This window comes from Staurois parvus, unplaced genomic scaffold (genome assembly GCF_062004578.1).
Source record: "Staurois parvus isolate SC_StPar_1 unplaced genomic scaffold, SC_StPar_1.0 ptg000704l, whole genome shotgun sequence".
NCBI lineage: Eukaryota > Metazoa > Chordata > Amphibia > Anura > Ranidae > Staurois > Staurois parvus.
This window is the reverse complement of record NW_028318500.1, coordinates 2,871,348-2,943,436: the sequence shown is the minus strand read 5'-3', so window position 1 is coordinate 2,943,436 and position 72,089 is coordinate 2,871,348. Positions and strand designations below refer to the sequence as shown.

Below are 72,089 nucleotides of genomic sequence, written 5' to 3'. Positions count from 1 at the left end.
ACACACCAGCAGTGTGAGGAGACCTGAAAGTGGCACATGGCAGAGTGTGGCGATGGAGACAGCAGCAATGGGAGGCCGTACAGGGACCCATGAGACACTCTGGACCTGGCAGCAGCATGAGGAGGCAGGCAGAACCGCCGTATCTTTATCACGGTTTTCCCAGGCCACCAAATGGCGACGCTGCATATGCTGACGCAACGCTGTAGTCCCAACATGGGCCCCCTGGCCACGCTTGACTTTCTGGCCACATAGTCGACATACGGCTACGTTTACTTCCTCGGGCGGCTTGACAAAAAATTGCCACACCGCCGAGTAGGAAACTTTGCCCCCGCTACTCCTCACTGGCTGACTGCTACTTCCTCCGTGCACACCGGCACCACTACTGGCCGTGGTGGTAGGCTGCAGTGGAGCTGGTGCTCTACTCCGTGGCCGTTTGCCTCCACTGACACTGCTGCGACCCTGCTGCCTCCTGGGCAACCCACCGACTGTTTTGCTCGCTGCCAAGCTGGCACCCTCTTCTCCTGATGATGCGGAAGCAATAGCCTGATGATGACGAGGCTGCCAAGTGCGATCAGCCTCATCATCATCAATTAGGGTCTCCGCCTCACTACTAGCCCCCTCGGCTGCGTGTGGGTCAGGAGACAGACCTGTCTCTAGACCGGCTACCAAGCCACTCTCCTCGCCAGTACTTCTTTGCCTGGCTGCTGAAGAGGCGGATGTCTCCCCCCGTTCCTGACCGCCCTCTGTTAGCTCTTCCTCACTGTACAGTGGGGCTGAGCCCACAGCATGCAATACTTCGCTTGGTGAGGGAACACCAAAGGACAGGGGCAGGTAGAGGACACGTGATTTCAGTGGGCTTACTCCCGGGCCATGCCAACTAACGGTTGTGTCTGACGTACCCACCGACCGTTGGCTGTAGGTGTCAGAGGTGACCTGGGAAGAGGAAGACGACCGAGCCAACCAATCGATGACGGCAGGGTTGTCGGTGGAGACACGACCGCTGGATGACACCGGGAGCACTGGCCTCTGGCTGCGACTAGTGCTGCCTCGACCCCTTCCTCTGCTGCCACGTCTGCTCGCTCCTAAAACATTGCCTCCTCTGCCACTCCTCTGCATGTTGTCTGACATACTCTTTAATTCAACGATTCTGTGTCCCTGAGTAACAATTCTGTGTCCCTCAGTAACAATTCTGTGTCTGTCCTTGAGTAACAATTCTGTGTCCCTGAGTAACAATTCTGTGTCCCTGAGTAACAATTCTGTGTCCCTCAGTAACAATTCTGTGTCCCTCAGTAACAATTTTGTGTCCCTCAGTAACAATTCTGTGTCTGTCCCTGAGTAACAATTCTGTGTCCCTCAGTAACAATTCTGTGTCTGTCCCTGAGTAACAATTCTGTGTCCCTGAGTAACAATTCTGTGTCCCTCAGTAACAATTCTGTGTCCCTCAGTAACAATTCTGTGTCTGTCCCTGAGTAACAATTCTGTGTCCCTGAGTAACAATTCTGTGTCCCTCAGTAACAATTCTGTGTCCCTCAGTAACAATTCTGTGTCTGTCCCTGAGTAACAATTCTGTGTCCCTCAGTAACAATTCTGTGTCTGTCCCTGAGTAACAATTCTGTGTCCCTGAGTAACAATTCTGTGTCCCTCAGTAACAATTCTGTGTCCCTCAGTAACAATTCTGTGTCTGTCCCTGAGTAACAATTCTGTTTCCCCGAGTAACAATTCTGTGTCCCCGAGTAACAATTCTGTGTCCCTCAGTAACAATTCTGTGTCCCTCAGTAACAATTCTGTGTCTGTCCCTGAGTAACAATTCTGTGTCCCTCAGTAACAATTCTGTGTCCCTCAGTAACAATTCTGTGTCTGTCCCTGAGTAACAATTCTGTGTCCCTGAGTAACAATTCTGTGTCCCTGAGTAACAATTCTGTGTCCCTCAGTAACAATTCTGTGTCCCTCAGTAACAATTCTGTGTCTGTCCCTGAGTAACAATTCTGTGTCCCTGAGTAACAATTCTGTGTCCCTGAGTAACAATTCTGTGTCCCTCAGTAATAATTCTGTGTCCCTGAGTAACAATTCTGTGTCCCTCAGTAACAATTCTGTGTCTGTCCCTGAGTAACAATTCTGTGTCCCTCAGTAACAATTCTGTGTCCCTCAGTAACAATTCTGTGTCCCTCAGTAACAATTCTGTGTCTGTCCCTGAGTAACAATTCTGTGTCCCTCAGTAACAATTCTGTGTCTGTCCCTGAGTAACAATTCTGTGTCCCTCAGTAACAATTCTGTGTCCCTCAGTAACAATTCTGTGTCTGTCCCTGAGTAACAATTCTGTTTCCCCGAGTAACAATTCTGTTTCCCCGAGACACAATTCTGTGTCTGTCCCTGAGTAACAATTCTGTGTCCCTCAGTAACAATTCTGTGTCCCTCAGTAACAATTCTGTGTCTGTCCCTGAGTAACAATTCTGTGTCCCTCAGTAACAATTCTGTGTCCCTCAGTAACAATTCTGTGTCTGTCCCTGAGTAACAATTCTGTGTCCCTGAGTAACAATTCTGTGTCCCTCAGTAACAATTCTGTGTCCCTCAGTAACAATTCTGTGTCCCTAAGTAACAATTCTGTGTCTGTCCCTGAGTAACAATTCTGTGTCCCTCAGTAACAATTCTGTGTCCCTCAGTAACAATTCTGTGTCTGTCCCTGAGTAACAATTCTGTGTCCCTCAGTAACAATTCTGTGTCCCTCAGTAACAATTCTGTGTCTGTCCCTGAGTAACAATTCTGTGTCCCTCAGTAACAATTCTGTTTCCCTGAGTAACAATTCTGTGTCCCTGAGTAACAATTCTGTGTCCCTCTGTAACAATTCTGTGTCTGTCCCTGAGTAACAATTCTGTGTCCCTCAGTAACAATTCTGTGTCCCTCAGTAACAATTCTGTGTCTGTCCCTGAGTAACAATTCTGTGTCCCTGAGTAACAATTCTGTGTCCCTCAGTAACAATTCTGTGTCCCTCAGTAACAATTCTGTGTCCCTAAGTAACAATTCTGTGTCTGTCCCTGAGTAACAATTCTGTGTCCCTCAGTAACAATTCTGTGTCCCTCAGTAACAATTCTGTGTCTGTCCCTGAGTAACAATTCTGTGTCCCTCAGTAACAATTCTGTGTCCCTCAGTAACAATTCTGTGTCTGTCCCTGAGTAACAATTCTGTGTCCCTCAGTAACAATTCTGTTTCCCTGAGTAACAATTCTGTGTCCCTGAGTAACAATTCTGTGTCCCTCTGTAACAATTCTGTGTCTGTCCCTGAGTAACAATTCTGTGTCCCTCAGTAACAATTCTGTGTCCCTCAGTAACAATTCTGTGTCTGTCCCTGAGTAACAATTCTGTGTCCCTGAGTAACAATTCTGTGTCCCTCAGTAACAATTCTGTGTCCCTGAGTAACAATTCTGTGTCCCTGAGTAACGATTCTGTGTCCCTCAGTAACAATTCTGTGTCCCTCAGTAACAATTCTGTGTCTGTCCCTGAGTAACAATTCTGTGTCCCTCAGTAACAATTCTGTGTCCCTCAGTAACAATTCTGTGTCCCTCAGTAACAATTCTGTGTCTGTCCCTGAGTAACAATTCTGTGTCCCTCAGTAACAATTCTGTGTCCCTCAGTAACAATTCTGTGTCTGTCCCTGAGTAACAATTCTGTGTCTGTCCCTGAGTAACAATTCTGTGTCCCTGAGTAACAATTCTGTGTCCCTGAGTAACAATTCTGTGTCCCTCAGTAACAATTCTGTGTCCCTCAGTAACAATTCTGTGTCTGTCCCTGAGTAACAATTCTGTGTCCCTGAGTAACAATTCTGTGTCCCTCAGTAATAATTCTGTGTCCCTGAGTAACAATTCTGTGTCCCTCAGTAACAATTCTGTGTCTGTCCCTGAGTAACAATTCTGTGTCCCTCAGTAACAATTCTGTGTCCCTCAGTAACAATTCTGTGTCTGTCCCTGAGTAACAATTCTGTGTCCCTCAGTAACAATTCTGTGTCTGTCCCTGAGTAACAATTCTGTGTCCCTCAGTAACAATTCTGTGTCCCTCAGTAACAATTCTGTGTCCCTCAGTAACAATTCTGTGTCTGTCCCTGAGTAACAATTCTGTTTCCCCGAGTAACAATTCTGTTTCCCCGAGTAACAATTCTGTGTCTGTCCCTGAGTAACAATTCTGTGTCCCTCAGTAACAATTCTGTGTCCCTCAGTAACAATTCTGTGTCTGTCCCTGAGTAACAATTCTGTGTCCCTCAGTAACAATTCTGTGTCCCTCAGTAACAATTCTGTGTCTGTCCCTGAGTAACAATTCTGTGTCCCTGAGTAACAATTCTGTGTCCCTCAGTAACAATTCTGTGTCCCTCAGTAACAATTCTGTGTCCCTCAGTAACAATTCTGTGTCTGTCCCTGAGTAACAATTCTGTGTCCCTCAGTAACAATTCTGTGTCCCTCAGTAACAATTCTGTGTCTGTCCCCGAGTAACAATTCTGTGTCCCTGAGTAACAATTCTGTGTCCCTGAGTAACAATTCTGTGTCCCTCAGTAACAATTCTGTGTCCCTCAGTAACAATTCTGTGTCTGTCCCTGAGTAACAATTCTGTGTCCCTCAGTAACAATTCTGTGTCCCTCAGTAACAATAATGTGTCTGTCCCTGAGTAACAATTCTGTGTCCCTCAGTAACAATTCTGTGTCCCTGAGTAACAATTCTGTGTCCCTGAGTAACAATTCTGTGTCCCTCTGTAACAATTCTGTGTCTGTCCCTGAGTAACAATGCTGTGTCCCTCAGTAACAATTCTGTGTCCCTCAGTAACAATTCTGTGTCTGTCCCTGAGTAACAATTCTGTGTCCCTGAGTAACAATTCTGTGTCCCTCAGTAACAATTCTGTGTCCCTCAGTAACAATTCTGTGTCCCTGAGTAACGATTCTGTGTCCCTCAGTAACAATTCTGTGTCCCTCAGTAACAATTCTGTGTCTGTCCCTGAGTAACAATTCTGTGTCCCTCAGTAACAATTCTGTGTCCCTCAGTAACAATTCTGTGTCCCTCAGTAACAATTCTGTGTCTGTCCCTGAGTAACAATTCTGTGTCCCTGAGTAACAATTCTGTGTCCCTGAGTAACAATTCTGTGTCCCTCAGTAACAATTCTGTGTCCCTCAGTAACAATTCTGTGTCTGTCCCTGAGTAACAATTCTGTGTCTGTCCCTGAGTAACAATTCTGTGTCCCTGAGTAACAATTCTGTGTCCCTGAGTAACAATTCTGTGTCCCTCAGTAATAATTCTGTGTCCCTGAGTAACTATTCTGTGTCCCTCAGTAACAATTCTGTGTCTGTCCCTGAGTAACAATTCTGTGTCCCTGAGTAACAATTCTGTGTCCCTCAGTAACAATTCTGTGTCCCTCAGTAACAATTCTGTGTCTGTCCCTGAGTAACAATTCTGTATCCCTGAGTAACAATTCTGTGTCCCTGAGTAACAATTCTGTGTCCCTCAGTAACAATTCTGTGTCCCTCAGTAACAATTCTGTGTCTGTCCCTGAGTAACAATTCTGTGTCCCTGAGTAACAATTCTGTGTCCCTCAGTAACAATTCTGTGTCCCTCAGTAACAATTCTGTGTCTGTCCCTGAGTAACAATTCTGTGTCCCTGAGTAACAATTCTGTGTCCCTGAGTAACAATTCTGTGTCCCTCAGTAACAATTCTGTGTCTGTCCCTGAGTAACAATTCTGTGTCTGTCCCTGAGTAACAATTCTGTGTCCCTGAGTAACAATTCTGTGTCCCTCAGTAATAATTCTGTGTCCCTGAGTAACTATTCTGTGTCCCTCAGTAACAATTCTGTGTCTGTCCCTGAGTAACAATTCTGTGTCCCTGAGTAACAATTCTGTGTCCCTGAGTAACAATTCTGTGTCCCTCAGTAACAATTCTGTGTCCCTCAGTAACAATTCTGTGTCCCTCAGTAACAATTCTGTGTCTGTCCCTGAGTAACAATTCTGTATCCCTGAGTAACAATTCTGTGTCCCTCAGTAACAATTCTGTGTCCCTCAGTAACAATTCTGTGTCCCTCAGTAACAATTCTGTGTCTGTCCCTGAGTAACAATTCTGTGTCCCTCAGTAACAATTCTGTGTCTGTCCCTGAGTAACAATTCTGTGTCCCTCAGTAACAATTCTGTGTCCCTCAGTAACAATTCTGTGTCTGTCCCTGAGTAACAATTCTGTTTCCCCGAGTAACAATTCTGTTTCCCCGAGTAACAATTCTGTGTCTGTCCCTGAGTAACAATTCTGTGTCCCTCAGTAACAATTCTGTGTCCCTCAGTAACAATTCTGTGTCTGTCCCTGAGTAACAATTCTGTGTCCCTCAGTAACAATTCTGTGTCCCTCAGTAACAATTCTGTGTCTGTCCCTGAGTAACAATTCTGTGTCCCTGAGTAACAATTCTGTGTCCCTGAGTAACAATTCTGTGTCCCTCAGTAACAATTCTGTGTCTCTAAGTAACAATTCTGTGTCTGTCCCTGAGTAACAATTCTGTGTCCCTCAGTAACAATTCTGTGTCCCTCAGTAACAATTCTGTGTCTGTCCCCGAGTAACAATTCTGTGTCCCTGAGTAACAATTCTGTGTCCCTGAGTAACAATTCTGTGTCCCTGAGTAACAATTCTGTGTCCCTCAGTAACAATTCTGTGTCCCTCAGTAACAATTCTGTGTCTGTCCCTGAGTAACAATTCTGTGTCCCTCAGTAACAATTCTGTGTCCCTCAGTAACAATTCTGTGTCTGTCCCTGAGTAACAATTCTGTGTCCCTCAGTAACAATTCTGTGTCCCTGAGTAACAATTCTGTGTCCCTGAGTAACAATTCTGTGTCCCTCTGTAACAATTCTGTGTCTGTCCCTGAGTAACAATTCTGTGTCCCTCAGTAACAATTCTGTGTCCCTCAGTAACAATTCTGTGTCTGTCCCTGAGTAACAATTCTGTGTCCCTGAGTAACAATTCTGTGTCCCTCAGTAACAATTCTGTGTCCCTCAGTAACAATTCTGTGTCCCTGAGTAACAATTCTGTGTCCCTGAGTAACGATTCTGTGTCCCTCAGTAACAATTCTGTGTCCCTCAGTAACAATTCTGTGTCTGTCCCTGAGTAACAATTCTGTGTCCCTCAGTAACAATTCTGTGTCCCTCAGTAACAATTCTGTGTCCCTCAGTAACAATTCTGTGTCTGTCCCTGAGTAACAATTCTGTGTCCCTCAGTAACAATTCTGTGTCCCTCAGTAACAATTCTGTGTCTGTCCCTGAGTAACAATTCTGTGTCCCTCAGTAACAATTCTGTGTCCCTCAGTAACAATTCTGTGTCTGTCCCTGAGTAACAATTCTGTGTCCCTGAGTAACAATTCTGTGTCCCTGAGTAACAATTCTGTGTCCCTCAGTAACAATTCTGTGTCCCTCAGTAACAATTCTGTGTCTGTCCCTGAGTAACAATTCTGTGTCCCTGAGTAACAATTCTGTGTCCCTGAGTAACAATTCTGTGTCCCTCAGTAATAATTCTGTGTCCCTGAGTAACAATTCTGTGTCCCTCAGTAACAATTCTGTGTCTGTCCCTGAGTAACAATTCTGTGTCCCTCAGTAACAATTCTGTGTCCCTCAGTAACAATTCTGTGTCTGTCCCTGAGTAACAATTCTGTGTCCCTCAGTAACAATTCTGTGTCTGTCCCTGAGTAACAATTCTGTGTCCCTCAGTAACAATTCTGTGTCCCTCAGTAACAATTCTGTGTCCCTCAGTAACAATTCTGTGTCTGTCCCTGAGTAACAATTCTGTTTCCCCGAGTAACAATTCTGTTTCCCCGAGTAACAATTCTGTGTCTGTCCCTGAGTAACAATTCTGTGTCCCTCAGTAACAATTCTGTGTCCCTCAGTAACAATTCTGTGTCTGTCCCTGAGTAACAATTCTGTGTCCCTCAGTAACAATTCTGTGTCCCTCAGTAACAATTCTGTGTCTGTCCCTGAGTAACAATTCTGTGTCCCTGAGTAACAATTCTGTGTCCCTGAGTAACAATTCTGTGTCCCTCAGTAACAATTCTGTGTCCCTCAGTAACAATTCTGTGTCTGTCCCTGAGTAACAATTCTGTGTCCCTCAGTAACAATTCTGTGTCCCTCAGTAACAATTCTGTGTCTGTCCCCGAGTAACAATTCTGTGTCCCTGAGTAACAATTCTGTGTCCCTGAGTAACAATTCTGTGTCCCTCAGTAACAATTCTGTGTCCCTCAGTAACAATTCTGTGTCTGTCCCTGAGTAACAATTCTGTGTCCCTCAGTAACAATTCTGTGTCCCTCAGTAACAATAATGTGTCTGTCCCTGAGTAACAATTCTGTGTCCCTCAGTAACAATTCTGTGTCCCTGAGTAACAATTCTGTGTCCCTGAGTAACAATTCTGTGTCCCTCTGTAACAATTCTGTGTCTGTCCCTGAGTAACAATTCTGTGTCCCTCAGTAACAATTCTGTGTCCCTCAGTAACAATTCTGTGTCTGTCCCTGAGTAACAATTCTGTGTCCCTGAGTAACAATTCTGTGTCCCTCAGTAACAATTCTGTGTCCCTCAGTAACAATTCTGTGTCCCTGAGTAACGATTCTGTGTCCCTCAGTAACAATTCTGTGTCCCTCAGTAACAATTCTGTGTCTGTCCCTGAGTAACAATTCTGTGTCCCTCAGTAACAATTCTGTGTCCCTCAGTAACAATTCTGTGTCTGTCCCTGAGTAACAATTCTGTGTCCCTGAGTAACAATTCTGTGTCCCTGAGTAACAATTCTGTGTCCCTCAGTAACAATTCTGTGTCCCTCAGTAACAATTCTGTGTCTGTCCCTGAGTAACAATTCTGTGTCTGTCCCTGAGTAACAATTCTGTGTCCCTGAGTAACAATTCTGTGTCCCTGAGTAACAATTCTGTGTCCCTCAGTAATAATTCTGTGTCCCTGAGTAACTATTCTGTGTCCCTCAGTAACAATTCTGTGTCTGTCCCTGAGTAACAATTCTGTGTCCCTCAGTAACAATTCTGTGTCCCTCAGTAACAATTCTGTGTCCCTCAGTAACAATTCTGTGTCTGTCCCTGAGTAACAATTCTGTGTCCCTCAGTAACAATTCTGTGTCTGTCCCTGAGTAACAATTCTGTGTCCCTCAGTAACAATTCTGTGTCCCTCAGTAACAATTCTGTGTCCCTCAGTAACAATTCTGTGTCTGTCCCTGAGTAACAATTCTGTTTCCCCGAGTAACAATTCTGTTTCCCCGAGTAACAATTCTGTGTCTGTCCCTGAGTAACAATTCTGTGTCCCTCAGTAACAATTCTGTGTCCCTCAGTAACAATTCTGTGTCTGTCCCTGAGTAACAATTCTGTGTCCCTCAGTAACAATTCTGTGTCCCTCAGTAACAATTCTGTGTCTGTCCCTGAGTAACAATTCTGTGTCCCTGAGTAACAATTCTGTGTCCCTGAGTAACAATTCTGTGTCCCTCAGTAACAATTCTGTGTCCCTCAGTAACAATTCTGTGTCCCTCAGTAACAATTCTGTGTCTGTCCCTGAGTAACAATTCTGTGTCCCTCAGTAACAATTCTGTGTCCCTCAGTAACAATTCTGTGTCTGTCCCCGAGTAACAATTCTGTGTCCCTGAGTAACAATTCTGTGTCCCTGAGTAACAATTCTGTGTCCCTCAGTAACAATTCTGTGTCCCTCAGTAACAATTCTGTGTCTGTCCCTGAGTAACAATTCTGTGTCCCTCAGTAACAATTCTGTGTCCCTCAGTAACAATTCTGTGTCTGTCCCTGAGTAACAATTCTGTGTCCCTCAGTAACAATTCTGTGTCCCTGAGTAACAATTCTGTGTCCCTGAGTAACAATTCTGTGTCCCTCTGTAACAATTCTGTGTCTGTCCCTGAGTAACAATTCTGTGTCCCTCAGTAACAATTCTGTGTCCCTCAGTAACAATTCTGTGTCTGTCCCTGAGTAACAATTCTGTGTCCCTGAGTAACAATTCTGTGTCCCTCAGTAACAATTCTGTGTCCCTGAGTAACGATTCTGTGTCCCTCAGTAACAATTCTGTGTCCCTCAGTAACAATTCTGTGTCTGTCCCTGAGTAACAATTCTGTGTCCCTCAGTAACAATTCTGTGTCCCTCAGTAACAATTCTGTGTCCCTCAGTAACAATTCTGTGTCTGTCCCTGAGTAACAATTCTGTGTCCCTGAGTAACAATTCTGTGTCCCTGAGTAACAATTCTGTGTCCCTCAGTAACAATTCTGTGTCCCTCAGTAACAATTCTGTGTCTGTCCCTGAGTAACAATTCTGTGTCTGTCCCTGAGTAACAATTCTGTGTCCCTAAGTAACGGTTCTGTGTCCCTAAGTAACGATTGTGTGTCCCTAAGTAACGGTTCTGTGTCCCTAAGTAACGGTTCTGTGTCCCTAAGTAACGATTCTGTGTCCCTAAGTAACGGCTCTGTGTCCCTAAGTAACGGTTCTGTGTCCCTAAGTAACGATTCTGTGTCCCTAATACAGAGAGATCTGTCTCTCTTGAATGACCAGAGGCAAATGGAGAATTGTAAGATGGCCGCAATTTATAGCTCCACCATTACACAGTGCTGGCTGGCTGGCTGCTGATTGGCTAATGCGATCACATGTCATGAATGAATGCATTATGGGTCAGCGCGCCTTGTCTGCGCGCCTTCCCAGAGATCCCTGCTCCGTCGCCGCACATGTCGCCGCCATTTTTGGAAAAATTTCGATTCGCGCATCTGAAGTCTGCTAATTTTTGGATTCGGCGCGAATCGAAATTTTTCTAATATTCGAAACGAATTCCACTTCGCCGAGTTCGATTCGCTCATCTCTAATTATCAGTTCAGTGCTGTGTATTGCTGGTGAAGCTGGTGTCTGTCTAGACACCTCTCTTGTGAGTTGTTTGGCATTTTAAATAAATTTACATGTGTTTAAAACGTATTGCACCATCAATCTTTTTCCTTTGTCCCTGAGTGAGATTCATATATGGAGATACGGAGTTAATGGAGAGATGCATCATGAGATCTATGGCTGTAGAGTATTGATTATTTCAATGAAATCCGATTACCATTAGTATTTACCTGGATGTGATTGAAAAGTTACTACAATTAACACCTGGATACCGTTTACCCATCACTCCCAGAGCAAAAGCGCTATTGCTGTTCTATAATTTGAGCAGCATATAGCTCTGGTGAGTCCATCTAATTTATCTGGTGGTGGATTATTCACAATTTTATGAATTCACAGAGGAGATATATATTTTTATTATAATTTTTTGATTTTTAATTTTCACAAATTAATTATGGATATTTAATTATGTTGATATATGAATTCACAGAGGAGAGATACGGTATATATTAAAAAAAAATTTGATTTTGGATTTGCACAAATTATTTATGGACACTTAATTATGTTGCACAGATTGATTATGGACATTTAATAATATGGATATATATTTTATTTAGCGCATGCCTTTATTATATATTGTTCACTTTGCCAATAATATTTTTTGGTTGGGTTTTGCTGCTATCATATAATTTTATTGGGATATAGCGTGGCGCTTTTTCTATTTGATTTATGTGCACTAGCGGCTATTTATTTTGGAAAAACTAATTAATTTAGGTTATATTATATATTTTACACTGAGGTGATTTTAGGAGAAGGGTAATTGTCATCCATAGAAGCGCGCAAGATCATATTTTTTTGTTTTACTCCCATACCCCTTGTTTTGCTGCTTGTGCAAATGGCCAAAGGTGTACAGGGTAGAAGGTTGCAGGTCAGGTAATGCTCCAGAGGAATTGGTGAGTTTTCCCAAGCTTAAAGCATAAAGTAATATCAACAAGAGCCAAGTACTTTTCTCTCCAAGGGAATCCATTGTGGCCTCTGCTGTATTTGGGCATTTAAATATATAAAATATTTTGTAGCTTAAGCGGTGCCTATCATGCTCTTCTTTTCTATGAATGAATATAATCATAAATAAAATGTTCATTTTTAATATTTTGTTGAGAATCCTCTACTGGCAATGACTGACTGAAGTCTGGAACCCATGGACATTACCAGAGACTGGGTTTCCTCCTTTCTGATGCTTTGCCAGGCTCTAACTGCAGCTGTCTTCAGTTGTTCTTCTTTTGTGGGTCTTTCTGCCTTTACTTTTGCCTTCAGCAAGTGAAATGCATGCTCAATTAGGCTCAGATCAGGTGAGTGACTCAGCCATTGAAGAATATTCCACTTCTTTTCCTTCAAAAGCTCCTGTTTTGCTTTTTCAGTGTGTTTTGGATCATTATCCATCTGTACTGTGAAGCGCCGTCCAATCAACTTTGCTGCATTTGGCTGAATCTGGGCTGACAGTATATCTCTAAACACTGCAGAATTCATGCGGCTGCTTCTGCCTTCTCATCTGCTCTTCATCATCAATAAACATCAATGACCCAATGCCACTGGAAGCCATGCATGCCCATGCCATCACACTGCCTCCACCACGTTTACAGATGACATTGTATGCTTTGGATAATGAGCTTTTTTCTTCCCATCATTCTGGTACAGATTAATCTTAGTTTCATCCAGCCAAAGAATACTTTTCCAGAACTGGTCTGGCTTTTTTAGATGTTTTTTGGCAAAGTCTAATCTGGCTTTTCTATTCTTCAGGCTTATGAATGGTTTGCACCTTGTGGTGAACCCTCTGTATTTTCTCTCGTGAAGTCTCTCTCTTGATTGTAGACTTTGACAATGATACGCCCACCTCCGAGAAAGTGTCCTTCACTTGTCTGGATGTTGTGAATGGGTTTTTCTTTATCATAGAGAGTATTCTGCAATCATCCACCACTGTTGTCTTCCGTGGATGTCCATGACTTGTTATATTGCTGAGCTCACCAGTCCATTCTTCTTTCCTCAGAATGTACCAAACTGTTCATTTGGCCACTCCTAATGTTGCTGCTATCTCTCTGATGGATATGTTTTGTTTTTGAAGCCTTATAATGGTCTGTTTCACTTACATGGACAGCTCCTTTGAATTCATGATGTAGGTTCACAGCAATGATGAAGAAATAATGAAGGAGTAGCCCACACCTGGCCATGAAACAGCTTTTGATTCAATTGTCCAATTACTTTTGGTCCCTTGAAAAAGGGGGGATGGCTATTCTTAAGAACTGTAATACCTAAACCCTTCCTCCAATGATAGTACATACCCTCAAATTAAACCTAAGAGTGTGCACTTTCAGCCCATATCCATTATATAAATATAGCTTGAATATGTTTTGGTAAATACCTGAAAAAACTAAAATTGTGGCTGTGTCCAAATATATATATATTATATATATATGTATATATACAATATATATATATATATATATATATATATTTATATTTATATATTCCGATCGACCATAACTTTATGACCATTGACAGGTTAGATATATAATACTGATTATCTTGTTACAATGGTATCTGAAGTTGGTGGGATATATTAGGCAGCAAGTAAACATGTTGTCCATGAAGTTGATGTGTTAGAAGCATAAAAAAATGGGCATTACAGGTTGTTGTGTATGGGGCTGTGTAGCCACAGACTGGTCAGAGTGCCAATGCTGATCTGTGTCCACAGCCAGAAGTGCCTACAATGGGCATGTATGTATCAGAACTGAATCATGGAGCAATGGAAGAAGGTGACCTGGTCTGATGAATCACATTTTCTTTTACATCATGTGGATGGCAGGGTGCTTCGCTTACATGGGGAAGAGATGGCATCAGAATTCAGTGTGAAAAGAAGGCAAGCTGGTGGACGCAGTATGAGGCTTTTGTCAATGTTCTGCTGGGAAACCTGGCTCCTGCTATTCATGTGGATATTACTTTGACACATACCACCTATGTGACTAAGTGCATCCTTTCATGGAAACAGAATTCCTTGATGGCAGTGGCCTCTTTCAGCAGAATAATGCACTCTGCCACACTGCAAAAATGGTTCAAGAATGGTCTTAGAAACACAACAACTAGTTTGAGGTATTGACTTGGCCTCCAAATTCTCTAGCTCTCAATCCAATCGAGCATCTGTGGGATGTGCTGGAAAAAAATGTCAGATCAATGGAGGCCCCACTTCGCAACTTATAGGATTCGCTACTGCTAGCTATGTGCTAGTTACACAGCATTCCTTCAGAGGTTTAGTCCATGTCTTGATGGTTCAGGGCTGTTTTGGCAGCAAAAGGAGCTGCTTTGATCCAGAGCATCCAGAAAAATATAAAAAAGGAGATACTTCATCATGCTCAGCAACATGCTTTATACCCCAGAAGACTAAAGGAGAGCCCTTAGCTGCTGTATGAGAAAGGGCAGTGCAGTTATGGTTCAGCTGTAACATTTACATATGTAACAATTATGTTTGTATAGTAAATGGTACATATACTGTAGAATGAACAAGTGAAGTTGCTTCAGTCCTTTAAACAACATTTTGAATAGTCATAATTTCTGCTACAAAGGCAATGACACACAATGCAATCTTACTAAAACATAATTTAGGAGAATATTGCGAGGTGATATACTTTTGTTGGAGGATGTTTTCCCTGTATATTTATTGCTGTAAATACTTGATAGAGAACTTATTGTTTGCGATGTAACTGGAGGAAAGGTATTTAGAAGACAGCAGCAATTGTAATCAGTAACCAGCTTGATTTTTCTTCATCAATGTGACTCAGCAAAACCATTAATGAAGTTTTACTACCTGCTATGACAAAGCTGCCCTTCATGCCACTCGTGGGCAATACTAATCCTCTAGCTGTAGATGAACTCTGACTCTTAGCATGATTCATTTACTATACATCAACAAATTCATAGCTTACTTTAAACTCCATTATTTTCTTATTTCTCTATGTGCAGAAGAGACACACAGCAAGAAATCCAGCATGTTAAAATAGAATTCAAACCATACTTGTAGTGGTTCTAAAGGCTCAAGGTATTTTTACCTTTACGTTTTCTATACATGAAGGTAAAAAACCTTCTGTGTGCTGCCCCCCTAATACTTACCTAAGCCCCCTCTCGATCCAGTGATGTACACTGGAGTCTCGGCTATCCTGGGACTCCCTTTCCTTATTGGCTGAGACAGTAGTGGGAGCCATTGGCTCTTGCTGCTGTCAATCACAGCCATTGAGCCAATGAGAAGAGAGAGGGGGCGGGGTCGAGCCACAACTCTGTGTGTGAATGGACACATCGAGCAGCGGGTACCCCCATAGTAAGCTGCTTGCTGTGGGGGCACCTAACAGGTGGGAGGGGCCAGGAGAGCCTGTGGGGGACCCGAGGGGACGTTCTGGGCTGCCCTGTGCAAAACCACTGCACACAGTAGGTAAGTATAGATATGTTTGATATTCTTACAAATAAGCCTTTAGAATCACTTTGATTTCAACACAGGAGCCTGTTAGCGCACAACATTTGGGACCCATTTTGCATTACATGATGATGACTGTCTAGGGTAAAACTTCCTCTTTCACTCTGGTGCCTACAACCACAGGATTAGCACGCCTAATGGACAATCTGGCTCTAAATTCAAATAGAACCAGAAATGGTGATTGTAAAAAATATAACTGACAAAGTCTGATTATCAGAAGAAATAAGTGAAAATATTTATCCTGCGCCTCTATATCTAATATAAACTGTGCGTTTAAAAATAAACAATCAATCATGTGAATATTAACCAATAGAGATGGCCGCAAACAACAGTTGTCTTCCCACAACAAACAAATATATAAAAAACAAATATATATTGTTGCGCCTTTATTTTAAATGCTATTACACCTTATACACATTGTGCACATAAAACATATATATATAAATGTCCTTTTTATCATTCAACCACCATTGTGATAATCCAAATAAATAGTTCTTCCACTTTTTTAAGTCTCTTATATTCCCTAAATGTGTGTATGAAAATACCCACCACCTTTCACCACTGTGCTCACCTCAATGGATGGACCTGTGTGATTCAGGTCTTGAAGCTCCTTTTTTCCCTTTATGAGACCCTTTTAGATATATCTATTTCAACGTGCTGCTTAGATCGGTGCTTCTATACAGCCTGGAAGAGATTTCTGTATAATCCCATATGCAGTGATCTGGCCCTTTAAATTTTGGACTTCTTCCCTCTACATCACTCTTGTGCAAAATGGTCAGTGCATGTACTTGGTCAGTGCATGCTGAAGAGCACAGAAGTCACCAACTGTCTGCAGAGTCAATAGCTAAAGTCCTCCAAACTTCAGTTGACCTTCAGATTAGCACAACAACAGTGCTTAGAGAGCTTCATGGAATGGGTTTCCACGGTCGATCAGCTGCATCCAAGCCCTATATCACCAAGTGCAATGCAAAGCTTTTACCAAAAATCTGGATTTGTGGGCTCCTATTGTTGGCTTCTGGCTAAAAATGATATGTACCCAACCATCACCACCATCATTGTCTGTCTGAATTACCAGCTCAGGTCAAGTACGTAGGTTGGAACTACTTCATTGCTGCAAGCCTCTCCTTGGCCACTGACTTAAAACATTTGATTTTTAGCCTGACAGCCAGAAACCAGCAGGTTCCAAAGTAAATTAGCATTTGCAGCCCATCTATATCTGCCAGGGTAGGTTTCCTTTGAGTAACAACATATTCATGATACTGTTTTCAGACAATCTTTACTTTATGAAATAAACAAAGACATAACAATAGTCACTGTTAGGATATTATCATATTTTTCTCAAATTTGTTATTTAGTCAACGAGGTCACATCGGTAGAAAGTACTGTAGTCTTCTAAATACTAGTATATTCTGACGTTATGTGGACAGTTCACAATGGCTCACAAACTGGTGGAAAGCTCTACTGATTTTTGAGGTTTTTGGCCTCTAAAGTTCAATCTGTTGAATTCCAAAGTGATTTGCTGGGAGGTTTTTCCCTTTGTTTCAGGAAGGACAAAGAAGAGGAAGGTTCCAGAGGCCACAATAGTGAAAAAGAAGATGAGAAAACAGCAATAACCCAGAGCTTCCTGAAAAAAGGAACAGAATAAAACAAATGGGGGATGTATGCTTAGCCACGCACTGTACTGAATACCCTAAAAGACATATGTACATATGATAAATGACACATACAGTATGAACATTGTATAGTCACTCCAGTCATCTTAAACGATAAGTTCACCTTTGTGAACATTTAGGGTGTAAGATGTAACATGGTACCAACCAAAAATGTATATAGATAGCGGTAAAGAGGCACTAATCTATAGAAAGCAGCCTCACAAGGAAACCAACGGCAGCAAATTGTAAAAGATTTAAAAAACAACCTTTATTAAATACAAATCACATATAAAAATTAATCACCATTAAATGGCGAATATAAATGAATTTTCCCAAATTACTTTTAAAATAGGGGCTGACAACCTGGTCACCTCAATATTTTAAAAGTGGTTAGGGAAAATTTAATTTAATTTTTATATATGATCTGTATTTAATAAAGGTTGTTTTTTTACATCTTTTCACAATATGCTGCAGTTGTTTTCCTTGCGAGGCTGCTTTCTATAGGATAGTGCCTCTTTAGCGCTATCTATATAAATTTTTGGTTGGTACTGTGCACCACCCTATTTTGTGTGTCGGTTTTTGTGAAGCTTTTTTAAAAAGATCCACCTTAATTTTGATCACATAATCACTGTATGGGTTCAAACTAGATTTAGAACCCAAGACACACTAAAGTTTTTTTATTTTTATCTTTTGGTTGGTTAAGATGTAACATTTTCAGCATCTACCTGCTCTCCCCTTGATCCCCCCTCCCTTTGACAGTGGGCTAGGGATCTTCTCCCCGCACCCGCTGTCAGTTTTCAAAAAGAGCGTGGCCATGCAGGGCTTCACCCACAAGACCGTATCATTTATTCACAGAGTTCTGTGAATTAGTGAACTACAAATACTGTCAGCCTTTGCAATTGGCGGCTTGTAGTTCTGATGAGCACTCTCGGTAGTTCATTGTCATTCAGTAACTGTCTGCCTGTATCAGAGGTTCGGGAAGACAGCTACACAGACAGTCTTCAGGAGCCTGACACTGTTGAGAATGTTGGGAATACAACAGCATGTACTATAATGTACTATATATAGTATTTCTGTGTTAATATCACTTGACCAGTAGATGGCACTATACACTAAAGGTTACTAGTTGTGTATATCTGAAAACTTGTTTGTTCCTCTTCTCTATCATCTCTTCAGGAAGTAATGTGTTATACAGTCTGCTGTGAAATGTGCTCTGTATGTTTGTAACTTAAGCCACACAAGTAAAGTCTGAATTCTGCTATCTCTACCAGTGTCTTCTATAACACATAACCAACAGGTTATGGGCCCAGCTCCAGACACTGGAAAAAGGAAAACTACAAGCAAGTAAGTGCTGCATTTACAATCCTACCAATTCACTGAAAGATGGCAAGTGCTTCAGATATGAAGTTTACAATAGCAAAGCTCAACAACACCAACTACCAGCTATGGAAGTTTAAGCTTGAAATGCTGTTATCCAAAGATGACTTGTGGCAGGTACTAGATACACACAGACCCAATGACAACCCGGAAGAATGGGACAGAAAAAACAGGCAAGCAAAAGCAGTCATAAGCCTGTTAGTGGAGGACGATCAGCTCATTCATATAAGGAAAGAAAGCACAGCTAAAGGTATGTGGACTGCATTACAAAAACTGCATGAACGTGCAAACCTAAACAGTAAACTATTTCTGCTACGCAAACTGTATAAGATGAGGCTGGAAAAAGGGCGGGAAATGGGTGAACATGTAAATGCTATGCTAGAAATTGTGGACCAGCTGGGTGCAATAGGTGAAGAAATAAAAGGCAACCATGTTGTGGCGCTAAGTCTGTGCAGCCTTCCAGAATCATACAGTGCCCTTATAAATGCTCTAGAAACTAGACCGGAAACTGAACTGACGCTAGAATATGTTAAGGGAAAATTAATTGATGAATACAGCAGAAGAAAGGAAAATTTGCATAGTGAAGAGAACGAGAGACCAGAGGCAGCTCTGAAGGTGCAGGAAGGCATAAGACAAAGCAAAGAAACCAGGGTATGTTTTCGCTGCAAAAAGGCCGGTCACCTGAAAAAGAACTGTTCAATCTGGAAAGCTTAGCAGCGAAAGTGGGAGCTACCCACAAGAGAAAGAGCTAAAGCAGTCATGAAAGAAAATGAAAGTGCATCATGGAGTGGTACTTTTAAAGTGACTCAGAATAGTACCTCACATGGATGGTACATTGATTCAGGGGCAACAAGTCACATGACAAGCGACGAGACATTCTTCACAGAAATTGATTTTAGTGTAAAAGATAAAGTCTTCCTAGCAAATGGGAAAAGTATTACAGCAGAAAGTAAAGGTCAGGGATTTCTGAACTGCAAAACGCCATCAGGGGGCAAGCAGAGCATCCTTGTAAAGAATGTTCTATATGTTCCAAGCCTAGAAGGAAGCCTCCTATCAGTTAAAACCCTTGCAAGCAATGGACTCACTGTCCAGTTCAGAGGTAATGAATGCACAATTCAAAATGGAAAGCAAATTTTAGCAAGAGGAAGATTAAATGAACATCTGTACAAAATCATCACTGAAAGTGAGAAGGCTAATGCGGCAACTCATAACCCACATGACAAGTGCATCCACCTGTGGCATAGAATCTCTGATGGGGGGCACAGTCTCTGATGGGGTGCTGCTTCAGATTGAGTGCGGCTTCGAACGAGTGCATAGAAGAAGCAGTTAAACGCAGCAGTTGAACTAAAGCAGGAGAACCCAAGCAGCAGGAAGACACAACAACAGTTAGAAGCTCTACTGCATGCTGGAAGACTGCAAGCAAACACCCTGGGAAACCTCTTACATGCCTGAGACCCACTCTGTGTGCCTTTATATAATACGCCCCTCTTCTCATCATATTACTACCCTCTGTTCCCAAATCTCATTTCTCTACCCCTCTGCTCCACCCCACAACCTGTACATCTCCCCCTCACTGCTATCATCTCCCTACTACTGCTCTCTTCACCTCCCCAAAATGTCTCTTCCACTCCTCGTTCTCATTTTCCTCTCCTCCGTTCCCAAATTCCATTCACTATATCCCTCTGCCCCTCCCAAACATTTGTATATCGTGTCCTCACTGCTTCCCTCACCCCTCTATGGCACCCACCACCTCCTCCTATTACTCCACTCTCCCACTGACCCCAACACCTCCACTAGGAGTTTCTCACGCTCCTGCACATCCCGCTCCCATGCCACCTTTCTCACCCTTCTCCTCCTCCTAGCCGCGGGGGACATCTCCCCAAATCCTGGCCCTCCAACTCCCTCACCCGCTCAACACCCTCCCACTTCCACGTCCTACTGCAACCCCCGCAACTTAGTATCTGTCTCCCTGCTCCCTAAAATCTCTCCCCCGTTTTCATGTGCACTCCTGAACGCCCGTTCGGTGTGCAACAAGCTTACCGCCATCCACGACCTCTTTGTTTCCCGCTCCCTCAACCTCCTGGCGATCACGGAAACCTGGATCCAGCCCACTGACTCTACCTCCCCTGCTGCACTCTCCTATGGAGGTCTCACCTGGACCCACTCACCCAGGCCTAACGGTCGTAAAGGTGGTGGGGTTGGTCTGCTCCTGTCACCGCAGAGCACCTTCCGAGTCCTCCCAAACCCCCCCTCCCTATCCTTCTCCTCCTTCGAGGCCCACTGCGTCCGACTATTCTCCCCAACCCCCCTGAAGATTGCTGTGATATACCGGCCTCCTGGATCCATACCCCGCTTCCTGGATGACTTCTCCTCCTGGCTACCCTTCTTCCTCTCCTCTGAGCTACCCACCATAATTCTTGGGGATTTTAACATCCATGTCAACCTCGACAACCCGGACACAGCCCGTCTCCTCCACCTAACCTCCTCCTTTGCACTTGCACAGTGCATACAATCCACCACCCACTCCGACGGAAATATCCTTGATCTTGTCTTCTCCAACCGATGTGCTCCCCACAACCTCACTAACACCCCCTTCCCTCTCTCTGACCACAACCTGATCACCTTCTCTATCTCCTCGTCCTCCAACGCCTACCCCTCCAAATGTCACACTACTACCAGCCGTAACCTCCGCAACCTTAACCCTGCCTCCCTCCACTCTGCAGCTGATCAACTCCACGACCGCATCCTCCCCCTGTCCTGCCCCGACTTGGCTTTGACCGCCTACAACAATGCGCTCTCAACAGCCCTTGACTCACTAGCGCCTTTAACCACACGCAACACCAGACCCCGACCGCTCCAGCCCTGGCAGACTGATCACACCAAAACCCTCAAACGACAAAGTCGTGCCCTGGAGCGACTATGGCGCAAAACCAAATCCAAACAAGCCTTCACCCGCTACAAATCTGCCTTCCGCACCTACACCTCCTCCCTCCATGCTGCCAAACAGGCCTACTTCTTGACCCTCATCAAGGCCCTCTCCTCCAATCCTCGCCGACTCTTCTCTGCCTTCAACTCTCTACTCTCTCCACCCCCACCTCCACCCAGCACCTCACTCACTGCCCTTGAGATTGCCAATCACTTCAAAAACAAAATTGACACAATTCGCAAGAACATTGCCGCAACTCACACGCCCTCTCAACCTGTCCCCTCTCACACAGCTACCCCCTTATCCCCCCTCCCCCTCGACATAACCCGCAGGGACTTCGTCGCTGCTCAAACTCTCTCCAACCCCCTTCACCCTCACTCAGCTACCCCCTCATCACCCCTCTCCCACGGCCCCACCACTGCTCTGACCTCCTCTTCCACCCCACCCTACATTCCTCATACTGAAGCTCCCCCAACACTCCACACCTTTGACCTTACTACCATCGAGGAAGTCTCCAAGACCCTCTCTGATGCCCGCCTCACCACCTGCCCCCTCGACCCTATCCCCTCACAACTCCTACGACCTTCCTCCTCCTCCATCCTACGCTCCCTCACCCACATCTTCAATCTCTCCCTCTCCTCAGGCACTTTCCCCTCCCCTCTGAAACATGCACACATCACCCCCATACTTAAAAAGCCCTCCCTGGACCCCAATGACCCGAACAACCTCAGACCCATCTCCCTGCTCCCATTTACATCTAAACTCCTCGAGCGCCTAGTCTACACCCGCCTATGCTCTCACCTCAACGACAACAACCTCCTCGATCCCCTACAGTCCAGCTTCCGTCCCCTACACTCCACCGAAACTGCCTTACTCAAACTCTCCAACGACCTGCTAACCGCCAAAGCTAATGGACACTATTCAGTGCTCCTACTCCTTGACCTCTCTGCGGCCTTCGACACAGTCGACCACCCCCTCCTCCTCAAAAAACTACACTCCCTCGGCCTCAGAGATTCTGCTCTCTCCTGGATCTCATCCTACCTGTCACAACGCTCTTTCAGCGTTACCTATAATGCTACCACCTCCCCCTCACTCCCCCTCTCTGTTGGGGTCCCTCAAGGCTCTGTCCTCGGGCCCCTTCTCTTCTCCATCTATACCTCCTCCCTTGGCCAACTCATACACTCTCACGGCTTCAACTACCACCTCTATGCCGACGACACACAAATCTATCTCTCAACCCCCCACCTCACCCCCTTGGTCTCAGCCCGAATCACACACCTACTGAGCGACATATCAGACTGGATGTCGCTCCACTTCCTTAAATTGAACCTCTCCAAAACCGAGTTTCTTGTCTTCCCCCCAGCCCGGACACCACCCCCCATTGATTTCTCCGTCACATCCAACAACGCTACCATCAAACCCGCCCTGCAGGCCAGAGTACTGGGTGTCATTCTGGACTCCAACCTATCCTTCCAGCCCCAAGTCCAATCTTTAACAAACTCGTGCAGACTCCACCTCCGCAACATCGCCAAAATCCGCACGTTCCTAACCCCAGAAACCACTAAACAGCTCATCCACTCCCTCATCATATCACGACTCGACTACTGCAACTCCCTCCTCACTGGCCTGCCTCGCCGCTGGCTATCCCCTCTTCAGTCCATCCTGAACACGGCTGCCAGACTCATTCACCTTTCCAACCGCTCTGTCTCCGCCACCCCCCTCTGCCAATCCCTCCACTGGCTTCCGATTGCGCAACGGATCAAATTCAAAATCCTAACGCTGACGTACAAAGCTGTCCACCATACTGCCCCGAACTACATCACTGACCTAATATCCAAGTACCGCCCAGCACGCACACTCCGCTCCTCACAAGACCTCCTTCTCTCTAGTTCCCTGGTCTCCTCCTCCCATGCCCGCCTCCAGGACTTCTCCAGGGTGTCACCCATCCTCTGGAACTCCCTGCCCCAACCCATCAGATTATCACCTACTCTCCTCTCCTTTAGGCGCACCCTGAAAACCCATCTCTTCAGGGAAGCCTACCCCACCCCCTGCTAACTTGCCTCCCTCCTCCACTCTTCCTACCACTCCATCCCCCACAGCTATCTCCTCCTGTGCCACCACCCCCTCCCTCCTAGATTGTAAGCTCGAAAGAGCAGGGCCCTTGATCCCCTCATGTTTTGCATTGTATTGGTATTGTTCTGTCACATGTTCTGTCTCCCTTTGTAATGTACAGCGCTGAGCGAACTATTGGCGCTTTATAAATACTGTATAATAATAATAATAATAGAAGACTGGGGCATCGAAACCCAGAAGCTATAAAGGACTTTGCAAAGAGACGTCTATCAGAAGACATGAAAATATTGCCTTGCCACACACTCAGCAAGTGCACGTGTTGCATCAAAACAAAGGCCACCCAAACCTCTCTTCCACAGACCAGTCAGAGTAAAACCATTAAACCCATGGAACTGATACACAGTGATGTGTGCGGACCAATGAAAACCATCACACCTGGTGGGAACAGGTATTTACTGACTTTCATCGATGATTATTCCCGGTACACAATAACGTATCTAATGAAGCACAAAAGTGAGACATTAGAAAAACTTCAAGAGTTTGTAGCTATGACAAGCAACAAGTTTCAAAGGAAACCTGGAACAATACGCACTGACAATGGAGGGGAATATATGAATAAAGAGATGGAATCATACCTAAAGAAACAAGGTGTTATACACCAAACAACCGTACCATACACTCCTGAGCAAAACGGTGTAGCGGAAAGAAAGAATCGCACTCTTGTAGAAATGACAAGATGTATGATTACGGACGCTGGCTTACCTAACAAATACTGGGGAGAAGCAATAATGACTGCAACATACCTACAAAACAGGCTCCCATCAAAAGCTATTGAGAGTACACCATATGAAATGTGGAATGGATCAAAACCTAACGTAGGACACATCAGAGTATTTGGCTGTAAAGCATATGCCCACATTCCAAGTCAGAAATGCTCCAAGTTGGAGAACAAAGCCATAGAAGGCATTCTGGTTGGCTACAGTGAGCAGAGTAAGGGATATAGAATCCTTTGTCCAAAGACCAACAAGGTCACAGTAAGCCGCAGTGTTTATTTTGATGAAAGTGAAGCACCAGATAATACAATTCTTGAAAAATGTGGAGAGGATTTACACACTGAATCGGCAAGAGACACTGATTTATGCGAAGCAGGACAAGAGCCAGAACAAGAAGTGGAACTTACAATCAACGATCCAATAGAACCCACTGAACAACAAGAAATCAGAAGATCCTCTCGAATGACAAAAGGGATACCACCCCGCAGGTTATCATACGCTGCTAAAACACATCTTCCAGTATGGACAAGGAACCATAAGCTGGTCTAGTCGGAAACAAGTGACTGTTGCACTCTCTTCAACTGAAGCGGAATACATAGCAGCAGCACATGCATGTCAAGAAGCCATTTGGATTCGTCAACTTCTAGACATGGGACTGAATATGTCACAACCCACACCCATCTTTGAAGACAATCAGGGATGCATAAAGCTTACACACTCTGAGAAGATTAACCCAAGAACCAAGCACATTGATGTAAGATATCATCTGCTCAGAGACATGCAAGAACAAGGGGTTATCGACATCCAGTACTGCCCATCAGAGGAGATGACTGCAGACGCACTCACCAAACCTTTGCCAAGGGAACGTTATTGTTTTCTGCAAAAGAGACTAAATGTCATATAATTATGCACATGCCGTTGAGAAGGGGTGTTGGGAATACAACAGCATGTACTATAATGTACTATATATAGTATTTCTGTGTTAATATCACTTGACCAGTAGATGGCACTATACACTAAAGGTTACTAGTTGTGTATATCTGAAAACTTGTTTGTTCCTCTTCTCTATCATCTCTTCAGGAAGTAATGTGTTATACAGTCTGCTGTGAAATGTGCTCTGTATGTTTGTAACTTAAGCCACACAAGTAAAGCCTGAATTCTGCTATCACTACCAGTGTCTTCTATAACACATAACCAACAGAGAATGCTTTACAGGCTGCTTACCTGCAAAAAATGTGCAATTATTATCTTTTTAAAGGTGAACTTATCTTTTAACATTTTTCAAAACTTGGTTTAAAATTTGATATAAGGAGCATTAGGGATGTCTTCATTATTCCTTGTATTGCAATATGTTTTTTTATTATGCTATATAAAAGTGAGACATTGCTGTTATAATGTCATATACTCACCTGTATGTAGGGAAAGGCCATCCCAATTAAATAGAAGTTAGTCCAGTTCAGACAGCCAATGATCACAAACACTGCAGCTCGAACGGAATGTCTACACATTTCAATAACTATTGCCAGTGTCAGCGTTCCTATAAAGACAATACTATGTTATGTGGTGATAGAATATCCAAACAACTGTTCACCAGGCTATCGTGAGATATATTATTAAAGTGGTTCTAAAGGCAAAAAGGTTTCTTTCCCCTAATGCATTCTCTGTATTAGGGTAAAAAGCCTTTCAATAGTAGCTCCTCTCAGCCTCACCTTCAACACTTACCTGATTCCATTTTCAATCCAGCGCTGTCCTGTCTGAGGCAGCTCATCTACCCTCTCCCTTCTCTCACAGGCTTGGCTGAAAGCAGCCATTTGCTCTTGCTGCTGTCAGTCAAATCTTGTTATTTAACATCAACACCCTGAACTTCAGTAAACTAATTATGTTATTAGTTTACTGATTGCCTGGCCTGGTCACTCTATAGAAGAATTAAGTGTATATTCCTGCAGTGATTTCTAATGGGGAATGAAGTATATTGCTATGGTGTTAGGGAAGTGAGTGTGAGAGTGAACATTTCTAGAAGGAAAGGATGAGAGACCAGATTGAAAGAGGTAGCGGTGGTGGTGATGGAGGTTCCCATTGATGAGGAAGGTTCTTTCCCGGTCAATCTACCCCTTGTCAAGTCCCTGTTGAAGGGCTCATTGTGAAATGGAGCGTCTCATAGGGCTGGGCCTGGACCACAAGTGTGCAAGACCTTATAAGGTGTTTAGTGGCTTCCCGTTATGCCCTCGGGCTCAGTGCAAAGCAAAATTTATAGAATTAGTGGAGGGTAATGGGTGTTCTGCACTGTGCCCTCAAAATGTCTCTGTGTGATGACTAGGACATGAGTCCATGGAGTTAGTGAAGAAAACTGACAAGGTTGTCTGTTAAGTAGCTTAAGGGACATTAATTCTCACAATAGCTAAATGATACATAAATTTAAATTAGTTGGCAGAATTTCCCCCATTGCAGCAACATATTCACATGCACCAAGTTGGAAAGCATTCATGGAGATAAACTAGTTTACATTGGTGTGAAAGATGTTTCATTTTCCCCTTTGTCACAAGAATGTGTGTATCTCTCTCAGCCTGTGGACCAACAGCACCACTTTTCTTTGTATAGATCAGGCACATGCCACACTCTAAAGAGAATGCATAAATATCAAGTCTAGCCCTCTAGATCCCCAGCATCACACTCCAAATATCAATTTAGGCTTGTTCTGACATTTGCATTCGCCATTCAACACAAATTCCCTTCCCAGACCAGTTAGTCAAGTAGACATGCCAAATGTCCTGTCACCTCCTTACATTCTACAAATTAGCATGTCACAATCCAGAAACTGCACCCATTAAATTGGTATAATAAGTATAAAACAGTACATACAATACCTGGACCAACACCAAAGAAAAAGATGAACAAGAAAATGAACAATACACTGCAATAAGGCATCCAGTAAGTCCAATCCTGGAAAAATGTATAGAAAAGTTCTGTAAATGTGTTGCCCTTGTCATTTTCTGTACATTCTAATAAAAATGAGATAACTTCATTGTACAGATTACATCAGGGTGTCTTTACCTGAAAGGACAGAGTGACTGTGAGAAGGGCTAGCATGGTTGCCATCAAGGAATAACTTCCCAGCAAAAGAGTTTTTCTTCCACAGTGCTCTATCAACACACTCTGTTAGAAAAAGACAGATGATCACTTCAAGTAGAAAAGTCATTCAAGTACAGCAACAAAAATTGCCTAGATTATTGTGAACGAACCTCAATGTAGATTAACCATGTACTACATTGTGATCATAAACAAAAGTAGGCTTGACTGGGGGAGGATTTATTACACCTCTTACATGTGACTACAGCATCTGTCTTTTTTCTATCCACTATTTTGAATGGTCTGCCGTATTTCTGCAAGTTGATATCATGTTTATCATCATTTGCAAGCATTGTACTTGAATCAAAAAATCTGCTAAAAAATCAGGCCTGTGATAATTCATTCTTCAAAAGGCTTGCATAACAATTTGGTCAAGGACATGGTTTAAATTGGCTTGCCAGTCTGTTTTTGTACTTTCTCCTCACAGGTTCATCAACTGATGGAATATACAGGCGTACCTCGGTTCATGAACACCAGTTAACGTAATTTTCGGTTTACAAATGAAGGTCCATTGAAAATAATGCCTCGGTTTACGAATTTTTTTCGCAATACAAAGTAAGTTTCCTCAGGATGTATTGCACCTGGAATGTTTATAGCGCCGGCCCCGTGCCTTCAAAGTGCACTTTATAAAGAATTTTGAACAGATAACTTTTTTTTTACTTTTTTCTGACCTCTGAAATGAATTAATTGGTTCTCAATGCATTTACAAATTTTTTTAATCATGTCCCTGTACAGTATTTATGCCTTTAAAGTGCACTTTATAAAGAGTTTTGAACAGATAAGACTTTTTTATAATTTTTTCTGACCTCCGGAATGGATTAATTGGTTTTCAATGCATTCCTATAGGAAACCTCGTTTCAGTTTATGAATTTTTCGCAATACGAAATATCCCAGAGAACACTTTAAATTCGTAAACCGAGGTATGCCTATACAGTATATTTTTGTCTATTTCCTTTTAAATGAGTAAACTGGAAGACTGCTCATGAATAATTCATATTTACCTATTTACCTAATATAGCCAGTGGGTGGCAGGCTGTGTGCCGACCCTTTGTTCTCTGTAGGCTCTTACAGCAGTTGTTCTATGAAAACCTGAATGAGTCAACCGGGAAGGGGGAACAAAGCATCTTACTCTGTCCAATGAAAGGCTAGTAAAAATCATGCTGGCAGTGCTGGGCCTCTTTGTTAAAAAACCAAGAATGCTTTGTAAACTAAACATCATGTACATTATGCTCCTGAAATTAACTATTAGGCTACGTTCACACTAGCGTTGTGTGCAGGCAGCAGGAAGGCGTTTGGGAAGAGTTTTTACCGCTTCCAAAATGCCTCGGACAATTCTGCACATTGCAGCACATAGTGCTGTTCTAACGGGAGCGTTAGCATCGCGGCACGGCAAAACGGACGCCTCTGGTCGAGTCAGGAGGCGTTGAAGCCTACTATTCTAGTCTATGGTTCCTGCTCCCCATGATCCCCTATTGCCTGGGGGCCCCATGAGTTGTCAGTCCGCCCCTGGAAGAAGTGTACGCTGACATCCACCTGCATCCGATCCTGTAAGGCAAAAAAAAGACCCCATCCATCTGGCGGATAGCATCGGATGACAGTCATGTGGAAACGGACAAGCGGTCCATTTCCATCCAACCGCCCCCATAAAAGTCAGTGGGCTGTGTCTGTGTCCGCTCTGCAGCAGCAGAGCAGACACAGACCTGTAATCCGCTTGCTCAGCGGGGATCAGCGGAGAGATCTCCTGCTGAACAGGCAGATCCGCTGACAGGTCTGTCCTGTCTGAAAGGGGCTGTTCATAGTTTTAATGCAGTTACGTCAAACATTGGCCCTAAGATATCACCCTTTTATGTTAGTTTAAGTTGCTAAAATTGTAAAGGGAAAGGCACAGATGGAATCTATTTTTAGAGAGGAAACCTTTCTTTTTTTGTTTGCAATATGTTTATTGTTTTAGTAAAAGTGCATCCACTTGTTTGGATCAAAGATGAGAATAGGTAACAAATCACATATTGTTTCTATAGTGTGTCATACATATACAATAGAGAAAGAAAACCATATAGTGGGAACACATCCAATGTCCCTGGCTGTGGATCAAGTATTAAAGTTGAGAAATAATACATTTTCTCTTGCAACCAAGGAGAACGATTCCACTAAAAGTCTTCATTAGGTAACAGTAACTAACAAATGTTACCATAGAAAGAGGATGATCTGTAATCCAAACATCATGAAAAATGAAGAGCATAATAAGCAGATGGAAAAAAAGAAAGAGAAAAATCAGAAAGAATAAGGTAAATGCAAAGATATGGAAAGAAAATACAGACAATTGCTCCTCCCAGTAATGGCCCCAGTCTAAATTCTAAATTATTCTATAAACTACTCACACATAACATGACAGCCAGCAGTTCAAAGCTTCCCATTCCCAGGGAAATATATGGGATCTTTTCCTCAGGCAGCCCAGCAGTGAGAAATACACTTCTTGCATAAAAGAAGATCTGAAAAGTGTCTAATTAATTAGAACATTACATCCATAATAAAACAAGATGGTTGTTTTGTTCATCAGTCTGGGGGACACTGGTTATTCTGCTTCTTTTGCAAATCAATATATCTTAAACAAAAGGTTCCAGTGTCTCTTTTTGCGCTAAGTAGAATCCAAATGTGCATACTGCAATAAGTGTTGATGAGGAGCTACAAACAATGCTGGTCATAGATGATTTCCTTTTTTTTCAATCAGCTAGAGAGGTGATCAAAAAAAAACCAACAAACGAATTCACCCATCTATATAAGCGAGGTAGATGGATGAATCTTTCCTTCTTCACTACTGTATTCTGACAGCAAGGTCTCCTCCCTATCAGAATACACTGATCAGCACTGATGAATGATCAAACCACCGATCAAATTAAAGTTTTAAAACAGTCCTAATCAACAGAAGTCAATCGTTGGATCAACTTCTGTCAAGCGGGAACAGCCATAGATGGATCCAACTCTGTCTGATCCCTGCTAAACAAGCCAAGTGTCAATCCATCTATGGCCAGATTAAGTTTGAGGTGCTATGTTTGAGGTGCTTTTAAAACATAAAAAGACCATTCCTCTGTCAAAGTCTATTTCTAATTCTTCCTTCATTACATGACACTCTTATGCAAAATATTCTGAGTTACTATGGACATTATGGTTGTTCTAGATCTACCTGTGTTTGGGAACAAAAATCAATATATTGGATGCGTTGATCACTTGAAAAAACATAATTTACATTGTGGCAGTGCGGTATCCTGCCACGGTGGAAATCATGATGGAGACCCAGGATTCTCAACCATGCAGGTTGAGGGGCTCCAGGCAGTTCTCATAATGCAGAGGAAACGGGTTTATAAGTTTCCTCTTTGATTTGTAAAGCCTGTTTTGGGACCTGTTGCCTGGAGATTTCTAAGAGATTTGGGAGGGATGAAATCTCCAATCCTGGGCCCATATTTTGGGAGCAGCCAGTGTGCTGATTGCACAGGTGTGTGCAGGCCTTTTTGGGGAGGCCAGGCCATGAGTCTGGGCTCCACCCCGGCAGTTAGGAGGACTCCACCCAGGCAGACGGGAGGGCTCTGCCGTGGAGTCAGGTGGGCTACACCTAGGAGAGGTGGAAGCCAGACTAGCTGTGTGCTAGTGCCATACTTTGGGGAAGAGTCTGCAGGAGGCAGACTTAAAACTGCGTACAAGCCAGGAGGCTGAATACTGTTTATTTGAATTCGTGTGATGGTGGATACCCCTGCGTGGGAAGAATTTTGGTTGTTTGAACTTTCTTAAATAAAAGTGGGCAAACAGACCCTTAAAAAATAAGCGAGTTGCTGTGTGCTTTGAAGAAGCTCTACCACTTGAAGCGAGTTCCCACATATGGTGGAGGATGCAGTGGGCATAATTGGAGATCCCTGCAAAAGTAAGTTCATCAGTTATATGAACTGTGTTTCTGTGCAATGGACAGCACAATTTGGTGTGTGTGCAGGTGAGAACCTGCCTTAAAGAGACAGTGCTTCATTTCTTGATGCTGGACTGTGCAAAAGTGTTGTGAAGTGACTGTGAAGATGGGGCGGTCAAAGCAAAGAAAAGAAGAAAGATTTGCGGAAATGAGAGACAGAGCCCTATGGCTGGAGGGGTTGTTATCACCAGAACGAGCCCCATACATGGATGAACAAAGTTTGCCAAAGTGGGAAGTGCATGTTGCTGCTGGCAACACTGGTGAAAGGAGACCAGCTATGAATGTGCAGAGTCCTAAGCTGGAAAAAGGCTGCAATGTGGGGAGCCTGGACAAGACACGCTGGCAAGAGCGATGCTTACGGTGCAGGGAGTGGGGGCACACTGTCTCTAAATGCCCTTTGTCTCAGCCTCCATTGCAAAGTTGCATATCAAAGCAAAGGACTGCATCTGTGTTAGGCAAGCCGGCTCTGAGTGCAAGGAAGGAGCGACAGCCTGACCACAAGTTTGAGAAGAATGTGGTTGCCCATAGCAACACATGTGACTTCAGGCCTGCGGACCCTGTAAGAGGAGTGTCGTCTGCAGAGGATTGTGACAACGCAGAAATGAGAGTTCAGCGCATCTGGAGGAACCCACAAAGTTCAGCTGGGAGAGTGCCATCTCCCATAGCAACAGGAGAAAGCCTGGCAACCAGGAGAAGGGGCTACAAGGGAGATGTTGTTCCGTATCCCAAGAAGGTTATCGGTGGAACCATACCCTGCCTGGAATGTGGTCAGTTTGGGCATGGTATCTTTTCCTGCCCCAGATTATGGAATACCACTGATGAGGGTGCTACTGAGCAAAAGTCTTCATCTGCAAGCCCAGATTCCTTTTTAAAAATGTTGGCAGCCACCTCTGGCAACAGTGAAAAAGTACCTGTTGTGCCTGCAGGGGGTGCCAAGGAGTCAGAAGTGCCTGCCACGGTATCATCCTATAGCTGTATGGATGAACTGGGTGGCCAAAGCCAAGCAGAGGAGAGACTACGCACTCAAGTGAAGGCTATGACACCTGCTTCAGGAAATGGTAAGACTGTTTGTGGGACTGAGTCCAAGGAAGTGAGAGTGTGTCCTTCAGGGAGTTCCACAATACAGATGGACATGGACTGTCTGCTGTGTGCTACCCTGAGTAGTGGGGAGGCACAGGGAACAGCCCAACGATTAGCAGGACTAAATATGGAAAAGGACATGGGGACTCTGCAGGTGCCTGCTATAATCCAGCAGAAGGCTGGGGATGGTAACCTAGGGGTGACCAAAACTGCCATGGCACCGTGTTCCCTAGTGATAGGTGCTGCAGAGATGCCCAGGGAAACCTCCTGGGAGCTCTGTGTGTTGGAGCCAGAGGTTGCCTTGGACAACTATGGTGCTGCTCTGGACAAGAGAGTACTTGATAATTTAAATGCTAAAACTGGAATTTTTGAAAATGCTCCTGGTGATAATGGGTTAATGGAGTCTGTAAGTAATGACAATAGGTATGGAAGTGTTCAGGAGGTGAATGAAGCGCCATCAGAGTACGGTGGTGAAGGTGTGGTATTGCAACCTGTTGAGGTTAAAAATTTAGTGCCACAGTTTTGGTTGAACAAAAGTGATATATGTGATGTGTCTGCTGAGCCACTCTGTCCTGTGTCTCCTCCGACAGTTGGTGCGGTACTGCGTAGTACCTCTGATTGGAGCGCAGAGAAAGTAGACTGGGACAGATGGGCTGAAAACCTGTTGGCTTTGTTAAAAGGGACCTCTGCTTCCAACAGTGGAGTGGACATGACTTCTGCTGTGCTAAATGGAGGGACGGCAGATCAGCTTATAGACAAGGGCACACTTGCTGTTGCTGCAGATGGTCGCCCTCCCAATATGGATGGGCCAAGTGAGATTGAGCACATAGCAGAGATCGTGCCCACAACCCACAAAGGATCCAATGGTGTAGGATCGAATAGTGTGATACCAAATGAGCCAGTGTTGGTGGAAGTGTCAGATGGCACAAATCAAGTGATTGGGGTCAGTAAACCAAATGTGGAATTGGGTTATGACCGTCAGGTGTCAGGACAGTTGCTGGAAGAGGTACATGTGCTGGTGGATAGCGACGTTGCCATGGGAGACAACCACTCCACGCTGTGCACTTGGTCTCCAGACACTGCCCTGCCAAACGTTGAAATTAATTCTGACAAAGGTGTGGATGTTTCTGACCATGAGGAAAAATGCAAGGCCCTTATAAATGTTGTTTATGATGATGATTTGGAAAAGTGCGAGGCACTGGTAAATGGTGATCATTTAGTTTCTGTGGGTGACCATAAACCTTATGATGGACCTGAAGGTCAAGTGGACATGTGTGCTGATAACCCTGAAACATGTGATGTGGTGGGTAATGATGTGCTAGACACAGCTGAGCTAAAAGCTGCAGTTGAATTAGGCCCCCTACAGGTTCAGGAGGGTACTCTGGGAAGAGAAACTTTAAATGGCTTATCTGCCCAGAGGGAAAACTTTAAGGAAGTGGATTATTTAAAGAGGTCCCCTGACATAAAAGCATCTGAAGGGCAAGGCAATTGGGCTATCCTTCAGAAGGAGAGTAGGACATTGTCATCTGAGAATGTCAGTGACAAAAGGAAGTGTGCAGTGTACGGGGGGAAACCAACCGAGCTAGTTTTTGTCAGCAAGAAGATGCCTGTACATAGAATGCAGAGGGGGTCTAAGGTAACCCCAATAAAAGAGCCCGCACTTTTTGTGTGTAAAAGCGTGACCCCTTCAAAGGTAAAGGGAAACCGGCGGTTGAGAGTGCAGTGTAGCTGCAATGTTATCAGACACTTAAAACTCAGGCGTCAACCTCATCCTCAGAAAGGTACCAAGTTTTGGAAGTTCCTTAATGGGAAGGTGACTTGGGTGGCCCCAAGGAAAATAGAGCGGCAACGCTTTTGGAAGCGAACCCGTAAAAAGGCACAGTGTCTTTATAGGGCCCAAGTCCGTGTGCTAGGAGAACATGGGGAAAGTCGCCTCATAAGACAGGAAGGAAAGTTTCCCTTTGAAAGCAATGTCAGTCAGGAATGGGCTCATATGGGTGAAGGCTGGCACAGAGGTGCCAAATTAAAGAGTTTGGGTGTGTGTGTTCTGCCCCCTACGGGATCAAAACAAAGGGGGGGGATATGTGGCAGTGCGGTATCCTGCCACGGTGGAAATCATGATGGAGACCCAGGATTCTCAACCATGCAGGTTGAGGGGCTCCAGGCAGTTCTCATAATGCAGAGGAAACGGGTTTATAAGTTTCCTCTTTGATTTGTAAAGCCTGTTTTGGGACCTGTTGCCTGGAGATTTCTAAGAGATTTGGGAGGGATGAAATCTCCAATCCTGGGCCCATATTTTGGGAGCAGCCAGTGTGCTGATTGCACAGGTGTGTGCAGGCCTTTTTGGGGAGGCCAGGCCATGAGTCTGGGCTCCACCCCGGCAGTTAGGAGGACTCCACCCAGGCAGACGGGAGGGCTCTGCCGTGGAGTCAGGTGGGCTACACCTAGGAGAGGTGGAAGCCAGACTAGCTGTGTGCTAGTGCCATACTTTGGGGAAGAGTCTGCAGGAGGCAGACTTAAAACTGCGTACAAGCCAGGAGGCTGAATACTGTTTATTTGAATTCGTGTGATGGTGGATACCCCTGCGTGGGAAGAATTTTGGTTGTTTGAACTTTCTTAAATAAAAGTGGGCAAACAGACCCTTAAAAAATAAGCGAGTTGCTGTGTGCTTTGAAGAAGCTCTACCACTTGAAGCGAGTTCCCACAACATTTAGCAGTCTGTCCAAAATAAAATATAGTTTTCATACCCATTTTTACAAGGCATCTCTAATGTTACAGAACAAGTCTAGTTGAATTTGACTAACTACTGCTAGCTTAGATTACAGTATAAGCTCCAAGGAGCAGGGCCCTCCTAACCCTCTTGTATTTACCTGTATCATTGCTGTATTGTCTCCCTTTACTTTGTAAAGCGCTGAGCAAACTGTTGGCGCTATATAAATCCTGTATATTAATAATAATAAAAAAAATAAAAGGTTTGGAAGAGTCTGTCAATCATGAGAATGACTTGAACACAATGGCAGTAATGTTCTATCCTGAGCTTTATATAACATTTTTCTTTATTAAATTATTTTTGTAACTTAGCACTATTACCTTTTATCATATAGGGAACTATCCCTATTTATTTAGTGCATGTATCTGCTTAACATTCAAAGAAATCACTCAACTGCAGTGATGCCCGACAGCTGAAGGGTAATTGTGATGACGACCACAACATAGAACTGCCAGCGCATAGATGGCTCCTTTATAACCTCCAGCACAGTCATGTTCTTGGTGTTCTTTCTCATCTTCTCCTCTGTCAGTATGACATCTAGTTCTAACTGGTAGTCTCCTTGTCCCCATATCCTATGCATAGCTGAGAAAATGAAGAGTAGCATATTTTACAATTGTGGTCTCCGTGTTCCCACATCCTGTGCATAAATAACAAAATAAAGACAGAAAACAAATAAGTAACACATTTTTATAAAAATCAGTGACAGGTTGCTAATTTCTTCCAGAAGATGATCTCTTGGATCCAATAAGGGGGCGGAACCTATCAGTGATTATTATTTCATAAATCCCTTTCAGGTTGGTTTACTGATCTTTCATCATACCTATTCTCCCAGCCTTTACCGACTAACCTCCCTAATCAGCCGTTTTTTTCTGTTTAATGTGAACCATCCGATTCAACCTAAAAATAGTCAGGCCCTGACTTAGATAGTTGTTAATGTATGAAAAAGAGATTGTTCAGAGTTTGGTCAGCTTGGTCAGTTTACTAATTGGCATTATGACAGTGGGATGATGGAGGGAAGGGGAGGTGGGCACTAAGGGGTGCACAGAACTAAAGAGAAAGAGGGGGGCTTTGAGGAAGAAAGGGGGGCTGAAAGGACTCCAAGGGCATGCCCAAATGTGTGGCTATCATAGCTGCCCCTTTGAAAAGCAGTCCATGGTGGATCACTTTATAGAGGGTGTTTGGCAGGTGGTAAGGAAGTTATATGTCACCTCTTCACCACCAGTTTTAACCCTGATAATGCCGACCTATTGTGCTGCAGCAGCATGCATTGCATGTGGTTGCATTACAGCCCTAGTCACTTGAATGGGTCGCAAGAGGCGTCAGTACTGCCCACGAATGCAACATGCCATTTTATTTTTGCCACGTGTGCAGCATGTTTACAACCCTGAGCAGCTTCAACTCCTTGTTGAGGCAGGTAGTTGTGGTATGGTAAAAACATGGCTCAACCGCCTGCTTTTACATGCCCCCCACCCACCTGTGTGAACAATCCTTAAGGCCTTGTTTACATTTGGTTATGAAAGAAATGAAAATATTTGTCTGAAACACATTTTTACCACATTTAGAGGTATACACATGCATGGCAAATTTATCCTTCTTTCCGGTTACTTCCCACTGAACATGACCCATCCAAGTGAACAGGACTGCTCCACAACTGCCCCACAATGGCATGCAATGTACGCGATTGCAGCTCATTGCTGCCGGATTTTAGGGATTTAAATAGATAGTGAGAAAATGGCGTTTAACACCCCCTTCCCCACCACCACCTAAAGAGAAAGAGGGGGTCTCAGCACTGGCTCTCTTCTGCCCACAGCAAGCTGAAGAGAGGAGAGAGCAGAATCCTCCCTCCAGCAGCTATACCAGCCCCTGTTCTTCCTTACAGGAGTGATGCTGTAGTCACTCCTGTCAGTGCAAAGTCTCCAGTGCTCTTTCAACACAGCTCCTGGGGCATGTGCCCCTCCTGTCCCCCCCGCTCTTTGTCATGGTCAAAGGCTGAATTGATCAGCTCTTGGGCTTCTGCTCCAAGTGCTCCTTGGCAGCAGGTAATGTAAACACAATTTGTAATGACCCCTACACACCGTGTGTACATAGAAAGTGAAATGGTGTCTCTGTTAGAATGGAGGTTCAAGCAGAGCTGAAGCAGCTCTGTCCAGCCTCTCCATGCAGCAGTAGATCACTGCTTTAGTAATCTATTGCTGACTGACTTCAGCCAGCAGTAGATCACTATTGGAAGTGATCTGTTGCTCCAGAGCCACATGGGGAGTAGGAATGGTAGCCATAAGGTAGCCATAAGCTGTTGTCATATTGTGTTTTCTGTTACTTGTTGGTCTAGTACACACGTGTCAAACTGGAGGCCCTCCAGCTGTTGCCAAACTACAAGTCCCATGAGGCATTTCAAGATTGACAGGTACAAGCATGACTCCCAAAGGCAGAGGCATGATGGGACTTGGAGTTTCGCAACAGCTGGAAGGCTGCCAGTTTGACACCGTTTTTGTGGTGGCACCCACTAATATATGACTGATTTAATGGTTAGGCACCACTTATACACATTGAGGAATTCCAGCAACAAATTTGGATTAGAGTGACTGGATTTGAAATCTCCACTCTTCTCCCTCTGCTTTATTCAGAGCTTCTGGAACAGATCAAAGTAATTCTCTGTACCAGCTGACCAACAGCTGCATTGTGATGAACTGTAGTGTAGGTACATTGCCAGATATTGTAACAGTTGGTGTGTCATTCAAGGTGAATGGCACTGAAAGGGCATGCATAGCAATGCACAGGTTTCCATGTGTTGTAGTAAGGCAACACAATTTTATGAAAATTAAACTATTGCGAGGTCCTCTAGACATTTACCACCCATGCTCTAGGGAGAAGAGGGAAAGGGTTTACATGAATTCATCATTGCTACAGTACAGTTCTGGGGTTTTTTTTTTGGTGTTTGCAGATCATATAACTATTGTATGTTTTGAATTGTCCAGTAGAGGAAGTGGAGGTTCATATTTCCAGGGAAGCAATGCATTCTATCTTTGTATGACTCAGAACTTCTACTGACAACATGAGGAAGGAAACCACAAGGGAATGGTGTCTTCTTATTCTCAGGGATTGTTAGACCCATTTGAACCCCCCCCCCCCCCCAAAAAAAAAGTTGCAGTGGGATTTATAGATATAAACACTGCTTCCTATAGCTCTTAAAACGAAGCTTAAAACACATGAAAGCGGGATGTGTACAATTAAAAGTTTTATTTCTGTTTTGAATTTTGTTGCCATTGACAGATCCCAGGGAGAGTGTGTATGGTTGGGATACACTGAACTATTCAAAATGATAAATATTACGACTGTGACTCTACATGCTCCTGTGTAATATTGCAATCTATTTTCTTTTCGAAGAATAATATATTTTTACAGACCTGTTTTAACAATTCAAATTTCAGTAATTGGTGTATTCGTCAAAACAAATACTTTTTTTTTTTCTTTTAAGAAGAGCCAAAAGGCATATGCAGCAGCTCTTTACTTCTTAGAATACTCACTTCTCATTTTTATTCCTCAACACGTAATATTGTTGACTTTTTTCTATTTGCGAAAATTTTCTCTTTACAAGTGTTGATTTGTTGTAATTTGTAACAATTCTTATTTCAAAATCATGCTATAGTCTTTATCTTGCAGTTTTTTTTGGTGGACATTACCTTTCATACAGCGCTCCTGGTCTCTCTTCACTAACAGCAGGTGTGCAGGAGTCTCTGGATAAAAACGCATAACTATCAATTGCAGGACAGCAGTGAAACCACACATTGACATCATCAGGGGCCACATTTCCTCTGTTCCCAGAACCTCACTGGAGAATATAAACAATTTATAGGTGAACAGAAAATAGATATTTGTGACCAGGTTCTGACAAAGTGTGTTCCCTGAAACTGTTCAGCAGCATAGTCAAAAGCTCCAATAATAAATACCAAATAAGTAATCTTTCTTTAACTTCCAGGATCATTAGTACAGCAAAATCAATTTTGTGTATTTCTGTAATATAAAGTATATAATAGCTGACCAACCTAACATTTTTAAGAAAGAACTTTGAGATGCAGCCTGTGGAAGCCTGTATTATATATTATATCTTTATCTATTCAGATAAAGACTTCTGTTGTTACTTTAACTTTCCCGATCTGCATACTGGTGTAAGGTCAGTGACTCAGAAAATAGCAGGAGGCTCAGCTTGGCAGTCAGGCAACTAATATTTTAAGAAGATCAGCAATGACAGCCCTCTTATTTCTTTATTTACAGATGTACCTTAGCCGTGCTGCATTGGAAATCAAATTCTTGGCCTTCCTCAAGCTATCGCACAAAGCCAACATCTACTACTTACCAATACTCTACAGATCAGAGGAGTCGTTCTCAACCAGGGTTTTTGCAAAAGCTATTAATGTTCTCTTGAGCGATAAGCAGTGACAGAGGTATAATTTAACTGACAGCCCATGCATAGTTCTAACACCATCTTCATTCAGCAGAGACAGCAGCATGGGATTAGCAGAGCCTTTAGTCTCTGACATCAATGATCTTTTTAACTTGATGCCAGGAGATATTCTTTGCACTGATCACCATTCTAAGGCACATTCTTCCCACTGACCACCATTGTAAGGGACATTCTTCCCACTGACCACCATTGTAAGGCACATTCTTCCCACTGACTACCAATGTAATGGACATTCTTCCCACTGACCACCATTGTAAGGCACATTCTTCCCACTGACCACCATTGTAAGGGACATTTTTCCCACTGACAACCACTGTAAACGGCACTCTTTTCTCTGATCACCAATTATATTATAGGCTCATTCTCCTATTGACCACCAATGAAAGGGGAACTTGTACGCCTCCCCCAATCTGAGGGGGAACTTTTACACTTATAAGGAGACAACACAAATATAAGGAGTATAAGGAGACACTCATACAATGACCACAAATGTAAAGGGCACTTCTACACTCATCACTAAAATAAGAAGGCACTTTTTCAACTGACCTCCATGTAAGGGGTCATTCAACTCTAACTGCCAATGTAAGGGAGCACATTTTCCACTAACCCCCAATGCAAAGATGGATTTTGATAATAATCACCAATGCAAGGGGACATCTCTACACTGACCACCAATGTAATAGGCCTTTTATACTGACCTCCGATATAAGGGGGCACTTTTACCACTGATCACCAGTGTGAGTAGCAAATGTTCCTTTGATTGCTAATGTAGAGACATTGGAGTTGATTTGCTAAAAGCAAACAGGCTGTTCACTTTGTAAGGGCAATTTCACTTTGCAAGGGAACTTCCCTTTAGCTTAGTGAATGATGTGAAGCTCTATTCATGTGCAAACAAAAATAGTTTTTATTTCTCTTGCACCTGATTGGGTATTCTTTGCAGAGTAAGAATTTTTACCACGTTCACTAAGATAAGGCAAAGTTCTCTTGGAGAGTGAAAAGCCAATTTACCTTTACTAAATCAACACTGTTGTGCATAGTTTTTGGCTATTATTTTTATTTGTTTCATTTTATTATTATTTATTACTGAAAATTTTTTTTTTCGCACAGATGCAGTGTTAAAAATTAAACTGCTTTGGTTGTCAAATATTCCACATGTGCCACATACTTTCTTTTATGTTCTATTATATACAAAATATACCAATCAGAACGTGGTGATCCATCTCATTCTTCACTTTTTTCTCTTTGACAATTAATTTCTTTTTTTCTATTTCCTGACTCTCACACTAGCCTTTTATTGATGTATTGGTACAATCTGGTAGGTTTCCCTAGCCTAACATGGATGTTGTTGGACACTGTTTTTTTTTAATGGTTTTATGGTAATTGTTTTTCTGTTTTAACACACTTTAGTTATATTACATACAATGTGTACTTGTCATATATTCTGTGGTACTAGAATCTCGGCGGCATCTATTTAGGCACAGATTATACCTCTCTACACTATGAGTGAGAATTACCCTACTTCTTAGGGCGTAGCTGACTATGGTCTGTCATCTCCATAGTGCCAGGCTGCTGTGTGATGAGGAAGAGGGGGTGGGATCCCTTCTTGTTGTCTTACAATATGATACTGTTATCTGACATTTATTTTGTTTGAATTTGTACCTTATTGTTTTGAAAAATTTGTTTTCAATGAACATTATTGGAAGAGAAAAATATACTGATCAAACCAATGTAACATGAGCTACAGCAATATTAGCTTATCATGGGTTCCCTATGAGCTGAAAATTATATCAAAGGTTCCAATTTGGAAAATACAAACATTTGGATTAAAGCAATACACAAACACCTGCTCAATATAGAAAGCTGGATTTCAAAGAGTTGCATAACTGTATAAAATCATCATCACCAAAAACTCAAATGTATTTATCCCTTTCCATTAACCTTAAGAGCCATAAGTACAGTGTATTATCATTTCTTCACTTAGATGGCACATACTAGTGCATACCCTATTTCTTCAATACACCTCCCCCCTTTTTTTCCTTTTTCTGATCACTTTACCTAGACTCTTTCTTTTCCTTGGGATACTATAAGGAAAACTCTCTGCTCCCCTTTTCTTTTTTTCATTCTTTTCCTGATCATGGAACATAAACAAGTTGGCCCAAAGTAACAATACCACTCACGTGTACTAGGAAAAACAATGTAAGTGTAGCACCCTCCTAGTCGGGTTCTAGATTAGAGAAATCTAGTTTAGCTCACTGTAGCTAGTGTGGCTGCAATATCTGGGTCAAGCAAACTTAGTTCTAGATCACTGTAATTAGTGCAGCTGCATGTGATTGTTTATGTCTGTTTTGTGTTTCATAGACTAATTACTCCTCCTGCCTTCTAGAACCTACTGGATGATCCTGGAACATAGGTATGGAGTAAGGCAGATGAGCAACATGAATCTTTATGCTGTCTCCCTGTGGGATGATTGCACAGGTGGGTGCTGGGTAACTGTATAAATAGTTTAAGACTTGGAACAGCTTGGTCTTGTCCTGGAGAGGGGAAGTCCAGCCTAGATGTCATGCTGCCCTCCAGGGCATAAGCTTCTGCTGTCAGCTGGGGACCCGTTCTACAGTTACTTTGCTGAAGCTGACCAAGAGGATTTTTTTTTTTTTTTTTGGGGGGGGGTCTAGTCTAGTGGAGACTGTGTGCTGCTACTATACCTCTTGCAATAGAGCCTGCCTGTTTCAGTTCTACCTAAAGAGAATACACTATTATAATGATCCTGGAAAGGTCAGTCCAATATTTGCTACAAGCAAGGACTCACGATCACATTTCTAAAAGGAAGAGTAGTGTCCTCAAATTCATTGTTAGGAGTTACTTGAGTATCCTACAGTTACTCTCTACATATCCAAGTTCAAGATTTCATTAAAGCATAAAAAACACACCCCTAGACTGGTTAATGAGCATGAAGAGTGACTGGAACAGTGTGCTTGGCTGCGGTGCATTGTGAAAATGGGCAATCATACAGCGGCTCCTTGTGATCCTTTGATCCTTTAAAGCTTACCTGAGTCCAACAACTTGTCCAAACAGCTTCCCCATGGTTACAAAGAAGGGGGCTGTGGTATTGGTAAATCCCCGAAGGCTACTTGGAGCAGTTTCTCCAAGATACTGCACGTAAATGTTCATGCCCAAACCTGACAATAGAGAAATTATGTTTACATCTGATAGTAAATACATCTCTTTGAGTCAGGAAAAACCTTGCAAAGGATTAACTGTGCATAACGCTAAAGTATCATTTGTGAAATTTAAGGCAACAAGTGCAGTAATCTGTGTAGTAGGATGAAGTGTAAAAATTGTTATATCTACTTCTCAATTGGTAATTATCATTCTGAATATATAACATGAATAGTAATTAGCAGGGAGGATCAAATCAGGAAAATTGGCAATTCCATCAAATTTTTTCCTTTGGATTATGTCTGTGTAGATCTGTCTGATCTGTTGACAGTCATCCAGTATAGAAATCCATTGTGATTCCTGAGTTGCATGATTCTGAGCAGATATAATGAATTTCTAGGCATATATTTTCAAAAGAAGCCAAAAATGTATATTTCACAAGGACAATTGTTTATAATTACTTTTGAAGTATATGTTTACAAAATTAGCTACATTTTGACTAAGGACCCATTTATAAAGGAGAGTGATTTCCATTTTTCACACATGGCAGGATATCACTACAAATACTCCACACAGTGCCACCATCTTAGGTCCTATTTTAAAAAATACAGAGTTCAGCATGGAACCTCTCATGCCCTGCAATGCGTTCTTTGCATAACACAATGGATAACACTTGTTGATAGTGTTGTCATATGACCTTAAACAGGTCATGTGACAGGTATTCTCTTCCCAGACTGTGTTTTTTTCCCCTTTTTTATTAGAATAAATGGGGCTTTGCTGTTTCTGAGTCCTAACTATACGGGGTCCATACCACTGCATTATAAATGGGCCCCTGAGTGTAAATACTGTAGAGATGTATAAAAATATACCTATTGCTATTCCATAAAGCATCCTGCCAACCACAATCATTTCATGGGATCCCACCATCTTGCTGAACCCAAGACATAGCGATGCTGTTATTCCCATCAAGCTACTAAGCACATGAGATCGTCTTCTGAGAAGAAAGGGAAAACAATAATTTGTTAGTGGTATATATATATATATATATATATATATATATATATATATATATATATATATATATATATATATATAAAAAAAAGTAAAGGTGTTTCATGTTCATATCTGAAGGCCAACTTTTATCTGATAACAGTGTGATGGGCCAAAATGATCCTCCTAAGGGCCACATTTTCCTTATTGTTAAAATACTACAACTATAGGGGACCAGCATTTACATTTATTTAATAACAGAAAAAACTTGAAATATTTAGTTATTTCTTCTGTGAATTAGATTAGTGCAGTTTACAATAAAACGGAGAGAGCAAACTACCCAGTATACCTTTTACTTTGCCCTGAATAGACATAGTGCATACTGGCTCCAGACTCATCTCCATTTTTTTTTAGCTCAGTGTTCACTTTTGTGCATTTTTCTGCCCCTTACCTGTGAAAACAACCAAATTCTAAAATTGTTATCTTTTTTCATTTGAATAGAGTGAGGGAGAGTTATCATCCATTGACTTTTTTTTTGCCATTGTGGAGATTTGCCTTCACTTTCTGTCCCATAGCCAAAACAGGAAGTGAGAGGAAATCCCTCTAAAGTGAGGGAATCCTTGGTTACATAGTGACATAGTTATTCTGGTTGAAAAAAGACAAGTTCACCCAGTTCAACCAATAGAAGGGAAGACATTTATATACAATCCAATATGTAAGCTCCAGGGAGCAGGGCCCTCCTATCCCTCTTGTATTGAACTGTATCGTTGCTGTATTGTCTCCCTTTATATTGTAAAGTGCTGAGCAAACTGTTGGCGCTATATAAATCCTGTATAATAATTATAACAATAATAATAATATACATAATCCTATACCCACAGTTGACCAAGAGGAAGACAAATAAACCCCCCAATAAAACATGATCCAGTTTGCTCCAGCAGGGGAAAATAATTGCTTTCTGACCCCTCAAGAGGCAATTGGATATTCCCTGGATCAACTTTACCTATAAATATAAATATCCAATTATATTTTGTGCATTTAGAAGAGAATCCAGGCCTTTTTAAAAACAATCTACTGAACAGGCCAGAACAAGCTCTTGAGGGAGTCTATTTCACGTTTTCACCGCTCTTACTATGAAGAAGCCTTTCCACATTTGGAGGTTAAATCTCTTTTCCTCCAAACATAAAGAGTGCCCCCTTGTCCTCTGTGATGACCTTAAGGTGAATAACTCTACACCAAGTGCACTACATGGATCACCTATGTATTTATACTTGTATTTATACATGTTGATCATATACCCCCTTAATATCCTCGTCGCAAGAGAAATTACATTCAGTTCCTCTAATCTTTCCATATAGCTGAGCTCCTCAATGCCTTGGGTTGCCCTTAGTTGCACTTTCTCCAGTTGCTCAATATCCTTTTTGTGAATTGGTGCCCAAAACTGAACTGCATATTCCAGGTGAGGTGTTACTAATGATTTTGTGCAGGGGTAAAATGATCTCACTCTCTCTCTCTCTGGCGTCTATACCTCTCTTAATACAAGAAAGGATTCTTTTCACTTTGGAAATCGCAGCTTGAAATTGCATTCTATTATTAAGTTTATGATCTACCAGAACTCCCAGATCCTTCTCCACCATTGATTCCCCCAGTTCTACTCCTAGTATGTGAGAAGCATACATATTCTTAGCCCACAAGTGCCTTACCTTACATTTATCAACATTAAACCTCATTTGCCACATAGTTGCCCAATTGAACAGTGTATTGAGGTCGGCTTGTAAGTTGGAGACATCCTATAATGATGTTATTCCACTGCACAGCTTAGTGTCATCTGCAAAGACTGAAATGGTACTTTAATTCCCAGACCCTATATTATTTATAAATATGTTAAAAAGTAAAGGTCCCAACACTGAACCTTGGGGTACACCATTGACAACCCTAGACCATTCAGAGTATGAATCATTAACCACTACTCTCTGAATACAATCTTTTAGCACATTTTCTATCCATTTACACACAGATTTTTCCAAGCCTGTAGACTTTACTTTATACATTAACCGTGTGGGGAACTGTGTCAAACGCTTTTGCAAAATTCAAGTATATGATATCCACAGCCACCCCTCTGTCCAAGTGTTTGCTTACCTCCTCGTAAAAAGAAATCAGATTTGTTTGACAACTTCTCTTTCATGAATCCATGCTACGTGTTACTTAAAATAATTTTTTCTATCAAAATCTCATCTATGTGTTCTTTTAACTAGTTGCCGACCGCAGATAGCCGAATGACGGCTAAACTGCGGCCGGCCAGTTCTGAGTGGACATCATATGACGTCCTCCCAGAACGCGCTCTCCTGCGCGCCCCAGGGGGCGCGCACCCGGCGATCTCCGTGATCGCTGTGTCCTACGGACACAGCTGATCACGTGATGTGGTAAAAGGCCAATCATACCGGCCTTTTACCACGTGATCAGCGGTGTCCAATGACACGCTGATCACAGGGAAATGCAAGTGCCGGTTCTCGGCTGCACTTTCCTCACGCTGTCAGATCGTGAGGAAAGTACTGCCGAGAACCGGCAGTTGTCAGAGCGGGGATCGGCACCGATCATCAGGGCACTGATGATCAGTGCCCTGATGATCGGTGCCCAGCAATGCCACCCGCAAGTTCCGCCCACCTGTGCCCAGCAGTGCGCCCACTAGCTCCGCCCACCTGTGCCCAGCAGATCACCCACCTGTGCCCAGCAGTGCACCCACCTGTGCCACTCTGCAGTGTCACACACCTGTGCCCAGAAGTGCCACCTACCTGTGCCCAGCAGTGCCACCCACCTGTGCCCACCCACCAGTGCCACCCACCTGTGCCCACCCACCAGTGCTGCCCACCAGTGCCACCCACCAGTGCAGCCCAGCAGTGCTGCCAGTCAGTGCCACCAGTCAGTGCCCAGGGGTTGTGCCAGCCAGTGCCGCCAGTCAGTGCCCAGCAGTGATGCTAGTCAGTGCCGTCTATCAGTACCCATCATCAGTGTCACCTATCAGTGCCGCCTATCAGTGCTGCATATTAGTGCTGCCTATCCGTGACACCTCATTAGTGCTGTCTATCAGTGCCGCCTATCCGTGCCACCTCATTAGTACTGCCTATCAGTGCCCTTTAGTGCTGCCTATCAGTGCCCATCAGTGCCGCCTATCAGTGCCCATCAGTGCCGCCTCATCAACGCACATCAGTGAAGGAGAAAAAATACCTGTTTGAAAAATTTTATAATAGAAACAAAGAAACTTTTTTTTTTTTCAAATTTTTTGCACTTTTTTAATTTATAGCGCAAAAAGTAAAGGGCCCAGTGGCGATTAAATACCACCAAAAGAAAGCTCTATTTGTGAGAAATAAATGATCAAAATTTCATATGGGTACAATGTTGCATGACCGCGCAATTGTCAATCAAAGTGTGGCAGCGCTGAAAGCTGAAAATTGGCCTGGTAAATAAGGGGGTATAAGTGCCTGGTAGGCAAGTGGTTAATAAACTCTTCAGTATCTTCCCAACTATAGAAGTTAAAGTAGCAGGTCTGTAGTTTCTTGGCAAAGACTTTTATCGCTTTTTAAATATAGGCACCACATTGGCCTTACACTAATCCAATGGTACTATGTCAGCCATTAAAAGGTACCTAAAAATTAGAAACAATGCCTTTGAAATGACAGAGCTCAATTCTTTTAGGACTCGTGGGTGTATGCCATCTGGTTCAGGTGCTTTAATCACCTTTATTCCATCTAAATATTTCTGGACCATACCAATTTTGAGCCATAGTGGGTCATTTGGGGCTGTGTCAATATCATCCTCATTATGGACCTGAGCTCCCCGTGCTCCTTTGTTGTCACCAGGGTAACTACAACTAGTTTTCCCATTGGAGGATTCACCTTGTACTGTATTCCTGTTCTGGGGACAACCTAAAATGAGGAATTTTCTTTCACTTTCGCTGATAACAGTAAACAGGACTAATAGAAAGAGCGAATCTCCCCAACAGAGGTACAGACAACAATAAAAACTGACAGGTGTTTTAATCCCTCTCCACTCTATCCAAAACTAATAAAGTAATTATACTTTAAACTTTTATTTAACTTGAAGCAGATAAAAAATACAAATACATTCAACTATACAGTTATTAAAAATCAAATTATACGTATTCCTAAATGTAGCTATGATAAGTGATTCAGTGCCTGATTATGTGTAGATGTCAACTCTCTGTAATCCCCTGCTCAGCAACAATCAGACTGAGAGGACAGAGGGGCAGCATTAAGAGCCAATTAGGTTGTACTGCAGTGTATGTGTGCTATCAGGAGGATGAAGTAGCAAAGACAAAGGGATAACCTCAGAAAGATCCTGCTGCTCCCTCTTTGTCCAAATACAGGCTGAGGAAATGTTTTAACAGCTGCTACTGTTTGTGGAGGTGATAAAAAAAACAACAACCATGCATCCTAAAACCCTTTCATACATTTTTGTTGAGTGTTAGAAATTCAGTATATAGCCCTAGAACAGACAGTGCACAGTCCACATGTGCTTACTGCTTCACTGCAACAAGGAAACAGGAAACTTTATTATAGAGAAAAGACATAGGGTTTCCCATAGATGCAGATACAAACTTCTAAACACTTCCACCTACTGGTTGAAGAATATATCTTTACTCAATACTGATGTAGTTGTTGCACAAAATGCATGAGCACTGTATTCCAACACCCCCACTCAACAAGTACTCCTTATATTAGTCCCATTTCGGATCTCAGATAGTTATTAGTTTCACAATACATAAGAACAATTACCGTTTGTTCACCCAAATCATGAATGTAATGATGTCTGAAATCAATATGCTTTGTTCTTGCATTGATCTTCTCATTGGCAGCAATTTTGACACATCCTTGATTATCCTCATATAAGATTGTGGGCTGGGACCTTGGCTGTCCAAGATCTTCAAGCAACTGATGTAACCACACAGCTTCTTGACTAGCATAGGTAGCAGCAATGTATTTTGCCTCTGTAGAAGACAGAGCTGCTGAGATCCACTTCTTGCTGGATCAAGATATAGGACTGTTTCCTAATTTGAACAAGTAACCACTTGCAATTTTGTGAGTGCTTAGGTCACCTGCCTACAAGGTTCAACTCACCAACTGCAGACAGCATCAGACTCAAATCTTTCGTTCATTTGAGATATTTCATGATTCTCTTCATCATTAGCTCTGATCCACTTTTGTTTCTCATAGGTTGGAAGTCTTTCCATATCCCATGTATCAGGCTCCAGTTTTAATGCTACGCGAGCAACATCGCGGTCTGACATTTTGCTGCAATGCCGTTATTGCTTTTGGTCAATTTCCTGAATGAAATCTCTTGTGGCCTGGTTTCTTCTTTTACAGTATTTGGGTTGTCCGCGTTAATTTCTATTTCTATGTCACTTTGTTGCTTATCTTCATGTGACACTGATATGGAATTTTCCTTAGTTTTAACTGCTTTCCCGCCACTCTATAGCAGAAATATTGCTACAGGGCGGCAGGGCTGCACTAAATCATGTACAGTGGGGATCGAAAGTTTGTGCACCCCAGCTAAAAATTTGTATTAATGTGCATAAAGAAGCCAAGGAAAGATGGAAAAATCTCCAAAAGGCATCAAATTACAGATTAGACATTCTTATAATATGTCAACAAAAGTTAGATTTTATTTCCATCATTTACACTTTCAAAATAACAGAAAACAAAACAATGGCGTCTGCAAAAGTTTGGGCACCCTGCAGAGTTAATATCTTGTACTGCCCCCTTTGGCAAGTATCACAGCTTGTAAACGCTTTTTGTAGCCAGCCAAGAGTCTTTCAATTCTTGTTTGAGGTATCTTTGCCCATTCTTCCTTACAAAAGTCTTCCAGTTCTTTGAGATTTCTGGGCTGTCTGTCACGCACTGCTCTTTTAAGGTCTATCCATAGATTTTCAATTATGTTGAGGTCAGGAGATTGTGAAGGCCATGGCAAAACCTTCAGTTTACGCCTCTTGATGTAATCCCCCGTGGATTTTGAGGTGTGTTTAGGATCATTATCCATTTGTAGAAGCCATCCTCTCTTTAACTTCAGCTTTTTCACAGATGGCATCAAGTTACCATCCAAAATTTGCTGAAATTTTATTGAATCCATTTTTTCTTCTACTCGTGAGATGTTCCCTGTGCCACTGGCTGCAACACAACCCCAAAGCATGATTGATCCAACCCCATGCTTAACAGTTGGACAGAGGTTCTTTTCATTAAATTCTGTGCCCCTTCTTCTCCTAACGTACCTTTGCTCATTCCGGCCAAAAAGTTCAATTTTAACCTCATCGGTCCACAGAACTTGTTTCCAAAATGCATCAGGCTTGTCTATATGTTCATTTGCAAAGTTCAACCAATGAATTTTGTGGTGAGGACATAGAAGAGGTTTTCTTCTGATGACTCTTCCATGAAGACCATATTTGTACAAGTATCTCTTTATAGTGGAATAGTGTACCACAACTCCAGTGTCTGCCAGATCTTTCTGGAGGGATCGTGCAGTCAAACGTGGGTTTTGAATTGTTTTTCTCACAATCCTGCGAGCTGTTCTGTCTGATATTTTTCTTGGTCTTCCAGATCTTGCTTTAACTTCCACTGTTCCTGATGACTGCCATTTCTTAATTACATTCCGAACAGAGGATATTGACATCTGAAAACGCTTTGCTATCTTCTTAAAGCCTTCTCCAGCTTTGTGAGAGTCAACTATTTTCAGTTTCAGTTTTCTAGACAACTGCTTAGAAGAAGCCATGGTGCTGATTGTTGGGGCAAGGTCAGATGAGTCTGGGCATTTAAAACATTTGAGATTGACATCACCTGGTCTTCCCAGACGATGATTGAGAACAATCCATGACACTGGCAGGTCTCAGCTTGGCAAAGGGAGCAGTGCGTGCTATAAATTCTGCAGGGTGCCCAAACTTTTGCAGACGACATTTTTTAGTTTTCTGTTATTTTGAAAGTGTAAATGATGGAAATAAAATCTAACTTTTGTTGACATTTTATAAGAATGTCTAATCTGTAATTTGATGCCTTTTTGAGATTTTTTCATCTTTCCTTGGCTTCTTTATGCACATTAATACAAATTTTTAGCTGGGGTGCCCAAACTTTCGATCCCCACTGTATATATACATGATTTTGCATTTCCGGATAAGGGGAGCGACTGCGCCCTACCCGCACCGCCATTGGCAGCCTCCGATGTTGATCACCAGGTCCTGGCTGGTGATTCCCTGCTAGCACCCGCTCATCGCCGAGTATCACTGACAGGGGAGAGACCTGTGTATAAACAATACAGATCTCTCCCTGTCAGTTCCTGCACATTGCTTTGTATTGCTCTGCATATTCCACTTACATCGTTATTCTCAGGTCATTTCTTTATTATGTCAGGACTTCTGTGCCCAAGGCATCTGTACCATGTGTGAATGCAGTTTCAATGTTTTTCCTCCTTGTCAGTATTAACCATCTCATTGCCATTTACCTGATACAGTTTATCTGTAATTTTAGCCTTTGCAAGTAAGATATCCTTTTTATGATAGCACAACTGTCACCTTGGAAGGTCACTGCATTGCCTTATTATTGAGCATCTTTACTGACAAAAGATTTATTTCAAGAGGAGGGATACACAGGCCTTTTTTCACAGGTATCTTTCTGGTGACACTCTGGGAAATAGGACAGCAAAGAAAACCATTCCTTCTGATTTCATTATTTGTCCATTAGCTGATTTTTTTTCTGTTTTACTCTGGTCAAGGTGAATAAAGACATTTCTGGAATTTGTCATGTGACACTTAGCTCCTGAATCAACTCACCATGCTTGAATAGATGAGGTGCAACTTTTGGATTGAAAAACAAATTCATTATCTAAAGAAAAAGTAGTTTCTTCCTTCACACTTTTGGCTTTTTATAGTTTAGTTTGTTTTTGCCTTCTAGCTTTACAGATTCTGAAGTCTGATTTTAAACGGCCTTTCTTGCACACAAAGCATTCCCGTATTTTTTTTTGCATGTTACTGTTTTTATTCGATTTTTCATTTTTAAAGCAGACTCTGCAGCAAGTGCACCGTCACTAATAATACTTTCTGTTTTGCGCTTATATTCATCCACAAGCTTGCCTTTAACATATTCCAATGTCGCCATCTTGCAAGAGGGATGATGCGCTAATATTCACTAGAATGTCCCACACATCTCGAAATACTTTATTATATATCTAATATACCATATTTTTATTATAGTTTAGGTTTTGGATTTTATTGATTTTATGGCATATTAGATATATAATAAAGTATTTCGAGATGTGTGGGACATTCTAGTGAATATTAGCGCATCATCCCTCTTGCAAGATGGCAATTTGTACTTATGGAAAGGCAGAAGGTCAGTGCATATAAGTCGGCCGCATGTCTGACGGACGCATCCTTTGACAAAGTCGTAATGATGAAGCACATAAGGAAGTGACGTCAGATGCCCACCGGAAGTAGAACGATGGCCATTTTGGATGAGGTTCGGTCCAAAAAAATTGTAACCAACGCTGGTGTACATCTCATATATGTAAGTGCTTCTTCACTTAATAAATTTGATTGTCTGGAGTTGCTACGCGATGGTTGCCTATTCTGTTTTAAGTTACATATTGCCATTGCAACGAGAGTGACAAGAGCGAAATTTGCTGGAGAGGAGTCTACCTGCTTAAGGCTTTTTTTTTCCCTTTACAGTCTGGTAAGGTGCATGGACAGTGAGGTGGTGGATTACCCTACTGTTCACCTAATTGGTGGTCACTGGTTTGGCATTAAGGGAGCACTAAGTGGCACAATTGGAAAGTCATTTGTTAATAATATTACACTATATGCGATTTCTTGGAGGGTATGATCATCCATGGGGAAAAACCTTTGGAGGAAGAATTCACGTGTGGAAAATTTATTTAAAGCAAGCAATTCATACCCAGAGGGTAAGAGTAGGAATTACAGATATCACATGTGGAATGACACTTGGTGGAGTTTGGGGCATTTTTTGAGCACATTTTGTGAGTGTATTTAGTTTAGTTATCACTAAGTGATAAAGGTAATGCACTATGCGTGGTCTATATAACTTTTTTGAAGGTTAAAGAGGAAGAGGAGGACATCACTTTGAAGATTTGGAAACTGAGAACATAATGAGCTATGAAGAATTAAGAGGTCACTTGTGGTTATAAATTGAGGACGTTGATTGTGATTGGATGCTGAGGAACATTTTATTTTGGATTTCCTGGGGAGGAAGGGATATCTTGGTGATCAGGGGTGCACTATATGAATATAGTGTACACATATTGTTTCATAATACTTGGAGTTTAGTTGGTTTGTATTCACATATTCCAATGTCAGTTCATCATCTGGATGTGCATCAAGTGCTATGTCATTTGAACACTAAGGGAATGAGTTGCTATAGATTCAGCGTCATTACTTTACTCTAAATAGTTCATGCAGTAGTTGAAAATTTTAATTTGTTTCTCCTTATTTCCATTGTTTATAGTAAACATTTTGTACCAAATTTAAAGTGTTACTAAACCCAGGACCTGCATTCACTATATATGGTCTCCCACAGTACACAGAACTTGGAAATTAAATTATTTTAGTTAATATAAGCTGCTAAATACTTTTTCTCATCAGCAGTTAGAGCAGACTTGTGACTTCTATTAGTGTCCAGCCAAGCACTGGTTAAAGCTTGTAGGAGGGGTTTTCATTCTGCTCTAGGAGGATGCAGAACCCCTGACCTCTGTCTGGACAGTGCTGATTGGTCCTGTGCTGATCACATGCACTCTCCTAAGAAAAAAACCAACCTCTCCAGCAGTACACACCAAACTGAGCATGTGCAGTGTGACTCCACATGATATGTCTTATCAGGAGATAAGAGGGGGGCACTGGAAGAAGGGGAGGATCAGTGAAGTCAGGATCAAACAGCCTTTTTACACAATGCAGAGGATTAACCCCTTAGGTTCCACAGTGAGTATAACAAGAATGCTTTACTGCATATACAGACTGATTTTACTGTTGTGAGTTTAGTAACACTTTAAACAGACTGTAGCAAATCAAAACCTTATCTGGAAGAAGATCTGTATCTGGAAGAAGATCCCATAACCATATATTACAGCAGTTCAGTGAACATACTCACTTCCCAAATCTTCGTGTCATGTACCCGGATGATAATGATCCCAGAAGGCCTCCAAGACTGAGCACTGAAGCTGTGGTGGACCAGAGCAGAGTAAGTGTTTCTGCAGGGACAGGTGATCCATACCTTCTTATCCAGGTCTGGTTGATAAAGCTTCTGACAAACTGCAGAGTATATGAATTCAGTTGTTGTGGGAATACACTGGCCAGAAAGAACACTCATCCAATGACTTTAATATTCTAACTAGTTCAATGTTTGGATGGCAAAGGGACCTACATAGAAATAAATGTATTATATTAATAACCCTACAGGTTAACCAACCTAAAGCTGGTTACAGACATTAGACTGAAGTTAGTAAATATCCAACCACTGAACAGTCTTTGCTCTGTGCTGCATGGTCTCTAAAGTTTATGTGAGCAGATGCCCAGAATTATTCTTAGACCAGGCAAACTGTATTGAATATAAAGAACTACTGTAAATGCTTCCAAAATCTTAAAGGATAAGTTCACCTTTGATAAAAAATAATAAATGCACATTTTTTTGCAGCCATGCATTTATTATTTTTGGTTGCAGGAGCCTTTAAACCATTGCATCAGCCAGCCATTGTTGGTGCCATGCATGTCTCCTGCAGATCTGTCAGTATATCTGCTTGGCCGTACGGGATGTACGGGCAAGCAGATATACCGACAGGAAGAATCAATGAACTAATACAGCGCTCCACAGCGCCGTGTTAGTTCATTGAGAACTACAAGACGACAGCCGGAGCCCCGCACGGCTGCACTCTATTCAAAAAGTGAGGGCTAGTTACATAGTTAGTTAGTCTGGCTGAAAAAAGATAAAAGTCCATCCAGTCCATATCCTTGCGGGCAAAGTACCGTCAAATCTTGGGTGAGAACCTTCTTCCCTCAGCCAGGGCATTGAAAATGGGTCGTGGATGGGTGTTCCTGCATGACAATGACCAAAACACACGGCCAAGGCAACAAAGGAGTGGCTCAAGAAGAATCACATTTAGGTCCTGGAGTTGCCTAGCCAGTAAGGAGAACTTCTGTCCGTACTGCTGTCACGAGGAAAGAGGGGATCGGGCAGCGGCTGTATCATTGGGAACATACTACATGTTCCACCCTAAAAACGGGTGGAGGATATAATATGGTGCAAAAGGTGAACTTATCCTTTAAATCATTACAAACTACTCCTTTCTGTTTCTGTTTCTGTTTACAAACATTTTTATTTTGTTTTTTGTCAAGAAATATACAGTTGCAAGAAAAAGTATGTGAACCCCTTAGGATTACGTGGAGTTTTGCATGAATTGGGCATAAAATGTGCTCTGAACGTCATCTAAGTCACAACAATAGAAGAACACAGTCTGCTGAACATAATACTACACAAACATTAGATGTTGCCATGGTTTAATTGCATATAACATGTAAACATTCACAGTGCAGGGAGGAAAAAGTATGTGAACCTTTGGACTTAATAACTGGTTGACCCTCCTTTGGCAGCAATAACCTCAACCAAACGTTTCCTGTAGTTGCAGATCAGACCTGCACAATGATCTGGAGTCATTTTGGACCACTCCTCTTCACAAAACTGTTTCAGTGTAGCAATATTCTTGGGATGTCTGGTGTGAATCGCTCTCTTAAGGTCATGCGACAGCATTTCAATCGGATTGAGGTCAGGATTCTGACTGGGCCACTCCAGAAGGCGTATTCTGTGCTGTTGCAGCCATTGTTTTGTTAAATTACTTGTATGCTTTGGGTCATTGTCCTGTTGCATCACCCATCCTCTGCGGAGCTTCAGTTGGCGGACAGATGGTCATACGTTTTCCTGCAAAATGTCTTGATAAACTCTGGAATTCATTTTCCCATCAATGACAACAATCCTCCCAGGCCCTGAGGCAGCAAAGCAGCCCCAAACCATGATGCTCCCTCCGCCATGTTTCACAGTGGGGATGAGGTTTTGATGTTGGTGTGCTGTGCCTTTTTTTCTCCACACATAGTGTTGTGTGTTCTTCCCAAACAACTCAATCTTGGTTTCATCTGTCCACAGTATATTTTGCCAGTAGTGCTGTGGAACATCCAGGTGCTCTTTTGCAAACTTCAAACGTGCTGCAATCTTCTTTTTGGACAGCAATGGCTTCCTCCGTGGTGTCCTCCCATGTACTCCATTCTTGTTTAATGTTTTCCTTATTGTAGATGTGTCAACAAAAATGTTAGCATGTGCCAGAGATTTCTGTAGGTCTTTAGTTGACACTCTGGGATTCTTCTTTACCTCATGCAGCATTCTGCGCTGTGCTCTTGCAGTCATTTTTACAGGACGACCACGCCTAGGGAGAGTAGCAACAGTGCTAAACTTTCTCCATTTGTAGACAGTCTGTCTTACCGTGGACACATGAACATCAAGGCTTTTGGAGATACTTTTGTAACCCTTTCCAGCTTCATGCAAGTCAACAATTCTTGATCGTAGGTCTTCTGAGAGCTCTTTTCTGCGAGGCATGGTTCACATCAGACAGTGCTTCTTGAAACCAGTAAACCCAAAACAGGTGTGTGTTTTTTAAGGGCAGGACAGCTGTCAGCAACACATCCAATATCATCCCACTGATTGGAGTCAAGGTTGGCTCACTCCTGGCTCCAATTAGCTCTGGGAGAAGTCATTAAGCTAGGGCCTCACATACTTTTCCTCCCTGCACTGTGAATGTTTACATGTTATGTGCAATTAAACCATGGCAACATCTAATGTTTGTGTAGTATTATGTTCAGCAGACTGTGTTCTTCTATTGTTGTGACTTAGATGACGTTCAGAGCACATTTTATGCACAATTCATGCAAAACTCCACGTAATCCCAAGGGGTTCACATACTTTTTCTTGCAACTGTACTACAAAATGGCAGTACAGTATCAAGTAAGGCATACAACAAGAACAAGGCATGTCTATAACGTATATTTCAAATGGTACAACTATGTAAAGTAAAAAAAGGAAAGAAAGAGAAAAGAAATTAAGTACATGAGCAGTATAAGTAGAGGGGTATGTAAAGCTATATAGCTTCCAAGAAAATGACTCAATCAACCAAAATATGAGTGGACATTAGTCAGATAGTAAATGCCTGTAAGTTCTCCAAACTTCCCATTTTCTGTCAAATAAGTGCATCTTATCCAATAAGGTGTAATGAATTCTCTCCGTGAGCATCACTGCATCAATTCTATTCAGAACTGTGGCCAATGGTACCGTGAGGAACTTCCAATGTAGGGCTATAGCCCATAGGGCAGATATACAGATGGTATGGATTAGCCTCATAATCTCAGTTCAAACTCTGGGCTCCTAGTAGGCAAGACTGCATAGACAGATGTACCGGGGCCTCTGCCACAGCAGAGGCCGCATCTAAGATCTTGCGCCATAACAATGAGAGGCTTATGCAGTCCCAAAATATATGCAGCAAGGTACCAGTAAGGCCGCAGCCCCGGAAGCAAAGGTGGGACGTCCCTGGAAACATGATATGTAATCTAGATGGGGTATAATACCATCTGGTTAATATTTTGAGGGCAGTTTCCCAGACAGAAAGAGATCTAGCGCTCTTACATATATTATCCACCATGGACTCCCAGTCCTCATCAGAGAAGGCGACACCACCATCCTCTTCCCACTTCTGTCTATAAAGGGGGGGGAGATGGGAAGGCAGCAACCAGAAATTGGCGATACAAATCCAAAATGAGACCCCTACCCCTGGGAGAGTCATGGCTAATACGTTCAAAAAGTGAGATCGGGGAGGAAGGTATCAGACCAAAATGTGAGAAGAAAAAATGTCTAATCTGTCGATAATGATAATATTCTCGGAGCGGGATGTCAAAAAGTATACGAAGCATCTCAAAAGTGATATAAGATCCTCCCCTTTGAAAGTCGGATAACCTGTTGAGGGATCAATCATACCACCAATGAAATGCCTGTGGGGATGAGAAAGCTGTAGTAAAATTCGGGTCGCCAAAAAATTATGAACCTGGGGAGATAGAGGAGACAAGCTTTAATTTAAATTGATATCGGGACCAAAGCATTAGCGATTGGGCAACAATAGAATTATAAGTCAATAATAAAAAGGGGGGGGGGGCGTTTTTGACCATAATATGCCTGGAAGATATTATGGACGAATAGACTGGGATTCAAATCTAATCCAAGGGATCCGGGAATTGATAGTTGACCATTGAGATATCTGTGCAAAACAGGCCGACAGGTAGTAAAACCAGAAATTGGGGAGTCCAAAGCCTCCCGCCCGTTGCGATCATTATAGGACTGATGAGGTAAAGCGAGGGCATTTATTACGCCAAATAAAATTATTAATCGTTTGTTGAAAACGATCTAAGAACGCCTTCGAGACTAAGATAAGGAGTGCCCTAAATAAATAAAGTAATTTAGGCAAGATGTTCATTTTTACTGCCGTGACTCTGCCCAAGAATGAGATGGGGTATCCATGACAGACTTTCAAAAGAGTAACAAGACGAGATACACACAGTGGGTAATTAACAAACTACTCCTTTCTAAAGGATAGTGTTGCTAGTTAGGCTTATCAATCTGTAGAATGCGTATCTAATGTGTATTACAGATAATGTTTTTAGAATTTGTATCCGACTCACTAAATTGATGTGAATAACTCATTAAAATTAATTTACACAATCTGGCTTTTTGGATTGCATCCTGCTTATCTACCCACCCCCCCTTTCCCATGTACTAGCTCTTCTAGTCCTGTTATGCTGAGAGTTGCTAGGGGGGGTTCTCATTGGATGAATGCCCATATTTTGTATGGTATCTTTACCACAGGTTATTGGCATTGTCACATGAGCATTAGCTCCTGAGCATATCATTTGTACTATTTGGAGCACCTGCTATAAATACAGATTTTATATATATATATATATATATATATATATATATATATATATATATATATATAATAGCTGGACTCCCCTCTTTTTGAAATACAACTCCTACAGCATGCGTATAGCTAATATCAATATCAATATAGCAATTCAAGTAACAGGACTATGTTTACAAAGAGTACCTGTAGGATATATTCAAGGGAATAGTAGGTGGTTAGAAGGCTGATCTATGTAATCTCTGGCCCACCATGTTGAGGTATACCAATAAGTTTGCCAATTGCACATTATTATTATTACACAGAACAATATTATTTTAAATTTAATATACACATTACTCAGGAGTGATTGGAGACTGAATTTTGGGTGAGGGTTTGTGTGGGCACATGGTAAGGGTTTGTATGGGTATAGAGTATGCTATGTAATGCTGCAAAGCAAGAATGCTTTCAAAAATATATATTTTAATTGTTTATTTATATCAATTTACAAAATCTAAAAAGAGTGAACAGAAGAAAAATCTATACCAAATCAATATTTATTATGACTTCCCTTTGGCTTCAAACCAGCATCAATCCTTATACTTGTATTAAACAATTATACCAAGCAGGTGCTAATGATCATCAATTTCATATGTAAGTTGAAACACAGTCACATTAACTGAAACACAAACAGCTGTGTAGGGGGCTTAAAATTGGGTGAGGAACAACCAAACTCTGCTACTGTGGTAAGAAGCATTGCTTTGGCCAATCACAATGCGCTGTCAGGGCGCAGTGCATTGTGGGGCGTAGCGGGCGAACAGCCCACCGAACGTCCTTACCATTTGTGTGTTCGCCAAACACATGAACGGCCAATGTTCAAGTTGATCTTAGGTTGGACTCGAACATCTAGCCCAGGGGTCCTGAAACATTTTAAACAGGGGGCCAGTTCACTGACCTCCACACTGTTGGGGGGCCGGACTACAGTTTGAAAACAATATGAACAAATTCCTATGCACACCACACATATCTTATTTGTAGTGCAAAAAAACAGGAAAAAACAATACAGTATTTAAAATGCACTGTATACTGTAATGCACTGCACATCAAAATGCACTGTACTCTGTAACGCACTTGACACCGCAATGCACTGTACACTGTAACACACTTGACACCAAAATGCACTGTACACTAATGCACTGGACACCAAAATGCACTGTACACTGTAACGCATTGGACACCGCAATGCAGTGTACATTGTAACACACTGGATACTGCAATGTACTGTACTCTGTAACACACTGGACACCGCAATGCACTGAACACTGTAACACACTGGACATGAAAATGGACCCAGGTAGACCCATCTACTGCCCACAGAAGTCTGACCAGAAGTGGTCTTCATGGAAAATTCGCAGCCAAAAAGCCATACCTTTGACGTGAAAACAAGATTAAGTGTCTTAAATATGCATGAAAACATAGGTACTGGGGTGCGGAAAAATGGCACCAGGTGCTCTGGACTGATGAATCAAAATTTGAAATATTTGGCTATAGCAGGAGGCAGTTTGTTTACCATATGGCTGGAGAAAGGTACAATAATGAGCGTCTGCAGGCAACAAAAACATAGCGGAAGTTATTTGCAAGTTTGGCAATGTATTTCTGCAATAGAGTTGGAGTTTGGTCAGGATCAATTGTGTGCTCAGTGCTGAGATATACAGATACTTATACATCATGGAGACGTACGAATGGCCCCAAATTTATTCTTCAGCAGGATAATGACCCCAAACATACAGCCAACATCATTAAGAACTATCTTCAGCATAAAGAAGAACATGGAAGTGATGGTTTGGCCCTCACAGAGCCCTGATCTCAACATCATCAAGTCTGTCTGGGATTACATGAAGAGACAGAAAGATTTGGGGCAGCCTACATCGACAGAAGATCTGTGGTTAGTTCTCCAAGATGTCTGGAACAAGCTAACTGCTGAGTTCTTTCAAAAACTGTGTGCAAGTGTACCTAGAAGAATTGATGCTATTTTGAAAGCTAAGGGTGGTAACACCAAATATTGATTTGATTTGGACTTCTGTTCATTCACTTTCCAATAAAAATAAACTATTAACACTTCTATTTCTGAAAGTATTCTCAATTTGCAGTATTTTTTCACACTTACCTAAAAATTTTGCACAGTATTGAAAAACGATAGATAGATAGATAGATAGATAGATAGATAGATAGATAGATAGATACAGGCTATTTGAAATACTGGCCCAAATAAAAGGGTTAACATTACCACAGTGACAACATTGTCCTTTTTGTGGCCAATACGACATTGGTATTTGGTTTTATTTTTGACAAAGCAAATAGCCTTTTTTTGGTGTTGTCTGTTCACAAATGTTTTACGTGAGCCAAGACAACCGTATAATTTCTTTTTTAATACCTTTCTATTTTTTAAATCTGATTACTAGTGTAAGTGATTTAGTTGTCCTCCCATATATTTTCTGGTTATTCACTATCATAAATTATTAGCAGTCTGAGTCTCTGGATTCTTTTAAATTGCTAACCATTGTATAATCTTCTGTACAGTACAAGAAGAGAGCTCTTGCTTACCAGTGATGAAGAGCTGATCACTGACACATGATAGCCAAATGGCAAGCCACTACCAAGGCCCAGCACAGTGATTAATGGAAGCAGTTTCCAGTGATGGACCTGGAAGAATATAGAAAAAACAATCTGTATATACTTTATGTTAAACAGATTAGCAAGTTATGTACTGACTCCATTTGTTTAATAAATACAGTATGCATAATTTTTATAATGACTTTATATATTGTTATATTTAATACTGTAATTATGTATATTTACCATGTTAATGGTACAGTGGATGTATTTGGCTGCACTAGGCAACAATAGCAGGTGTTTTCTGTTGTAACAGGTTTGACATATGAGAATTGTGTTTGAAAAGGAAACTGGAGATACATGCAGAAAAAAATAGTCCACAGTTCAGTGACCCTGTCAAGGCTTAGAGATTAGCAGTCCAGCAGTGAGAGATTTCCGAAAAGGCTGGAGTCCCAGAGGCAGCTATTTAAAATGAGGGGGGAGGGTGGGAGCTGGACCCGTCATTGCTGAATCATGGGCTTGGGCAAGCAGCCAACCTCCCTGATAGCTTAGTGGACTGGTGGATGTACCATGTTTAGGCCCCTTACATGCTATTAGCATGCTATTTTATACAGACATAGGTGCAACAAGCATTCCCATGTGCTGTGCTTATTTCTTCTGCCACCAGGTGGTGGTATTATGTTTAATGTTATTACTCCAGTGGAACTACATGAATATGATGTCATTTCCTGTCTCTGTGTGTCCCTCTTGCTTTCCAATAACACAGGAAGGGCTCATCCATGTGTCCAGCAACATCTTGACTGGTAAGAGTCATATCTGCAACAACTTTCCAACTATTGATTGGAAACAACTTTTTGTATTATTATACTGATGTGGAGAACTGTACATGTAGTGTTGTTCTTCAAACTGAAAGTGTTTTTGTAACTATAAGCTATTATCCAGGGGCGGACTGACCATTTGGAAACTCTGGCACAGCCCAAGGGCCTGGGGTCAGTAGGGGGCCCCATGAGATGCCCCTGGTACCTTTTTCATAGGCTTTTTTGAGTTTGGGCAAGGACACAGGGGCCCCATGATGCCCTATTGCCCGGGGGCCCCATGAGTTGTCAGTCCACCCCTGCTATTATCCCTCCTAATCTTGGAGGAGAATTAAAGTGGACCTGAACTCAAAAAGTGAAGAATTGCTGTCTTATAGAGAACATCAGTAAAGTTAATTGTGGATAAGTAGTACCCAGAAAAATCTACCTTTTTTCTCCAAGTCTCATAAGATTAAGATCTGGTATCACTACTTTGCTGCTTACTGTTTTCCTTACTGAAGAGAAAGCTGTACCTGAGTACACACAGGGATCTTCCTGCTTCTGCTTCATCTATTCAGTGGATCTGTGGTTCCAACACGTTTCCTGCTGCTTCTTGATCTTGATTATCAACCATCAGAACCCCTGTCATTACAGGGGTAGCTCTGACACAAAGAAGCGATGTCTTGCTCTACCAAAAAGGATGCCTTCGCACAGACAGTGTGGAAAAAGGCATGGTAGGTCAGTAATTTGGAGAATGTCCACTGCAGGGAGACTACAGGCAGCACTGGTGACTAATTCTGTGCCTTTATCTTGCTTTTATGTGCACAGCTTCCAGAGTGACATTAAAGGCTTGTTTTTTAAATAGCAAACATATCATACATATATGCTTTGTGCAATGGTCTTGCACAAAGCAGCCTTGATCCTCCTCTTTTCAGGTCCCATTTTGGGGCTCCTGGCCCCTCCTCCATGTTGAGTGCTTTGCCAGTGGCTTGCTCTGGAGGCACTCATGCATGCTTACTTCTGTATGTGTATATGGCACACAGAGCATGGCCCAGCCCCGCCCCCACTCACTCCTCACTGGCTGTGATTGGCAGTAGTGGGAGCCAATGCATCTCAACCAATGAGGATAGAGAGACCCAAGAGAGCTGAAACTCCCGTGCACAGCACTAGATCAAGATCGGACTTTAAAGGTGAGTATTACCAGGGCTGTGGGGGGAGCACCACACAGAAGGTTTTTACTTTCATGCTTAGAATGCATGAAGATAAAAAACCTTCAACCTTTACATCCATTTTAAAGCTTGCTTCTAGTCCATGAAACAGAATTTGTTTACTAGATGCTGCAGTTGGTTGTGATTCTTCAATAACACCATTACAGAAGTGTTCAGTGAGCTACAAATATATAGCTTCCAGCTGTCCCTCTTTTCTGGGGACATTGTTTCTTCTGGAACCAAATCCCTCCTTCCCACTGTTTTGCTTAATTATCTAACTTTTTGGTGAGATGTGTAGACATCTGCAAATAACAATTTAACAAACAAAAGCAATATATTACACCAAACTTGTGTCAGTGTTTCAGGTGGACCTGATCGGAAGGTCCATGCAGGTCTATGGGCAGGCGGATGTAAAAGGACTTATGTCCGTTTACATTTGCCTACCTTGGATTCTGTCCAAGTTCAGAAAAAAATGTAAAATTACTGTGTCCTTTTCCATTTTTCCAGACCTGAATGTAATGGATAAGAGGTAGCCTAATCAAAATGGACAGTTTACATCCAGCCATCCATAATTGCATCACGGGTCCTTCGTAGTTCACTGTTTCAATGAGAACAAAAATCGGATGGGCATAGATGTCACAAAACTGACAACTGCCCTGTTCTACTCCAGTTCAGCTGGGGATCTGCTCTTGGATTCCCTGCTGAACAGAACACAGTGGCCGCCCATGAAAGGACCCTACCATTTTAATTGTCTGTGTAACTGTGAGTTGTATAAGTGTTATCGTGGTGTGCCCTTGCCTTCCCTCTTTCTCCTCAAGGTTGTTATTTTTTCCCATCTAACTTGGGAGGCATGCTAATGCTAGCCAGGAAACACAACTGTTTTAAAGTTAAAAGGTTCGCTTAGTCTACTATAGTGTGAGTTCTATGTAAAGCATAAGACATTCAGCTCCACACAGAGCAATGGAAGTGTATAGGAGTGCACATCCAGAAGCCTTTGTTTTAACATTTACTGTCTTCCTGCTTTCTGCATCAGAAATTGCATTCAAACTTTAAATGGGAATCTGAATCTAATTGGTGACTACAATAAATGTCATGGGAAAGGCATTTGCTGAAATCAAATTTCTATGCTTAGAGACAGCAAAGAGGGTGTTCCAGTATCACTATGTACAGTATACTGTATGTAGAGCTACCCCATAGGAGCTGCTGATTAGGATGCCCCCTCTGTTCTTTGCCTCAACCTTTTCAAGAACCTCAGCCCCTCTAACACACCAGGTTGAGTGTACAAACATGCAATATCACAGAAAATCACTGAAAGTAATATTTAGTACCCAGTAGTAGCACTATATCAAAGAAAACAAGCACCAAACCAGGTAGTAGAGGCAAACGTAATATATTGTCACTCAATATAGTTGGTAATCAGACCAACATAAACATGATTAACAATGGTAATAATACAATTTAGCATACAAAGTGATTAACAATAAGAACTAGGCATAGGAGGACATTTGGCGTCCAGATCAGCATAAACAGTAGCAAGGCTACCTCAAGTGCAGCAGTGAGCAGTAGTAAAGCTTAATCTACTGGAACTTCTGGAACTATACTACCGGAGTGCATTTTTTGTAAGGATGCTAGTCCTAGACCGATTGGGTATGCACTGTTCAAAAGAAAACGAGGAAGGTAGAGGAGTGATAGGGAATAAAGGGGACTTGCAGAATAATTATTATGGGAGGGGCAGTCATTTGAGATGTTCTTCTGCCGGGTAACTTTAAGGCCTTTTAAGAGCATTTGTGCACTTAACAACAGTCCCAGTTAACCTGCATGCAGTATAGGTATAGTATATTAGGTATGGTATAGTCTTGCACAGGTGCAAGGTAGATGTGGGTCAGATGTGATAAAGGTTTACTATAATGTAGTGTAGGCGCAGTCTAGGATTGGGATAAGTGCAGTATAGAGTGAAGTATGGGTGTGGTATGGATTGGGTGTCCTGCTCTCAGTGGCTCAGTTGCAGCTAGCAGTATCAGCAATGAGTGAATAGCCCTCTCACCAGTCCCCAGGATGCTGCAGTGACCTCTCTCAGAAGAGAGGGGGGCCCTCAGTCTCTCTACAGAATGCCTCCAGTGATCAGCAGTGGGAAGTAGAGGGTGAGAGGATGATTTGTTCTCACTGCAGCAACAGTATAGATGTGATCGCTGTTGTCCATGCTGTGCTGTCCGAGGTGTCTCCACCCCCAGGTCTCAGTCTCTGGTCACCCATCCCTTGAATAATCCGCATGCACCAGGACCAATGTGCACACCTCAGCTCCTGTGCTGCAAAGAGGAAGAGGTTTATAATGTAGTCTGCTGAAAGTTGTTTCACCATTCCCCTTTCTCCTCAATTTCCTATGGGAACTGTTTTGTAAAGGTCTGTAAGTGTCATTCTATGATTGATGTTACAGACTAAAATTCCCATGATACTCAGCGTTCTGCATAGAAGTCCATAGGCTTTGCTGGTTAAAGTTCTCTCTCTGCTGACTGGAGGGGATAGTGTAACACAACATTCAGCATAACAGCAGAAAGTAAAAGCTACTAGTATCACCAGCAAGGCTTTCCAGGATCCAAAAGTGATATATAACAGTGTCTGGATAAAAAAACGGAGCTATTCAGATTACCCCAGTAGACAGGTTATTTCTATCAGGCCTTACATTGTACAATAAAAGAAAACACTACAACTAAAACTTCATCTTACACTGTCTGATTCTGAAAACAAAGGAATAAAAAATTTCCTGAATTTGTAATTATTCAGTTACTGAGCTTTCTTTGCTGTAATGTCTGGATTAAAGTGGTTGCAAAGGCAGAATGTTTTTTACCTTCATGCATTCAGCATCCCCCCACAGCCCTTCTAATACTTACCTGAGCCCAATCTCGATCCAGTGGTGTACACAAGAACTGAGGCTCTCTCCTCTCTCTGTCCTCCTTGGCTTAGATACAGCAGCGGAAGCCATTGGCTCCTGCTGCTGTCAATCACAGCAGTGAGGAGGGAGCGGAGGCAGGACCAAGCCACGCAGGTGGTTTGGGAGCAAGCCCGCATGAGTGCCCCCATAGCAAGCAGGGGTGGGGTGCCAGAACTGCCGGAGGGAGACCTGAGAAGAGGAGGATCGGGGCTGTTCTGTGCAAAACCACTGCACAGAGCAGGTAAGTATAACATGTTTGTTATTTAAAATAAAAAAAATGAACGTTTAGAATCACTTGAATGCACACACATTAATGATCCACAATGGCTGGAAATGTCACATTTTATGAAATATGCTGTTGTCTGTAAATACTAGCATCTATGAACAGCTTTAAAAAACATAACACTTCCTTTGATAATTTCCTTCTTTAGTTTTATGTAATTGCAGTGACCTTTATAATAACTGTGTCGAGCAAACATAACTGTTTGAGAGTAGAATATCTATGAATCAGTAAAGGTATGTAGGGTGTTATAGTAAACTGCACAGAGCAAGGATTTGGAAGGTCCTAAGATATTTATGTTGAATTTACAATTTTATATATATATATATATATATATATATATATACACTATATAGCTAAAAGTATTGGGACGCCTGCCTCTACACGCACATGAACTTTAATGGCATCCCAGTCTTAGTCCGTATGGTCAATATTGAGTTGCCCCACCCTTTGCATCTATAACAGCTTCAACTCTTCTGGGAAGGCTGTCCACAAGGTTTAGGAGTGTGTCTATGGGAATGTTTGACCATTCTACCAGAAGCGCATTTGTGAGGTCAGGCAGTGATATCGGATGAGAAGGCCTGGCACACGGTCTCCGTTCTAAGTCATCCCAAAGGTTTTCTATCGGGTTGAGGTCAGGACTTTGTGCAGGCCAGTCAAGTTCCTCCACCCCAAACTCGCTCATCTATGTCTTTATAGACCTTGCTTTGTGCACTGGTGTGAAGTGATGTTGGAACAGGAAGGGACCATCCCCAAACTGTTCCCACAAACTTTGGAGCATAAATTGTCCAAAATGTCTTGGTATGCTGATATCTTAAGAGTTCCCTTCACTGGAAACAAGGGGCCAAGCCCAACCCCCTGAAAAACAATCCCACACCATAATCTCCCCTCCAAACTTTACACTTGGCACAATGAAATCAGGCAAGTACCATTCTCCTGGCAACCGCCAAACCCATATACATCCATCGAATTGCCAAGCAGAGAAGCATGATTCATCACTCCAGAGAACATGTCTCCACTGCTCTAAAGTCCAGTGGCGGTGTGCTTTACACCACTGCATCCAACGCTTTGCATAGCACTTGGTGATGGAAGGCTTTGATGTGGCTGCCCGGCCATGAAAACCCATTCCATGAAGTTCTCTACACACAGTTTTAGTGCTAATCTGAAGACCACATGAAGTTTGGAGGTCTTTAGCTATTGACTTTGCAGACAGTTGGCCACTTCTGCTCACTGCGCGCTTCAGCATGCTGAACCCACTCTGTCATTTTACATGTCCTACCAATTCGTTACTGTTGTTTCCAGTTGCTTCCACTGTTATAATACCACTAACAGTTGACCGTGGAATATTTAGTAGCAAATAATTTCACGGACGGACTTATTGCACAGGTGGCAACCTATCACAGTACCACGCCTGAATTCACTGAGCTCCTGAAAGCCATCCATTCTTTCACAAATCTTTGTAGAAGCAGTCTGCATGCCTAGGTACTCGATTTTATACACTTGTGGCCATGGAGGTGATTGGAACACCTGAAACCAATGATTTGGAGGGGTGTCCCAATACTTTTATATATATACAGTATATACAGTGCCTTGAAAAAGTATTAATACACCTTGAAATTTTCCACATTTTGCCATGTTACAACCAAAATCGTAAATTGGGATTTTATGTGATAGACCAACACAAACTGGCACATAAGCATGAAGTGGAAGGAAAATGACAAATGGTTGTGGTGTGCATTTGTATTTAGCCCTCTTTACTAAAATCTAGTGGAACCGATTGCCTTCAGAAGTCACCTAATTAGTAAATAGAGTCCACCTGTGTGTAATTTATTCTCAGTATAAATACAGCTGTTCTGTGAAACCTTCAGAGGTTTGATAGAGAACATTAGTCAACAAACAGCATCATGAAGGCCAAGGAACACACCAGACAGGTTAGGGATAAAGCTGTGGAGCAGTTTAAAGCAGGGTTAGGTTCTAAAAGAAATATCCCAAGCTTTGAACATCTCATGGAACACTGTTCAATTCATCATCTGAAAATGGAAAGAGTATGGCACAGCTGAAAACCTACCAAGACATGGCCATCCACGTAAACTGACAGGCCGGGCAAGGAGAGCATTAATCAGAGAAGCAGCCAAGAGGCCCATGGTAACTCTGGAGCAGCTGCAGAGATCCAAAGCTCAGGTGGGAGAATCTACAGGACAACTATTAGTTATGCACTCTGCAAATCTGGCCTTTATGGAAGAGTGGCAAGAAGAAAGCCATTGTTGAAAGAAAGCCATAAGAAGTCCTGGTTGCAGCTTGGGAGAACCCATGTGGGGGACACAGCAAACATGTGTTAGAAGGTGCTCTGGTCAAATGAGACCAAAATGTAACTTTTTGGCCTAAAAGCAAAACACTATATGTAGCAGAAAACTAACACTGCACATCACCCTGAACATACCATCCCCACCGTGAAACGTGGTGGCAGCATCATGTTGTGGGGATGCTTTTCTTCAGCAGCAACAGGGAAGCTGGTCAGAGTTGATGGGAAGATGGATGGAGCCAAGTAAAGGGCAATCTTAGAAGAAAACCTGTTAGAGTCTGCAAAAGACTTGAGACTGGGGTGGAGGTTCACCTTCCAGCAAGACAAGGACCCGAAACATACAGCCAGAGCTACAGTGGAATGGATTAGATCAGAGCATATTCATGTGTTAGAATGGCCCAGTCAAAGTCCAGACCTAAATACAATTGAAAATCTGTTGCAAGACTTGAAAATTGCTCTTCAGAGACGCTGTCCATCCAATCTGACAGAGCTTGAACTATTTTGCAAAGAAGAATGGGCAAAAATATCACTCTGTAGATGTGTAAAGCTGGTGGAGACATCCCCAAAAAGACTTGCAACTCTAATTGCAGCAAAAGGTGGTTCTACAAAGTATTGAGTTGGGGGGCTGAATACAAATGAACGTCACACTTTTCAGATATTTATTTGTAAAACATTTTGAAAACCATTTATCATTTTCCTTCTACTTCACAATTACGTGCCACTTTGCGTTGGTCTATCACATAAAATCCCAATAAAATACATTTACGTTTTTGGTTGTAACATGACAAAATGTGGAAAATGTCAAGGGGTATGAATACTTTTTCAAGGCACTGTATATAAAGGATAAGTATACTTCCAGCACTTGTCTAATTCTGTGCCCTGCTTAAAGAGGTTATTTGCAAAGTGTACCTGCTTCCACTCTTTTTGTAAAGCCTTGAACACACGGGCCATATAGTGTACAGTAGATACCGGCTGACATTCGGCCCATATGTACATGTCCTTGTTTGATAGAAACTGACCTCATGACCGGCTTCTGTTGAACGAGCATGCTGGAAAACCAGCAGCGGATTGGCATCCGATCAGTGCTCCCAGCCAATGGCTGCGAGCTCTGACTGGTGTGTTCTGGTGGGGGGAGGTACCCTGTCAGAACACAATAGCACAGTGGGGAGATCACTGTACAAACATTGAATAGTTAGTACAGAGACCTCCCTGCGAGCTCATTTATTTTTACCGTGTGTACCAGGCTTTAGACATCACAAGAGGGAAGTAAGGGAAAAGGTACAGATACAATGATTTTTTTATCCCAATACAAAAGGCAGTCTATCTTCTTTTCTCCAAAAATGACAAAGCATTAATAAAAAAAGAAAATAATTGCAAAAACATTTTATTAGGGAAAATAGAAAATGTCAGAGAGGCTCAGCATCCTGCAAAGTATAGGTAATATGAATATAATTACATTTTGCGATATATAGATATAAAGAAATCAAAACATGCAAAAACAAATCATAATTGGTAAAACTGATTAAATATATAATATTGATTAATGAACTCTACAGAAATTTCCATAGCGTGCCTCTGGAATAGTTTTGTATTAGAACCAGCGGATATTGGATCAAGAATGTAAAATGCCTTTTGCCTGTTTTCCTATTATATCCATTACATTGTATATTTTATAGATATGTGTGCACTCACCAGTTCTGAGAAAAGCCCACCCATATCAGATAGTCCTGTGACACAGGGGATTTGAATGAGTACTGAGAACTTCAGCCTAGGACACCGCAGAGAGCAAATGGTTGTGTTTATTTAATTTGGATCAATCACTGGTCATATTGCCAGCACTATGAGCCAATCATAAAGCTGTACTGCACAACAGGCAATTATTGTCACATGAACCTCAACCTAGTACTAAATCACACAAAAGTATCTCAATTTCAAACTTGGAATGTATATGCTCGAAGAATGTTGTTAAAGCTAAGCACATCTAAAGGGATAAGCTGGCTTTGCTTCACCTGCAAAATGAGTGAAGTGTTCTTAGGTGACACACATGGGAGAAGTGGGAAGTGAAGATCTCAAATCTCTGCACGGTATATAAAAGCATTAATTCAACCTTCTAAAACCAACAAAAAAAAAAGAACATTTTGGATGACCTGACTATTGGAACCCAATTCAACCTTTTTTCTATTTTGTTATTTTTAAAGTGCAGAGCTTCTGTAAATTGGTTAAATACCAAACTGCCTCCGATGACACAAGAGGAAGTTATATGTTGTGCCCAGACTATGGTGCTTCCTAAGGTAAGGAATAAGATTTTGCACCTGGCTGAGAGGCCACAGGTATCTGATAAAAGGTAGGGCCTTCCATAGTATGAGTAAGAGAGAGCCAGACCAGCATGGCATGTTAACCTGAATGGCTGTTTGAGAGAACAGACAGGTAAAACTTCACTAAAGGGAAACTCATACAAATGAGCGCAGAGAGGCCACTTCAGGTCCAACTCGCAGAGGTTTATCACTGGTTTCAACACATCACATCATGACATTACCAACATCATTCGCAAACACATTTTACAATTAGATCATAGACTAGCACCTATTCTCCCACGCAGCCCACAAGTGACTTTCAAGAGAGCGCGTACTTTGAAATATATTCTGGCCCCAAGCAAAATGTCACCATCCACCTACAAAGATAATGGCCCCCTTCCTACATTTGACGACAGAACAGGTATCTATAGATGCAAAAAAAAAGGCTGTCTCACCTGTCAGTCCATCACCCATGGCAGATCACAGGTGTTGGACTCCCAGGGTAACAGCTATAACATTCGTCAGTTTATCACAAGTGCAACTGACCACGTCATATACATCCTCACATGCCCATGTAAGCTCCTATATGTAGGCCGAACCACACGCCCTCTACGCAAACGCATAGGAGAGCATAGAAGACTTATGAGAAACAGTTGCGATAAGCATAGTGTCCCCAGGCACTTTTTGCACTCTCATCAAAAGAATTGTTTTCTTCTTGAGTTCCTAGCAATCGAACATATTCCAAAGGGTACATTTACTGATAATGAAAGACTATTATTATTATTATACAGTATTTATAAAGCGCCAATAGTTCGCTCAGCGCTGTACATTACAAAGGGGGACAGAACGTGTGACAGAGCAACAACAATACAATGCAAAACATGAGGGGATCGAGGGCCCTGCTCTTTCGAGCTTACAATCTAGGAGACTAGACCGTTTATGTAACAGAGAGACGTTTTGGATCTACAAGTTAGGTTCTA

General features: G+C 42.3%; 1 protein-coding gene across 1 annotated transcript; it reads right to left on the bottom strand.

Annotated features, from left to right (window-relative positions):
• Window positions 1-16,620: 16,620 nt before the first annotated feature.
• Window positions 16,621-70,531, bottom strand: LOC149445912 (solute carrier family 2, facilitated glucose transporter member 9-like). Its single transcript, XM_089653200.1, has 12 exons — window positions 70,508-70,531; window positions 61,294-61,392; window positions 53,856-54,016; window positions 43,578-43,702; window positions 42,599-42,728; window positions 38,771-38,919; window positions 35,485-35,672; window positions 29,667-29,777; window positions 27,214-27,315; window positions 27,027-27,102; window positions 25,572-25,699; window positions 16,621-16,985 (listed from the first exon to the last, which is right to left on the bottom strand). Exons 1-12 carry the CDS (start codon window positions 70,529-70,531, stop codon window positions 16,800-16,802), a joined length of 1,479 nt encoding a protein of 492 aa, XP_089509326.1. The 3' UTR covers window positions 16,621-16,799.
• Window positions 70,532-72,089: the final 1,558 nt, after the last annotated feature.

What these genes read in the sequence shown, in the direction of transcription:
- LOC149445912 (XM_089653200.1), bottom strand. Translation starts at nt 70,531, where the DNA reads ATGGGTGGGCTTTTCTCAGAACTG. An exon ending in GCTTTATGGAATAGCAATAG is followed by an intron (nt 42,729 to 43,577) that starts GTATATTTTTAT and finishes CTCTATTGTCAG; the next exon opens with GTTTGGGCATGAACATTTAC. An exon ending in TGGCCTTTCCCTACATACAG is followed by an intron (nt 16,986 to 25,571) that starts GTGAGTATATGA and finishes TCCTTTTTTCAG; the next exon opens with GAAGCTCTGGGTTATTGCTG.